This window comes from Falco punctatus, assembly GCF_963210335.1.
Source record: "Falco punctatus genome assembly, chromosome: 13".
Lineage (NCBI taxonomy): Eukaryota > Metazoa > Chordata > Aves > Falconiformes > Falconidae > Falco > Falco punctatus.
Window position 1 is genome coordinate 3,327,170 of NC_137593.1, and position 72,089 is coordinate 3,399,258.

Sequence of the window (72,089 nt, forward strand, 5' to 3'; positions counted from 1 at the left end):
GAATACAGGTAAGAAAATAAACTGAGTAATCCTTTAGATGGTAGCTTCTCCTAGCAGTATCTCGGAGTGCAAGCATTTCATAGCAGTGCACATTTCATTCAGTGATTGTTCTGTGTGAAGCAACCCTTTTCACTTCCTAATGAGATGAATGACATGAAATAGTATAATGCAATCTGAACATTGAATTCAAAACAGATTACTCTTCTATCTAATCAGGAGCACATAAATCAGTGCATACCTAATCAGAATTAATTGCCTTTGAATGGAGTTGTACGTGCTGTAGCAAAACTTTTATGAGAGAAGCATGATGAGTAATAAGAGAAAAACAAAGAACGGGTTTCCAGTTAAGTTTTCCTGTTTTTTCGAACACTAATTCTATAAAACTATTGACTATGTACTTATTTATAATTCAGTAAAAACTGTGACAAGCTGGTAACACACCAGTCCAGAACATAGAGCTGAAAGTCCTGCAAACCGCGCAGGATCATGCCTCTGTCTTTGGTGTGCTGCAGCGAATAGCACAGTAGTGACCATGTCCATCTGAGGACAACAGCGCGTCCAGCTTGTAAGATAACGAAACTGGTATCATCTCTGGAACAAGGTGGAGGCCATCTACTGAAGTCCTTGGCACTGTCAGTCTCTGCTTGGGCAGGACTGTGTCCATGCTAAGGGCACGTTACCTGATTTAAGAAACGTGGTTTTACTGTAGTGGAGCTGCTGTGGGTGTGGGGTTGGACTAGATGATCTCCAGCCATCTGCTCGGTGGAAATTATTGTGTGATTTGGGGTCAAGAAGCTGTATGCTTACACTGGGTAAGTGACCAGCCTTGTGCATATATTTTTGTATTAGTCAAGCATATTGGAATAAAATTTTTGATAAGGTGCATACATTAAGAAGGAAGTGTTAAGAGTATCCATGCCCATTACCAAATAATATGAACACCTCTAAGATGAGTAGAAAAATGTTATTGTCAACATTTACTTTAAATCTAATTTGGAAGCTTCTTTAAAAGTAGGTGGTAAATGGTATCTAGTGCTTTCCTCCTCCCCTTTCTTATTCTCTGTGAAAGAATGCTAGCCCAGCTTCATGAAAAACAGATAAAGAGGGATGAACGACTACATGGAGAATTTTAATGGGATTCACTGCGCCTGTAAAAGAAAAGGACGTGAACAGCATCAATGCACAAGGGTGCCGACTGCAAACCAAGAGAGCCAGGCAAATGATAAGAACTGGTAGAATGCCAGTGTTTGTACAGCTAAAGAAGAGATTTGATATAACTATGTGCAAATACAAGTTGTGTGTTATCATGAGTCATTTGAGTATAAATTTAAGGATAGGTTTGATTGAGATGAGCCGCTCATTGTGTATTGATATAAATTAACTTTGAAGATGATTTCTGGCCAAATGGCAGCTTTCTGGAAATTCTACAAAGTATAAAGCTGGCATTTGCATTGTTCTGTGAACTCTGTACCTGATGAGCATGGTGAGCTAATGTGTTTGCAGTATGTATGTTTTTAGTACTATGCGTTACACAAAGTTGCTTGGAAAAGGTATGTTAGGCATCCTCTCTTTGAGGAATATCATGAACAGGAAAAGAACCCCAACAAAAACAACTACCCATGAATATAGGAAAGAAGTTAGCCACCCCCAAAGAAATGCCATATTCTTCAGAAAGTCATGAAATGGAGAATAGTGCTTGGGGGAGCGAAGTTTTGTGGTTTTTGTTGATTTTTTGTTTGTTTGTTTTGGGTTTTTTTTGTTTGTTTGTTCAGAGAACACCCAAAGCACCATTTTACAGGACCAAAATTATGCTGTGAATCTCCAGACACACCAAAAGTATCACCACCTATCCCACTATAGATAGGTACTAGCTCTCTCCCAGTATATGCTCTGGAGTGATGGGGCTCATGGAAAAAGAGGGGGTGGTAGCACAGATGAGATTATTGTGGACTTGGGCAACTTCTTCATGTGCTGATTTCCAGTGTGTCTTCATCATCTACATCTGGAAAAGCCGTAGGGACTCTTAGTACACAGTCTTTAAGACACTTCTGCTCCCCCGTGAGGCCAGGCTCTTGTATGATGGGATTAGGGTAACACCATCTGGGTCTTGGCTGCTTCACTGGTGCTCCTCAAGTCAGTCACTTCTTGACTGTCTTTAGCAGAAATTTTTAATAACTGACCAGAGCAGCTGGTTTTCTGTGTAGGTTTGGGACCCACCAGTGTGATCCCACTTTTGGATCCTCATATCCCTGGGGGTGCCAGGGCTGGCTGGCTGGTGGGTATCTTCCACTTGCCACCATCACTTCTGTTTTTTGTAGGGATGGGGTAGATGACTGCTGCATAGGAGATGCTCTCTGGCTTTTCTAATCCGTTTTCTTCATGTGCTGTTTTAACCCATGTCATTCCACAAATAATAATGGTAATAATGATAATAATATCTTTAAATATCTTCATTTCCTCAAATCAATGACTGATTTATTTGACTTTATTAGGATGTGTCACTCTTGCAAAAAACACTCCTTGTTTGCAAGCTGTAGGCTACTGGCCTTCCAAATACCTTCAAATTCAGCAAAAACAAGCAACTTGCCAGACAGTAGTTTTGCAGAAAAAGACGTGGGCTTATGGTGGAATCAGCAGCACCAGCAGCTTGAGGAAGTGACTGACATGCTGGCATGCATTAACGAGGAGCTAGGCTGTCAGAAAGGCTAAGCAGTCACCCTGATTGGCTTGGTGCTGGGGAGGTGAGAGCTGGAGCAGTTAGGGCATCTCACACCAGGTTTGAGCATCTTGTTTTAATAAAGGAGTGAATGAACTGGGGAATCCAGAAGAGTGGACAGGAATGATCAAGCCCTGGAAAACATGACCTATGATTAAAAGTTTAAGTGACTTGAGTCTAGTGGAAAAGAAGTCTAAAACAGAATATTGTAGCAGTCTTGATGCCTGAGGTGGAATATTACAAGAATATTCAATTATACAATGAAGGCTGCTATTTATGTGACAGGAATAGACAGGCTGCTCACTGTTGAGGAGATGGCATGGACTAGCTAATCTCCAGAGGTCCCTTCCAACCCTTGACTGTTCTGTGACTGTGGTTACTCAAAAATAAGTCTGATGTCAGGAAAAATGTTGAAATAGTAAATCCATGAAAATGTTCTGGCCTTTAACCACTGACACATTGGTGGCCACAATCAGTCTCTTGATCTGGCTTGACTAAACTGAAGGTTTGGTAAGTCTATGTTGAATGTGAGTCATCCTTCTTCTGGAGTCAGTGCCCCTCTTGTTATTACATGTACAGCTGCTGCCAGTTCCTCCACTACTTTGTGGCTGGTGGGTTTCCATCATTAATTTAATTTGCTGTTGCTTGGCTTCATTTGGTTGAAATTGGGAGCTTTAGCCTGTGATCTCACCCAAAACCAAGAGGCACCTCTGTGCAGCGCTCTCCTTGATGGGTACACCAATTTGGGGGCCTATGTTCCTCCCATCAGAGCCATTAGAAAGAATCTGGCTCATTTCAGTGGGGCTGGGTCAAACCGCACAGAGGATGCTTTTGCATAATTAAGGCATCCCATGTGTATTGTGGACAGATGCAAGACTGCTATGTGCTGAGCTTGGAAACCATATGGGTGAACGTAGAACGGTGCTAAACTGAGCTCGTAGGGCCTGATGGTACATAACTGAGCTCAGCACTGGTAAGAACAATTTACTAATAAAGGTTAGAAAATAAATTGTTAGTGTCACCTGAGGTGGTGTAAAATAATGTGCTTGGCATACTCTGTTGTGAAGGGTTGCACTGCCGAGCAGCTCTTTGCTCTGGTGCCTTCCAGCCAGGTGACAGCATAAAGCATCGCTTTTAAGCAAACTCAAGCCAGTGTGTGATTACAGCTAGCAAAGTCCTGCCAGGTCCGTGGGAGCCAGAACTCTTCAGCACTGAATATACTGAAACAGCAGCAACATTCATTTCACCCTTCACAGAGTTCATCATTACTGTACATGTATTCCCTCAGCAGGAGACAATAGCAGCCAAAAGTAAAATAATTGTTTCTCCTTGTGGAGTAATGCTCCAAGAAAAGGCCCCAGGGACTATTCTAAGCAAGTCCAATTTTTTCAACCATATCTAGAAAGAGTACTACCATCTGCTTTTATCACATAATTTACACAACGCTTAGCCAGAGACAGAGCATAATAAAACCTGCTGCCCCCCTCCTGGGAGACGGCGCCTCTTAAAGAGGATTGGTGACCCCACTAGTCCAATTTGGTCTGAAATTATTGCTCTGATATTGCAACTTCTCTCTACAAGGAAGCAATGCACGATGGCATAAGTAGCAGAAGTTACTTGTTTTTCGTTCAGTTCTTGTTTTTTTTCACTTATCTAAAAGTGTTTTTCATCTGCCAGAGGGCATACGTGGTGTGTGTAAGTGAAGCAAATGGAGGTGAAGCTGGGTTTTGTGACTTGGGATAGCAATATAACAGCTTTAATCATATGTCACATGTTAAAAGATACTTTTGATATAATAATCAACTTTTTTTTGTGAAGAGTACAAGTCCTTTAACAGATAGCAAGATCCAGACTGTTGGGCAAGAGATAGAAGTATCTCATTTAAATTGATTACATCTACTTACCGGATACAAAGATGAAAAGAAAAATTAGCAGAAAGGCAACAGAAAATAGCAAAAGAGATATCTAGACTGCACACTGATCGGTGGTAAATATTTTGTAAGAACTCAGATAGAAAACATACATACATCCCGGCCTGTTATCTCACTTAACATACAGAAGGATGTGCCTACAAATGTGCAGCTGCAGCTAGTTGTTTCTGTGACAAATAATTTGTATTAGAACTGGCTCACAGAAACTGTGTGCTCGTGTATTTCATGTGGCTTTTGTGGTTTATGATGAGAAAAGTGAGGCCATCTGAAAAGGCAGTGGAGAAGTCACTCAGGCTGCCAAATCCACACACAAAATGGAAGGTTGGAATTTTGACACTGACACAAAATTATAACATCTCGGAGCTGAAATACCTGGGAGTCCTCTGTGGATACTTGGTCTGAGAAATGATGTCAGGAATTAGGGATGCGTGTTAGGTTCTTAGACCGCGTTACTCTGCATATGCTTCAGGCCTGGCCGGGCAAGCTCACCTTGGTCTCTGTATCAATTTATCAATTTAATCAAAATGATAAGGTTAGCATTGCTATTCCTTTGTTCGCCCCACCTGCCACCCCCCTACCCTCGCCTTCCTGCATGGGGAAGCAGCATGCTCCAGAGGGGACGAGCCACACAAACAGCACGAGCCCGACGGTTGACACTGACCTGGGGTGGTGGTTACTGTGTTGGTGGATGCAGTCACCCCGGTCAGTACTGCACAAGGCCAGCAGCCTTGGTCAGTCGGCTGTTCAGCTGCTCGGACTCTTTCCAACGTGCTTTCTCAAAACGCCATCGCTCTGCAAGCAAGGGTGTGAGCGCAGTCATGTACCACGTATCTCTCCGTGCATCCACCTTGGCATCCACCAGCTGGCATGCCAACTGAAATAACCCTGCTCAGACTTGTTTTCCTGGCTTTTTCCTCTTCCTCTCGCACTTCTGCAGTGACGGCTGGAGCCCCAGGCTGGAAAAGTCTGCGGAGTGCTTTAGACAAACCTATTTGCCAGGGTGCTGTGGCTTTGCGATAAACTCTCCACCTGGACCCCAGTCAGCGCTGCTTGATCCTCGCTGGCATGTCCTAAGGTATTTCTCGGAGGAGCTCTATTCAAGGTGTCTATTTCCAGTCTCTTAACCTTTCACAGCACATGCTTTCTTAATAATAAAACAGGAAAGAGAGGGGATCCTTTTTCAGTATAAAGGTCACAAATCAAAGTTTTATTTTAACAGGTTCGTCATTCCTTTGTTGAGATTTTATTTATAAAAAGTCATTGCCAGTCTAGCTGTATATAGGCAGGAAAGAACTGAGGCAGTAAAATTACAGCAGACATTGCCAAATGACTCTTTAATTAGGAAGTAAGTGTTTTTTCCATTCCTGTAACCTCTGGCATTCAGGGTTGGTGAGCAGCCAAGGGAAAGTGGCATACGGAGAAGAAGAATGTGGCATTCACGAGAGGTAAGATTAAGTGTCCAGTCAAAACAAGTCAAAATGATAAGGTTAGCATATGCCATTCCTCCCCCCCTTGCCTTCCCGCCTGGGGAAGCAGCACGCTCCGGAGAGGAAAAGCCATAAGCTATTCATAAACAACACGAGCCTGAGTTCAGCATATTAAAAAGTGTTCAGTCAGATAATTACCCTTAATTATTAATTCTTTTTCACGATCAGCTTAGGTGGCAATGGTGCAGAAAAAGCAAATCGTTTGGTATTTGCAATCTGCCGCACGCTTGCAGCCCGCTCAGCACTGGGGCTCGGCACCTAGTGATTCAGCTCTTCTGTGTTTACCAAAGACTGATGGAAATGACAAACCAGCTGTTTTTGTAAAAATCATTTACCTTCTTCTAACTTTTCTAGTCACTTCTTTTAATGTACTATCAGGCTTGATACACCCTGGAGATGCAAGTCTTTTAACAGCCCCTGTGGTCTGATAAGCTATCTGAATTTTACTGCAACTTTACCGATAAATTGCAATCTGCTTTTTTATTTTTATTTTAAGATATACCAGACCAATGACTTAGTAAATTTCTGTAACTCTAAGAAATAAACTGCACATTAGTTTTAAACAAATGTGTCTTCAATGCCTGGCGTACAATAGCTTAGCAGCAGGTGAATACGCGTTAAGGCTATCATTAAAGTAATTTAAATGCTTGGAAGCAGACCTTCTTCTTAGAGGTAGGTGGGACTTGCTGTCTTCTGTTTGCCAAAGGTCATATACACCTTGATTTTTCATCCTCTGGGGACTTTCCCCCCTGCCTTATCTTTTACGCTTGAGTGTTGAACCTGCCCGATGGCTCCCGGGCGCTGCCGTTTGCTCGGCTGCACGCTGACTCCGACACCAGCTCCCCTCCCAGGCTTGTGTCCCAGCTGCAGCATCAGTGCTCCGAGGCTTTGCACTGTGGTAATCGCCGCGGCACCTGAAATGTGCTGTAGCAACTGTATTTAATACCTGTCCTGGGCTGTTTGTCTTCCCAGGTGAGGGTTTTTGGGGAAGGATCTGGCCTCCCCAGGGAGTGGGTGTCTCCTGCCTGCACCGATGTGGGCACGCCAGGAGGGCAGCGGGCAGCGGCTGAGCTGCCGTTAGCAGAGTTTGCTGGGGATTTTTTTTTCCAATGAAAATGTTTATTTCACAGGGTGCTCAGAGATACCTAGTTATATTTTGCTGGCTTTTGCCAACCAGACAAGTGGAAAATTTCATGTTTGGTTTATTCTTAAACCTTTTCTCAGTGTCTTTTAGCAGGCTTCATCTTAGTTTTGTCTACAGCATCCTAAACAAACCAGTGACTTTCCTTTATACTAATGCTTCACTAGTAGAAAGTGATGCTTTATAAACAGTATCATTCTTTGCTGTTCTCTAAAACCAGAGATTGCATTAAGTTTTGAATAAATGATGAAAATCCTGACTCATGGGATTCTCCCATGGGTTTGAATTTCATACAATGTCCTCAGGTTTGTGTATGGGATTTGCTTTCCAGTTTAGACCCTGGTTCCACAAAGACAACCATGTATATTTAAATGTAAGCGTGTGAGACTTGATGCTGCATTGATCCCTGGCGGAGGTAAGCACGTGCGTGTTTGCAGAGCTGGGGTGTTCAGATGGCTTTCCTCACTCATGAGTGCTGATTCCTTTTACAGCAGGAGGGGAACGAGGCCGGGGAGCCCGGCTGTGGTGGCGGGGCACTGGTCCTGCGAGGCTGGAGCTGTCTTGGGCGGCCCCCGAAGCCAGGGAGGGACCCACACCAGGAGCGAGGGCTGATGCTCAAAGGAAATCCATCTCCCCAAACCAATGGGTTGGGTAAGTATGCTCTGAGGAACAGGGGAATTAACAAGCCAGGATTAATGAGGTAAGCTGATGAGAGTGGGCCTGTTTATAAGATAGTTTATAACAAACTGTGTAAATAAGCTCTTGGTGGCAGCAATCGGTCCTTATTCTGTTTCAGAAGTGGAGCCTGCTCTCAGTTCCCCTCCACATAGTTTGGTAATTTACAGTATAATATAGAAATAGTTGTGTTAGAAATAATTTTGAATCTATGGAATTATACTTGTGTATTACTGTATAATAAATGCAGAGAACTGTTGCAGAGAAAGCATAAAATAAGCAAATGAATTTTCCCCATTCTTTGGTTTTCTCAGGTGTGTATTATTTTGAATTTTATTTAGGGATATTTCAGATAAGATGTATTTATTCTGATGGTGCCATCCTGGCAGCGGTACATGATACTTGCAGGAGGCTTATTATTTTTCCTGGTGGTTCAAATTTTAATTTACTTGCTTTGCATTTAATTTTTCTTGTTTTTTTTCCCCTTTTTCTTTTAAATTCCCCCCTCTTTTCTCAGAAAAAAAAATTATTATACAGAGGCAACCATCTGACAAAACAAAGTACATGGCGCACCAAAGATGTAGGTTGTCCCTTCAGTTTTACAAATCAAGGGAAAAGCAGAGTTCTTTCATTTCTTCTCTTCCTCGTCTGCTTAGCTGAGATGAGATCAAACAATCTTGTTTTATGAGTGATAGAACAAGCTACATGCCCTTCTCGCAGCATCCCAGCTGTAGAGACTGAATCAACGGTTTCAGAGGCTATTTAATTATGTCAGCACTCAGCACATTTAAAAATGCTCCAGATGTGCTCTTGCAATGAGATTGCTTGCAGAATCAGCTTTAAATTATAGTTCTTTCTGGAAGCCAAATGCTTCTAGCGGTATAACTCCCCTTAATGAAAATTATTTTCATAAGCATAGGAGAAAAGAGTGGATTTTAAATACCAGTTGAATAACAGTTTTTTTTAATTTTTCATCCAATAGAATATTCACACTGAGCACACATGTAGACCTGCCATTACCATTAATATATTACCCCAGAAGTATGAAAAATAAAACACGTTGCAATGTCCTGGAGTTTGTATTTGAATAGTTAATTTAGTTAACAACAGGATTGTACTTGCCAAGGCTTGAGCATCTCATGGAAGTGAGGTACATATGCTATTATGATTATTTTTTATTATTATTAATCTAAGATGTAATGTGAGCAGTAGATTCAGGAAAACAGACTTTTTGGTGTAGGCTGGGCTTTAACATTTTCATTTTCTGGCCTTTTTAGTGTCTTTCACTGACTTTGTTATACTTTGACCCAGGCCCTCTAGTGCTTGTCCTCCAGGTTTTGTTGACAGAAAATTGCTGCTGCGCGTCTTAGTGCATTGGAGGGTGTTCCCTGCTGTGATGTTTGTGGCTGCAGACGGAGGAGCTGATCTCTCCATTTGCTGCAGCAGCTTCAGGCAAGCTGACAAGCAAAGACTGTTTTGGGGATGGAAATTAAAGGTTATTGTGGTCATCTCTCTCATCACCTCTCATGTGGGGATAGCGAGCAACAAAAGCAGTACCTTGAACTTTAAGTGCTGCCAGGCTGCCCATTGCTTGATATACTGAGATACACAAATCCCAACTTTAGGCAAGGGCTTCAAATTCAGGGAATGCAGAATAAGATGCTTCTAAATAAATTTGTTGCTCTTATTATTAAATATATAATCAATATTATTATTGTTAAAGGCAAACAGTAAAGGCAATTCCATATCTGTATTGGGCGATGCACAACCCCATGCTTAATATCTAGCATCTTTCCTAGTCCTTGTGCTAGTGAAGGATTTCTGGAGAGCTTGTGAATGGCCACCCCACACCTTTCCTGGTCTGACCCGCTTCTCCTGTTCCAAGAAGCTCGTTGGAGGTTTTGCTGTTAGCTATGGCCAGTGCCCATCTCCTCAACGAGTACAGCCCTCAGTGACTGTGTGGAGATGAATGTGAGTGTTGTGACTATTGCTGTTGTGTGACAGCAGAAAAGCGCCACTCTGTTCCGCTGGGCAGTCTATAATTGCTTCTGGTTTAATCCCTCTGTGTGGAGCCTGGAGCAGCTCTGGGTGTCCAGCACAGCTTGTGTGCCCACCCTGACACCTCCCGCAGTGCTCAAACAGCTCCTGCAAGCTCCCTCTTGGCTGCCATAGGCAGAAACCATGCTTGCCTGGGTGGTGCTCGGGAAGATGGGCTGCTGGGAGGAGATGCACGGTGTCATTTGGGAAAGGAAAAGTTGCTACATTTGGGTATGTGTGTGTGTAAATAAAATATTTCAGTGTTGTTCCATTTCTGTAGTTCAGTATATCCCATTTCCAATTCTAGCAGTCTTTCAAGAGCTTTGTCATCTCCCAAACTGCATTTTTTTTTCTATGAAATGATATTTGAAAAAAATTTTTAGCCCAGCTCTGTGGTTCAGTAACATTTTCTCTCCCTCCCAGCCCCTTCGTCCCCTCCGTGCGAGGCAGAGCTCAGCCAGCAGCAGCAGCGAGGCTGGAGGCTGGTGGTGTCGGGGGGTTACTGAACACACAAACTCCTTCATGCTCTTTTCCCCTTTTGTGTGTCTCGGTCCCCACTGGATTGCTACCTTTCTGACAGGAATATTCCTGAAAATTCATTTGCCTGTAAAGATACTGAAATCATTTAACTTCTCTATGAAAATCTTGGATTTATGCAAAACCCACATAACTGATTATAGGCAGGGGCTGACCAGCTACTCTCAGCCTCCCTCCTCTTTCCCCTGTCTCTAAAAGTAATTTTTGACAAAAGCTCTCCCGCAAAGGGTTCTATTTAAAATTTAGGCATGTTGATCACTGTTGCTTTCCTCTAACCTTTTGTCAGCTCACCCTGCTTTCCCACAGCCTGCAGCGAGGACGAGACCCGCTGGCATGGGAGCGTGTTGTGGCAGCATGCTGCACTTGGGGAGCTTGTGGTGACCGATTGCAACTGCAGACATTAACATGTCACTTAGTATTAATTTTCTGTTGTTGTTGTTTGGGGCTGGATTAAAAAAAGGAAGGATGGTTTCCTCTCTGAAGTTGGATTGAGTGCCCCTGGGGTTTGCAAAACCAGTAATTAAAATGGTTTCATCAGTCAGCCTTTTCAATGAGCCTGCGAGTCTGATGAGTTGAGGGGTCCTGATGCCTTGATGGGGTTTCCTGGAGCAAGAACAGGTAACAGGGGGCTGGGGTAAGGCTAACATCAGTGTGTTCAAGCAGTGCAATATTAGCAGTGTTCAAAATATGAGTACCGTAGCAGTAACAGCTGCAAGTCGTGTCTTGCAAAGGTCCCCTCTCAAAAACATGAAAACGGAGAGATTTCTAGAGACATAAATGGGAGCTGAACATCCTGCTACTGTGACCTTTCTCTGGGAGGTAGACACTTAACTCCACAGTGGTTTTCCACTTCAGAAGCCATTGGATAAAGTCTGCAAAATACAGTGAACATAAGCCAGGTGTAAATACTGAATGCTGTTACCTTACCTGGTGGCTTTCAGGTGATAAAGGTGTGGCAGTCAAACAGCATAACCCGGTCTGCTTGTCCCCATCTCTAAGAATATATGTAAGCTCCCCAAGGGCCTGAAAGGTGATACATATGGGACATCTGTATGTATGTATGTATATCAGATACATACAGATGGGACAAAGGTATGTTTATGATATGTTGCAATGACAGTAACTGCATAGATTCAGCTATCTTTACATTTCTTAAAATGTCTGAATTCTAGGGTAGAACAAAGTAAATTTCTGAAAAGACAGGCTGACATTTCCCCCCACTTGCATATTCACTATCTACAGGCTAAAATTGTCTCCAAGCTTCTCATTTGTTCTGACAGGTATAATTGTGGTCTAAAGTTTTGAGATAAGTTTTGATCCTTGGTGGAATATGAATTTAGGTAAAGGTCTCTGAGCCCACAGGCTCGGGTAGGAATCAGACCATATGAAATAAACAGGTGAGAATTTCCCCTGTGTGGCTGAAAATTTGAGCCTGTCATTTCTGTGAAGGTTTGTAATTTTTGTGCATGATTAAAGATGCTCATCCAGTCTTTTTGAAGTCACTTAAACTAATAAACTCAGCTTCTTACTTAAAGCACAAAACTGACAACATTAATTTTGAAGAACAGAGGAAGGAGTAAGTCTGAGTTTTGCTCGGAAAATGTTCTCTGGTGAAGAAATCTTGTATGCCAAGCTTTAGCTCAAAGCGAATGCTAGGGCCATATATGACCCTGTGAAAAACACTCCTTAAAACGCTCCTTAAAACGTCAGTGTTTACAAACTGACTTTCAAAAGTACTTAGAATTGGCCCTGGGAGTTTTACCATTCTCATCAGTGGGAATAGATCTAGGTCAGCGCAGAGAGCCCAGATGGAGCCCGGCTGGCTTCAGCGCTCTCTGCACAGGAGGAAGGCGGCGGGGGCAGGGGCACAGTGCCTGCAGTCGGGCCTGTTACAGGCACACGCTGCTTGTAGATATCTCTCAGATCTTTTGGGCACAAAAAGCTTTTAAAGTATTCCACACAGAGCATAAAATAAGCTCTAATTGAGAGTGCTTTTTAAAAAACGCGACGTATAATAAACGATTGCCAGAAGAATAGAGACATTTGAAATTACTCAAAACAACTTTGCTTGAGAAATATCTGTAAGAATTGATGTTGTAAAATAAGTGATATAAAATCTGCTGCAGATAAATTTGTTACTGTAGGAACTTACAGCATAAGATTTTTCGATTCTTCAAGTACCATAAAAGCATCGTAAGTATAAATAGGCTTATAATTTTCCTGGATAGTTCTTGAAGTTTGAATAATCCGTTTCAGTGAGGCCCAGCTATGTCTAGAGTGCAACAGGCACAAGCACGTGCAGCGCCAATGGCTTTTCTTCTGCATCTAACAGCGGCCGTGGATTTTACAGGTTGTTTTGCTGTCTGAATAGTTAAATCTTGTGGTTATTCAGGTTATTCTTGTGTGTCATGGTAGCAGAAATCCACACTGATTTCAGGGACTCCCAGCGTGCTCGTTGTCTAACAAAAAATGAAATATCCTTGATGGGAAGATGGTAAGGAAAGGAAAACTTCTGTTAACACAGTTTTACAAATAATCATCTCATAAAGGCAGCTAAATCATATACTGAAGGGACCTCCAATTCCATGGCAAAAATAAGGGAATTAAACTTAGTCTTTTATAACAGGCTCTTTATTTTTCCCCAAAGCAGTGTTAAAACCAGAAGAGTGCTAATGCAATGTTGAAGGCAGTGCCATTTAGAATGCTAATTTCTGCAAAACGGATTTATATACGTTTGACTATGAGGCTTGGTCCTAGACTCTGGAAGACTGTCTGGCACCTCTCATGGTGTGCTGCTCAGGCACATTGAAGTCCATCAGCTGGAGAGTTAATGGCTCTCCTGTCAGTGTGGTGCATATTTAATTAGTCAGAATTTCCCTAGATGAAGCAGCTTTGTGTGGGAACTTGTTGAAATTGGGCACCTTAAGCTGCTCCTTAATACTCTGTATCCCACCAGTGACTGAAATGATACTGAAGTTAGCTTAATAAAAGGAAAATTGGGATCAAACAGTAAGATGAAATAAAACTGGTGTTGATTATTGCATCGTTTCAGCTCTATAGGCTATGAGTAACAGAGCTTGGCTCCTGCAGCTGGAGCTCATGGGGGTGGGCACGTGTCTGCCCCCAGCACCCAGATCCAGGGCAGCAGTGGGGCTTGTGACTGAAAGTGTTCTGACAACACTGCTCTTTCCAAGTGTTCAGTGATGTGAAGAGGTTGGCTTACACGTAGGTGTGTATGCCTACATGTGTATATGCCTGTGCTGATGCAATTCTATGCATAGAGATCTTTATAATCTAGCCAGGAGATGGCAGGAGGGAAACCTTTGTGGTGGAACAGTGGTGGCACAGGCCAGGTAGATTTCCTTGCGCTTTCCCAGCGGCACCTGTCATAAAATCATAGAACCATTCAGGCTGGAAAAGACCTTAAAGATCATTGAGTCAGCTTTTGAGCTGCACCCCTCTACTTACTGTTGGGTGAAATTTTGTGAGTTCAGTGCCCCAAAAGGCAGACCGGAGGGTTGCCTTGTCCTCTACAGCGCAAAGGTGCTGCTGGTGGCAAAGAGAGTTTAAAGCCAGCCCCATCTCCTACAGAACTGCTCTGTGAACAGTGACCTGACAGACTGGATGGGTTTGGCTGTCCTTGGGGGTTCTGTCCCTTTGGGCCTTCCCAAATGCCTTCTCCAACCCAGTTTCAGCTGGGAGCATGGTCCCGTGCTGGAGCTGTGCCCCAGCTGAGGGTCTGGGCTATGTGTGTGAGGGGGGCAGCGGGCAGTGCCCCTCCGGGCTTCAGCCAGTCCCTCCCTCCAGGGAGTCAGCCCCATACAGCTGTGCTTAAAGTAGTTTCCATTTAGCATCGGTAATTTGTTTTCGTGTTAATACTTTTCCCAATGATGCCAACAGAGCTTTGGTACAAACAGTATGCAAAACCTGGTCTCGCGTTTCTGATGGGCACCAGGTTATTTTCTACACTGCCTGTCAGTGTCCTAAAGCCCAGGAGAGGCTACAGCTGCTTACGAAGGCTCATGCGCATCCATGGGAAAGCAGGAATAAGGAATACCACTGGCCACACTGGTGCCCAGTAAACAAACAAACTGAACTGTAACTGAAATCAGACAGCTGTGTAATATCTCTATAGAAGATGTGAAGAAGAGTTCAATGTCAGCGAAGATAAGAAAGTAAACACTATTTTCCAGCTTCAAAGACAGTGTAACTAATGTTGCAGGGACATTAATTACATGGAAAAAAAATTAAAACTCTAAAATTGCACTTGACAGAATCCCTTTAAACTAATATAATGTTAGAGTCTACTAATGGTTTCTGGCTCCAAGAAGTTTCCACAATTTTCTCTTTATTTAAGTCTTAAACTCTCTAAATTAAATGCAATTGGAAAATCAGTTATCTTGTTTTGCTTTATGCTCTTGCTAACTCAGCATCATTATATGATCTTGTTTTCCAGTCTAAAAGTTTTCCCTCTTGTCATTGCCACAAAGTTTTGCTAGAGCAGAGCTGAAAAAAATCATCCCTGTAATAAAGTGGTTTCTAATTTCTCTTCTGTTCTGTTCATAGGGCCAACATACCTTGCACTCCCAGTATTTATCAGCTACAACAAAACTATTTCTGGGGTGAGCCCTGGGATGTAAGGGGTGTGATGTCCCTGGGCAGCATTGCCTGCTGCTGCTGAACCTCAACCATTTGTAGAGATGCTGCTGAAGGATGACTTCAAGGCTGGTGTTCTGGGCTGCCTCTGCTCTCCTGGAGCTAAGCAGGAGCCGGGGCTGGGGAGCATCCCTGCGTAGGACATCCTGCTTTGGGCTGGGAGCATGAGGAGGAGAAAGGAGAAAACCTGTGCATCAAGCCTGTGACCGCAGCTGTGCCCTCCCCCAGCTCTGTCCAGGGCACCAGGCAAGTGAAGTCACATCCTATTGTATTTTTTTTCCCCCAGCACTAGGCAAATATATATTTTTTAATTTATATAATTTTATAGTTATATAATTTTAAAGCTGAGACTTGAAGTCTCACAGATGGGGAAACCGAAGTCTCTTTGGGACAGGGTCCATGTGGAAAATTGTGTTCTGCAGAAGCCAGTCTCAGGCTGAGGATGGTTTTTTGTCTGGTATGTCTGCACTGTCCTTTGTCTCATATTGACATTTCCTTTTGGGATATATATTAACCATATGTCTGTGGCTATTAGTAAGTAAAGGAAGGCAGTATCTCAGTAAAGAATTGCTATTCTGACCCTCATTTAATCCCCTGTTAGCTCAGAATAATGTCACTTTAAACTGCTGGGGCTGTTTTATTCTTTCATGTGGGTCATAGTTTTGAATCCGTGTTATGCTTTGAATCGAGAGAGATACTGATCTGAGGTAAGCACTGATACATATGTATTTGTACAGATGGAAAAAAACTGATTATGCTACCAGAGTAATCAACAGGTACAGGAAAAGCACAAGCCTGTTTGGCTGCCATAACATGGAGTTCTGGATATAAATATTAGTCAGAAACCTGCAAGGGTTTTCAGACTCTTGGTGTCTGCTCAGCAAGTGTCAAAGTTTGCTGCTGCAAAATTTTGCTCTTGTTTTGCAGTCTGAGAATAAACAGTTTTGCTTAGCTCCAGCAGCAGTCCTGAGCCTGAAAAGGTTGCCTTCAAACAGATCCAGAGAGCAATTCTGTTCTCCTGAGAACTCTCCCTCAGCATGGCAGGGGAAACCTCCCCGCCTGTGCAGAGCAACATTGCTCCAGCGTTAGGCAGTGAGTAGTGCCGTGAGTCAGGCGGGGGAGCAGTGCTGAGCCCAAGCGGGCAGTGGGGCTGAGCTGCAGCCACACCAGAGCATGGGGGGGGCGGGGCTCAGGGGGGTTTCCTGGGGTGACTCTGGCAGGATGACTTGTTTGAGAGATGCTGAAAAGAAGAAGAGTTGTGCTTGGTATAGTTAAGGCAGTTTTCTCCCTCCAGCTTGTAGGAGAAGGTGTAATGTTCATGTAAGTGGTGCGGTGAAAAGCAGAGCTGCCTTGCTAGTGGTTCTCTTAGCTGACCTTTTGCTTTACTGGTGATTTGGATGATTCCTTTCCTTTGTCCAGAAGTTGTGCAGTTTGCTTCAACGGGCTGAAAATGTTCGTATTTTGTTTCTAAGCGTTTGCTAGATGAAGGGCTCTATGTGCCATCACAAGGTATTGCCCTAACAGAGAAGGTCCCACGTAATTTTTTTGCGTTCGTTTGGCAAATCAGGCCATCCGAGAGCTGCTCGCTGGTCATGTGGTGGCTGCCACCCCCTTCCCAGTGTGGAGATGCTGAGACAAGATTAAAATGCTGTTGTCGTTGTGGGCAGCGTATTCTGGAAACCAAACCTCATGAACGAAAGAGCAGCTGTAATGAAGTGATATACTGTTGGTCTTGGGGCTAGTGTGGTTAAGGAGAAGCTATAGCTCTTCCTAACAAGGAAAAAAGCAATTTCTTAGAGTTGAACTTCACAATAATGAAATGTGAAACTCTGTGTCGGTATTACTTCTGTAGCTAAGGGCCATCTGCTGCTGATGAATCAAAATGTCCTCAGTCTCCAAAGAAATTCACAGAAAGGCCAAGAATAGTTTTGTAGTTTTAGAGGCTGTGGAGCATCTCTGAGATACTCATAACTAGCTGCAATACCTGAAGCCATAAAGTCAGCCTCCCCCCCACCCCTTTTATTTCTTTTCAGAAAAAAACCAGAAAGAATCTAATGCAGAAAGCAGAATAGTAGAAACTAAAAAAGGTAGAGTTGAATTAAATTCTGTGTTTGTGGGAGCAACATAATGAAATGTGTAGTCCTGTGTATAACTCGGAAAACATCATGTATATAGCATAAAAAAAGGATTTTGAAGAGCTGCTTGTGCAAAACGTAGATTAAAATAAGAGTATCACCACTTCCAAATATTCTTTTTACATCAGGCTCAATAGTATTTAAGTGTGTTTTTTATGTATTCACTCTAATGTGACTGGTAAGGAGGATATAGAAGAATAATTAGAGATAAGCCACTTTTCAATTAACTGCTACCTGCTGCTACCCACTGGTGGACATAAATTACTGGCAGATAATTTTATCCTTGTATTACTTGAGAACCTTTGGCCATCATCTGCTTGACCTAAATTCTTAATGACATTATGAGGCCCTAGTTAAATATAAAAATAATGATTTTGGAGCGCAGTTCTTTAATAAAGTTCCTTGGGCTGTATTTTTCTTGTGTTCAGCTCAGCATGTGAGTGTTTTTGTGTTTAGCATGGACTGACATAACCCATTAGAAGCTACATTGGAGAATGGGATGTAACAGAGAAAAGACTGTCAAGATGCGTTCAAAGGAAATTATGACTGAGTTTACGACAAAAAACAATGATTTGTATTCATGGATCTGTGACTGGATTACAGTCCGTCTTAGCATCTGATGCATCATTTCTTGAACCCCTAATGATCCGGAAAGGCAGGATGTACAGTGCTTACAGTGAAAAAGTGGGTAGATTTCAAATTAGCCATTTGAAATCAGTATGATTTTTTAAACCTCAAATTTAAACTTAATCTAATCAAAAAATGGAAATTCATACAGAAAGAGGTTTCTGCTCTTAAACATTAGCAAGTTTTCTACTCTGTAAAGTGTCCAATCAAGAAATAGAATGTAATCTTCAACAGTTAAAAACTAATTAGTGAGCTTGTGTATTTCAGTGTAAAATCAGTTCTTTCTACAGTAGGAGTGAAGCTTGTATCTTGCTCCTACTGCAAGGAAAAAATTTCTCTTCATACATACCAAAACTCAACCAATAATAATACAGTCACTTTCTTCTATATGCGTGATAAACACAGTCATGATTTATGCAAAAAATGGAATATGGTGTGATGGGTGTGGTTGTTGTGCCTGTGTATATCTGGGGCCTGTATCGCGGTTGTGGTGAGTGGGCACGTGTGGTTCTCCTTTGAGACAATGTGATGGCTTCCCCTTCCCCTGAGGCAATCGCTGCTTGGAAAAGCCCACCAAGGGAGATAAGGAAAGCACGCCAGGGAAAGCCCGCCAAAGGAGACAAAGACCTTGAGATTTGAAAAAGCGTGCCAAAGGAGAGCCAATAGCAGGAGGAGGCGTACCCTAATGGCCCAGTGGGGAAAGAGTGGGACGAACATCTGGCAAGAGGAGACTGGTCAAGATCCGGGCATAAAAGACACTGCTTTTAGGACTCAGGTGTGCATGTGGTGGAACTGATTGAGTTCTCCGTGCACCCAGTGCTGTTTTTGCTTATTGTTTCTCAACCTAAATTGATTGAACCCAAAATAAAATTGTTTTCATTGTTATCATTTATAACATATGGAAGTTAATGTCATTGGTCTACTATTGATACTTGCACAGATACTTACACCAAGTGCTATTAGTAAATGAGTACTTACACAGCACTGATGGTACAGATCACACTGTGCAATAGGCTAACTGCTCGAAGCACGATGGTTAGAAATATATGTAATGTGTAGTCAGCATAAGTTTTATTTAGTCTCCTGTTTCTACTATCCCACTCAACACTTTCCTCTCCATCTTATATGCCTAAGCAGAAAACGATGATTCATATATCCACCAAGTTCTCATTTTGATCCTATTTTCTCTTTTTTGGGTTTTGAACCAAATGTGCTTTATTATGAGATTCATTTTCAACAAGTCCTTGCAGTATTAGTACATTGCTTTAACGTGATACCATCTTCAAAGACCTAATCAAAACGGTACCTCTCCATTTTAGTAATCACTTTGTTTTGCTAATCCTAAATGGTGGAGAATCTCTGTCACTGGCAGTTTTCAAGATGTGATTGGACATGGTGCTAGAAAATCTTACCTAGGCTCCATTTCCCGTGAAAGTTTGGGCCAGATGATCTTCCACGGTCCCTTCCAACATGGACTATACTACAGTTCTAGCTGTAAAGTCATGCAAATTAGTTTTTAATCATCGGACATTAAAATAGCTCCAAGTTTTTAGCCTTTGGATTTTCAGTCTTTTTCCCAACACCCTGAGGATCAGACTTTGTTTAAATACAAACAGAGACTCTTCCACTATGACACGACTCCTCCGGAAAATGTTTGAGCAAAACACCATATTGCATGAAATTAGCCATAAAGCTGGCAATATTGTAAATTAGGAGAGCAAGGGAAAGCCAGCATGTTATGGTTACACCTGACCTGTTGAGTCTAACCGGGGTGCAAACAAAGGCAGTTTGAGCTGGGAACAGTGACCACAGGCAGCATGCAGCACCACGGGATCAGCCTGTGAACATGGCATGTTTGCAGATTGCATCTAAATATACCAAAAAAAAAAAAAAAAAAAAAAAAAAGGAACTTTGCTGAAAACCAAACCTAGCTCCCCTAGTTCTCAGATGAAAAGAAGTACAGCCTGGAAGAGCAAAATATGTTCCTTTCTTTGCACTTGAAATAGCACATCACTGGGGAAGGACTAGATGGAGGTGGCAGCTTCCGGAAGCAGGTGGGATGGAGTTCAAGCACATCAGAGAATGTTTCCACAGGGTAAAAGATCAGGATTTGTCCAACTGTGTCTAAATATCATGTCCTTCCGAGCCATATGGAAATGCTCAAGGGGAAAAATATTATCTGGTCTTTGTCATAAATGCTGCTAAGCTCTCTTCCCAACTGTTCCTTGATACTGATTATCTCAATAGAAAGGCAATGTAATAGGGAAATATGAACTACTGTTGGAAGAAAAGAAAACCTACAAATGGATTTCCAGAGGTTACTTTTGATCTAACATTTTCAACTTTAATTTATTATTAAAAAGAACTTAGCCAATCTGCACGTTTTCACTAAAAAAATCAATACCTTCTTGGAGTTATGGAAGTAAAAATGTATTTCTAAAGAGAGTAAACTTTAATTTAAAACATCCACAAATTTCTTCAATATTTCTTTAAAACTGTTTTCAGGCTACGAATCTGTTTATGGCTGAGCTGGAGGAAAATTTTATGGCTGAGTTATAACCCCCTCTCCCTTAAAATTGGAAGCCCATAAACGATGAGATTGCAACAGGCAAAGAAGGAAATGATTATAAGGCGCAGATAAGAGGAATTCATCAAACCAAGGTCAAGAGAAGGAAGAACCTTGGAAATGTTCTGAAAGCAATGAGAAACCCACTCACGAAGGCATCATTATCCAAAGGGCTGATATCATGTAGTGAAAGGAGTGTCTGTCCATATTTTCTTTTCCTCCACATATGGATTTCTGAAGTCCAATTCCAATTAAGATGCATGTCCATGGAATTTGATAGTGAGTTGAAAATAAAAATGCAGTACAAATTTTTAGTAAGAAACCCTAGGTATGCCTTTGCAAATTGTGAATTCAGATTTACTTTAGGTAGTGGCAGGCACCCAAAAGCCTTCTTGCTTGTTGCAAGTTTATCTAAATCTCTTGGAACTATGAATTAGGCTTGCAACCTCTTATGATAACCACCTCTTGGAAAAAGAGTGGTGGCACTTCTATTTCAGTCCACAGTAACATCCTGTCATCTCATCATCTTCTGATCTCAACCAGAACCTGAAAGTGCAAAAGTGCATGAAAAATAAAAATAATCTCGTTATCAGACTTCTCTGAACCTTGATAAAAAGGTTTGGGTCAGGGTAAGCTTGAGGGATGAGGAACAGCACTAAGAGGTTCTTATTTTCCCATGCAAGTTGTCCCATCCAAATTTTACGATGGTGAAAGTTGTCTGATTAAATTGCCCGTTTTTCTGTTTACGCTTTGATAAATCACTTTTACGCAGACAGTAAAAAGCACAGAAAACTTGGCAGATTCCTAACTGGTCAGTTATTCATGTATACTTCTCTCTGTGCTGAAGACAGACTTAAACACAGGAATTGTTCCCTTTTTTTCAGCAGGATAAATGCTGGTCTGAAGGTGATTGAGGACAGGGCTGGCTTGGAGCAGAGTCCCGGGCAGGATGGTGTCCTTGGGAAGCACCTTCCAAAAGGTGTACAAACTGGCATTTCCAACCGGCAAAGAAAGGTTTCCCAAGTGACCTATCTCAGGAGGGAAAAATTAAAAGTGATGTGGAGCTGGCCCAAACGTTTCAAAATTGCACCTCTTCTTTTTTCTAAAGTTTTAAGGTTTCTGAAATGAATTTTTTGCTGTGTAAGGTAAAACAGGCCCCAGGCAACTTTAACTTGCATGACCAGCATTCGCCGACCTTGGCAGAAACACAAAGGTCGCATTTAACTTCTCACACAGGCGAGGCACCAGACAAGGTCTGCTATGTATTAGGAATAACAAGGATTTTCTTTCCTATCTATTGTGCAAGTTTCTTCTTTTCACCCACTCTTTCCTTCAGAGAATGCACTGATTTCCCGTGGAACAGGATCCCTTCATTAAGACTAAATATAGCCACTGATTCCTGTCCATGCTGAGTGCTTCGGTGGCAAGAGCAGCTGATTTGGAGTTTGAATGGGAACTTTACTTAAAAAAACCAAAACCAAACAAACAACAACAAAAAAAAGACTTAAAAAGCAAGAGATAATGGGAAAAGGTATTTATAATCCTTTGACATCTTGATAGAAAGAAATGATGCTCATTGCATTACTCCTGAGCTTCAGCAATGTGTTAGGATTTTCCCTAATTAGTAGAATTCTAATTCATGTGAAAAAATTAACATTTATGAACAGAAAGAACAAATGCAATGGTAAATTTGACTCTTTGGTAAAATAAAATAGGATTATTTTTTTTTTTTTCATGTATCAACACATTACATACAATCGTAACTGGGACTGAAGGCTGGCCCGGTGAAAGAGGGGTGGCATTTGATTTGTCCCTGTCTGCCAAACCCAGGCCACTCACCAAGGGTAGGGTGCAGCTGCCTGGATTTCTGACCCTTCTAGCAGGTGGGACTGAAATGGTGCAGGGAACCCATGTGGGTCATGACTGCAGCAGTGCGGTGAGCAGCATCCTCTGAGCAAGACGCTGAGCAGAGCCGTGTGATTTTGCAGATGCGTGGAGGGGAACAGCGAGATGAAGGGGAACAGATATGCCCTCTAAATGGAAATGTTTTGCCCCTTTTTTTTGTGTGTGGAGGAGAAAAGATATCTTCATCTCTTCCAGCAAGCTGCTGCATTTATGTGCTGCCAAAGGCTTGTACTGTTATACCCTTAACTCTGTCCGTATGGCTGACCTCCAGGCATGGGATCCAATGCTGGACATTGTCCTGTTTTGGGGTATTCCTGCAGATGACATAAAATGTCTGGAGGCTCGTTAGTCCTGAGAATATTATGACTATGCAGGAGCACCTGGAATTTAGTTTTGCTTTATTTTCAAGTAGACAGATAGTGTTATTTGCTGCTGTTCCCCTTTATTTATAATGAAAGCCATATGATTATGAACTAGAGTTTATTACTGTCAATAATAACTGATGTGATGAACTGATCTGCTCGGTAGAGTACTATGGGATAGACCCTAGAGGGAAGAAAGGCCCAAGAAAGCTGGTTAATATTCAAGGATCACCTCCAAGCTCAGGAGTAATGCATCCCAGTAAAGTGGAAGTCAAGTGAAAATGCCAGGAGCATTGCATGGATGAACAAGGAACTCCTGGACAAACTCAAATGCAAGAAAGGTGCCTACAGGGAGTGGGAGCAAGGACACGTAGCCTCCTTCCTGGGAGGAATATAGAGTAACTGTTTGTGCAGCTGAGGATCAGGAACTGAGGCAAGCTAAAGCTCTGATAGAATTTAATCCAGCCGGGGATGTCAAAGGCAACAAGAAAAGCTTCTATGGGTACATCGGTGATAAAAGGAAGACTAGGGAAAATTTGGGCCCACTTTGGAAGGAAAAGAGAGACCTGGTTACGCAGGACATGGAGAATGCTGAGGTGTACTCCATGACTTTTTTGGCTCAGTCTTCAGCAGCAATGCTCCAGCCACACTGCCCAAGTCACAGAAGGCAAAAGCAGGGACTGAGGGAATGAAGAACCACCCGCTGTAGAAGATAAGGTCTGAGACCATCTAAAGAAGCAAAGAGTAGACCCTCCTGGAAACTGTGCTGACCCGTGGTAAATAAGGAGGTGATTGTTGATGGCACACATGGCTTCACTAAGGGCAAATCATGCCTGAAAATTTGGTGGCTGCATCCCCAGCGGCGTGGGCAGCAGTCGAGGGAGGGGATTGTCCCCCTCTGCTCCGCTCTGGTGAGACCCCCTGCAGCCCTGCGTCCAGCTCTGTGCCCCAGCATAAGGAGGACACGGAGCTGCTGGGGTGAGCCCAGAGGAGCCCAGGAAGATGCTCGGAGGGCTGGAGCCCCTCTGCTGTGCGGGCAGGCTGAGGGTTGGGGTTGCTCAGCCTGCAGAAGGGAAGGCTCCGGGGAGACCTTAGAGCAGCTTCCAGTGCCTGAAGGGGCTGACAAGAAAGCTGGAGGGGAGCTGCGTACAGGGGTGCGAGTGACAGGATAAGAGGGAATGGCTTTCAGCTGGAAGAGGGGACATTTATATTAGATACAAGTAAGAAATTCTTTACCCTGAGGGTGGGAGGCACTGGCCCAGGCTGCCCAGAGCAGCTGTGGGTGCCCCGTCCCTGGCAGGGCTCAAGGCCAGGCTGGACGGGGCTCTGGGCAACCTGGGCTGGGGGGAGGTGGCCCTGCCCGGGGCAGGGGGCTGGAGCTAGGTGGGCTTTAAGGGCCCTGCCAACACAAACCAGTCTGTGATTCTATAAGCTTGTGGAAAGCTAGAAGGAGGAATTATTACCCTTTTAATCAGCATTTTCTTTATGCAAAATAAATGCTTGGATGGACCAGTAGCTAGATGCTGAGCCGCAGCTCTGTGCTTAAGTGGCCGAAGTCTTATTTCTTTTAGAATCCTAGAACAGTTTGGGTTTTTACTTCACTTCAACCTCCATGAAGCTTTATGCTAAAGATTGCTGAGCATAAACCACAACGTGTGGGCTTGGTAGCGCCCGCTTCTCGAGTGGCGATAAGCAATCAGGTCTGTGACAGCATATTAAAAGGCAACTGTATAGACAATGCACTTTATTGCCTAATCAAAACATTCGAGGTTTTTACATTTTGCAAGGTTGACTTGCCAAAGGCTTCCTCGAGCTGCACATGCTGCAGCTTTGTCTTGCTTTTATGCCTTATTGAATTCCATTAAAAGACAAACAACTCTCGCAGTCGTTAGGCACCTCGCTGACAACACCTGTCAGTCTGTCACTCCGAGTCAGAGGCAGGTACCGTGGAGCTTCGTTTTGGCAGAATTAGGAGGAAAATAGAAAGAAACATATCTGGGGCACCTGTTCTCAGCAAAGGAGTGATGGGATTATTATTACCAAAAATGAACTCAGTGTGCTGCTCAAAGAAAACGGATAACAAGTGCTGCTGCACTAATCAATGCTGTTCAGCATGTTCATGGATTTTGGAACGTTTTCCTGATTTTTTGTGGGGAAGGGGCATGTCTATCAGAAATATTCAGTTACACACACCCTGGAAACGTGCACACAGACACATAAACAAACACACTGAAACGCACATTCTTCAGCGATTAATTGCCATTAACCTAACTCGTGTTTGTGACCTTGCAAAGTGAGTAACAAGTACTACTTTAATCCCCGGAGATTTAATTTGCTTTAGAAGGACTATTAAAAGGATTAAGGACTAATTGTAAGTAATTTTTTTTTTTTTCTGAGATGGAAAGGTTTGTTATTATACCCGGTATGTACACGGAGGGAAAACATCTTTTCTACAGAGGTAAAAGATTAAAGGGTTTGAAAACAAACACTACAGATAATTTTTCTTGAAAAATGTGCAGTAGCTGTAAGTCTCTGGTTGTGTTTGGTCTTTCATTATTCCAACAATTATTACTTAGCGACTTGCATGTTCAATGAAGCCTGTGTGAAAGCAATTTGCAGTTTTGCCTTTGTTTCTATTTTAAATCTTTCCTGGGTTTCAGTCTTATTTCATTGAGGTTATAGGGAAAGAAAACGGCAGATGTCTCTGGTGAGTCTGCGTTACCTTAGCTCTGCTGAATGAAATGCTGTTGCCCAGGTCTGCAGCTCCTGGAAGCCACCTGGGAAGGACACCTCAGTGGGGATTTTTATGGGAATTCGATGATTCCAGGTTGTTCTGGACTTACGGACAGGAAAACAGGGCAATGCCCGATAGTCTATGAAGTCTATCAGTTATGGATAAGTAAAATTAGGCATATGTGTTTTACATACATACAAAATGAGTGAAAACAGTACGTAGAGAGAAACAGCAAAGAAAGTGCATCTGAGTAGAGCACATCCTATGTGGCATATTTTCATACGCGTGGATTTCAAATTCAACTTAATTCTTTTATTTCTGCTGATGATTCATTATAGACCCGTTACTACTGGTCCTGACGTGTAATTTTTTAGAACCATAGCATGCCTATTGTGAATTAAGTTTTCAATGAGGAGTGAAGAAATCAGTGAAGTTGAATGTTGGGGTTTTTTTGCAGTCTGAAATGCTCTTAACTTGACCTACCTTGACTGAAGACGGAGGTATACTGAGAGAGGTTTCATGTTGTTCTCCTGCACTAGCTGAATGCCCAGGAGCTGGTTCACATCTTGACTCTTAGATGCTGCATGTGGCCCAGGACTTGCTTGGTCTGACTAAGCCATCAAGACATAAGCTCGCAAAGGTAAAAAAAAAAAAAATACCCAGTCCAAGTACAGTAGCCCTGGCATAGAAATACCAGTGGATTCCGTAGACAGTACAGCTTCTTCAACCAATGCTGAAACCTGTATGATTTAATCTTCTCCATTCCCCTGTCAGTGCACAACGGTTTGTGGCTGTTCCACTTGTGGCACCCAGACAATGGGTTCTCTCATTTTTCCAGACCTTTTCATATTATTATTGCATCTCTACTATTCAGCCTGAATTTCTTTTTTTTCAATGGATTTTTTATTTCCCAGTCTGTGCCACTGCTGAGCCCAGCGCTGTGGTGAGCCTCTTACTCTGTTGGGTGTTTATGTGTATCTCTGTGGCTCTTGCGCTCCTTCTGTGCCCCATGTAAGCCCAGGGAGGACACAGCATCTGTGTTTAACAGATTGGTTGATAAATATGAGTTGAATTCCTGAGTTGTGGGAAAATAACAGTAAAAGCTCTTTTCTTTTAATAAGCAACAGCCAGCCTGACTTCCATTGCCTGTTCCCTGGCTCCCTCATCTTGTGGAGGCATTGCATTCTATCCCAGGGCAAGGTGCCAATTTTACGGGGATGTTGTTGCTGACCTGAGATGAGGTTGGATGCAACTCTAAGTGCTGTTTCTTTACGAGAAAGGTGCCTTTGTGTCTGAAAGCAAACATTGACACTACGTGGCTCTTTCAGTGGAGTTTTGCCTGTTGGTCTTGTATTAGTGGAAGCAGAATACCTGATCTGTGGAGGGAATAACGGCTTGCTGGGGTCCCAAAAGATGCGCTGTTTTGGGGAGCTTGGGAAACCTACAGGGACACGTGCCTGATGCAAAACACATGCAAGTTGGCTGGAATCTTTCAGCAGGTCTTGGCCCAAACCCTGTGTGATAGGCTGAGGCACAGCATTGTGCTGAGTGGAAGTGCTCTACTGCCCGTAGCTGCAGGCTGCGGTGGGTGGAAAGGTAAAGCTCTAGAAGCAAAAATAAAAGAAGTTGCACAAGGGGTGGCACCGCAGGTGTATCAGCCCAAAGGACAAGTTTTGTACCCTTCGAGAAATGGTCCTACCCCGAAATACATAACTGCCAATGATTTTCTGGAGACTCGATGACTTTACAGGGTCCATATGTAGTAAATAGTTTTTCAATAGTTGTTTAATTTGTGTTCATTTTCTTCTATTTTTCCATAGATCTGAAACTTTAGTAAATTTATTGGTAAGTTTTGAAGTGAAAAGGGACTATTAACATCTAATTTCTTATCACGCATAACATAGGCCTAAGAACATCAGGCAGTGACCTCTGTCCTGACATCAGTCCTGGTTCCCTTCCTGTCCTTCGGAGAGGTATTTGATATAAATCTGTACTTATTAGGAAAAGAAAGATCTTTCCAATGGTTTGTTAAATAATCTACTGTAAATAAGCAAGCAGAGAACTTTGCCAGTAAATGAGAGTCTATAAACGTGCATGATTTAGTATCTTCACTGCATTTCTTCCAAAAATAGTGGGTTTGTGCACTTGGTCAGAGCTTTAGATTTTCAATTCTTTCATGTGATAATGGCAACTTTTATGAGAAATTTGAGGGGAAAAATGCATTCTGATTTGGGGTTTTCATTCCGATGTCCATGGCTAGTGGTTGGGACCAAGGGTCACCCCTGGAGCCAGTGGGTCACCAAAAATGATGGACATGGGCACCATGAACACACTGAACGTAGAAGGACTCTTCTACAGTAGGCTGGCAGGGAAGGCATTCTGCTGTACACTGATTTCTTAAAAAATACAGTAACAGAATTCACAATACTGCATGTGGGGAGGCGAGAGGATGGGCTGTGGGGTCCATGCATGTGTACATATGGCATCTGAAAGTGCTTCTGTTTGTGTGGAGCACAAAGTGATTTTCATGCTCCATATAAAGAGAGAAGAACAGGCATCAGAAAATGTATATGCTTATTAGTCCTGTGAGAACAAAGGCGTTTTTAGGTTTAGTGTCTGTGCTGAAGGAAATAAAATACTGTTCCAGGATAGCTATAGACTAGAATTTTGGCAAAGCTGAAACCCAAAAATATAATCATTTGGAGCCAACTAAAGGATTTTCTTTAACTCCATTGGAAATCTGAACTCTGATCTGGTTTTTGATATCTTTTCCTTTTCAAATGTACTGAAAGTTTTCTAGTATACCATCATGAACATCTTGAGATGATCACTTAACTTTTCTGATTTTTAAATTTATCTCAGCTGTGCCTTTCCAGGAAATCTGACTTTAATTCCTGAGCAATTTGTTGTTATAAACCCATGAATTTTCTGCAAACCTACAGTTCCCAGCTCCCTCTGCCTTTCCCCGGTTCCCACCTGCAAAAGAAAAAAATCACACGGCCCCACACTTGGAGGCATCCTCTGGTACATCCATGAGGATGGTACCAGCCGGCACAGCCGTGCCTGCATCCAGCAGGAGGGCTCGGGATGGAAATGGGTTTTACAGCCGGTGTGCGAGGTAGGCACCAAGAATTTATTGCATAAGCCCTTCGCATTTATAAAATGTGCAGCTGTATTTATTACTAAACGGCTTTGCTGGCATTTCAGTATGCAATTAATTCAGCGTTAAAAGACCCACCACGCTCCACGAGCATTTCCATGGCATGCAGGAGCTGATGTTTTGCTGAGTGTGGAAGGGAGCAGCTCCCCTGAAATACAGCGTGTGAGCACAAGGTGGCACTTGGACCCCACGGACCGGGCGAGCCCAGCCTGGGGACATCGCACAGCAGCAGCACTTGATTTATAAATTTTTGTTGAAAAGCAGGAGAAACTATATGAAGATAGGGGGCCAAAAGAGCTGCTTTTGGAGTAATGTGTGGACTATATTTTCTTCTTAATGCATGTTGGTTTTGCTGGAGATGGGGATGCCGCCCGGCTGAGTTAGCTTAGCCCTGTTTCCCGCAGTGAGGATGTCCCTGTGGGTCACTGGGAACACGGAAACAGCTGCTGTGATCACTGTCACCTCTTTTGTCCCTGGTAAGACATACTGGACGTAATTAACTTCTTTTCTCTCCTTTGGGATTTTATCTGCAGCCATCAGTGAGGCTGCCATGTGACCCTTTGGTGCAGGGTTTCCATTCTGGTTTGATCCCAAAGGAGACTGTTCTTTGTTTACAAGCAACACAATATTTTGGAGTATTTGAAACCTACGATGGCCTTTCTGGTTGGGATCTGGCTGGGGCTGGCAAGGTGGTGGGTGTCCAGGGCAGGAGCCCTGCATCACCCTGCCAGGATGTCTCCCTCGCAGATATTTTTCTGGAAACGTTTCTGGTTTTTGCGGTTTGTTGTCTTTTTTACCAGCCATTGATTTGTTTGACGTTTTGTCACTGAGCAATCAAGTGTTGTATAGGCAGCTGTGTGTAACAGGGCTCCGTTACACCTCCACGTGCAGCTCTGCTTTCCAGAAATGGGACATTTCTGATGTCCAGCCCTGTTTTGTCCAGTGATGTGGTCCTGCAGCCCTGGTCCCGTGTGGCTCTGTGTGTGTGGACATGCTTACTTCTACTGACCCCTGATGCCATACACAACCTGCCTGCCCTTCTTTCCATCACCCTGGCACAGTCACTTCAGCCATACAGAAATGACCCCACTTTATAAAACCACCAGTCAACCATTCAGTAGAAATATCTAATGCCATAATGCTAAATATTTGTAAACATTCCTACAGACGGATGTGGTTTATTTTGCCATTAATATACATTGGTAATCTAAATTGGAATCTATTAGCTTGTGCAAATTAATATTGTGGGGGTTTTTTGTTGGTTTTTTGTTTGTTTGTTTTTTTTTTTTTTTTTTTTTATATTGCAGCTCTGAACCTGTCCCTGGTCTGGGGAAGGTCAAAAAAATCAGCTCCAAGTGTTTATTCATGTAAGTGCTGGTGTGAAGAAGCAGGTCTGCCATTCCTCTCTTGTCTGACTTGAAGGACTTAATATAAAGCTACAGAACTTGTGTGAGCTGGAAACAAAATATGCTTAGAAGAAGAAAAGCAGCTACAGAATACTTCTAAAACGAAAAACTCAAAATCTCTCTACTTCAGAAAAACATGGCAAAAGCTATGTCTGTGCTGTGTGCAGGATGCTTAGTGAGTTAACGTGGAAAAGCCCAAAATTTCCTGCGAAGTCTAGGACAAAAATGCCAAACATTCACCTCTGCCCACTTTAAGTAGATCAGGCTTTGAATAACAAAATAATAAATTCAATCTCAACCAAAAATTTTACTCCGAAAAAAGAGAAAAAGAATGCTAGTGATTTCATACTAGCATTGAGTTTTGACATACTCATAATAATTTACAATAAACACACATGAAGTTATGATAAACGTAACTTTAAAAACAGAAATGCCAGCACCAACAATTGCTGTGAAGCTGTTGCTCCCTCAGTGATCTGATTGTGCTTTAAATTTGATTGTGCTGTAACTTCGCAACAATTATGAAAACAGTTACGCATTTTTATTAGCACTTGTAAGTTATGCAGTGTTTTTACTGTTGAGTTGTAAGGGAGAGGGAAGCCTAAGCATATGGTAGAGATCTTCAAAGTTCTCAACATAGGAGAAAATAATGATTATCCTTCACTTAATTAATGTCATGTTTAATAGGGTATTATCTTTCTGCAAAGATATAGCATGCTCTCGGGGAAGGAGATGGAGATCACCGATGGCTGGATAACCTTTTCTGGTCTCTTAGGAATAAAACTGCAGCCCAGGGTATAATAATTACTAATAATGAGGTATCTTCTCACCACACTACTGTCAAATCCTGTAGACAATAAAAACACAAGGGGAAGACCGGTAGCTGAAGCAAACTGCCCTGGCCTCAGGAGTGACTGCTGGGACAAATTAAATCCCTGCCGATGGGTCAGGCTGCATTCACTCCTTTATCCTTGGGCAGATCCAGAACATGCCATTAATTAGAAGGTATTTTCTCTAGATTTTCATAGATTTTAAAGAGGAATTGATCTGCTCTCTACTGTAAGCTTGTCGGTCAGTGACATATCCTTAAAACTGTGGGTTGCAGTGCTTTTCCTCTCTGCTTTGATGACCCTGGATGTGCCACAAGCAGCTTGTTTTATCCAGAGAGCGTCCTTGTCCTTTACCCAAACAGCTCTGCAGATGCTGGTGACTGCAGAACATGCTCTCGCCCTGAATCTGAGAGGTGCTGACATGGCCTCATCTGTCTCCTAGTATTTAAAACCCCATCCCATCCTGCAAATGACAGGTAGCAGCTGCCACTGCTGCATCTCCATCTTCTTCCCGGCTCCCCGCAGAGCTGTGCCCGTGGTTGGGTCCCTGCGTCACTCACGGTTGTAGCTATACGCGGCGCATGCTGTGCAGTTGACTGCATGCTTAGCTTCTCCCCTGATCCTGAGTTTTGTAGCAGCATATCTGACTCTTCCAGCTTTCCTTCACCTTCAGCTCATGCTTTGCAGGCTGGAAGTTGTTGCTAGGCATTTAGCTGTTTTGCAGCGAATGGCTGTGTTGGCTGACAGTGTTTCAGTTCAGATCCTGTTAACCAGGTTTGGGATGTGGACCAAGCCCTGACTCTTGTGCCCTTGTGCTAGTCAATGGTTTGATGGATCACCTATTTAAAAAAAATAATGCAAAAGATAAAAAAGCAAAGTATGTGTAATTTGTCTGTCTTTGAAGCTGTCTGTCCTTCGATGGTATTTCTACCACCCTCACTTGTTTGATGTGATCAGCCTACATCAGGTCCAGGGGGACTCAGTGCTGTGGCAGGTGATACAGGAGGGTGCTGGGACCATGCTCCCCCTGCCTGAGTTGAGCTGGTCCCACCTTGGCTGTAGGGTCCCTCTGAGCATGGGATGGAGCCTCAGTGCCTGCAGTTGTTCAAGGCACTGGGGAAGTTTTGCAAGGAAAATCATGTCAGTTTTCTCCAGAAGGACAGTGAGAGTGATCATAGCCTGTATCTTGCTTTGTTGAGCTTGTTAAAAGGTTGCTGGATTTCACTAGTGAAACGGAACTGGTCAGGAACACGATGTTGGAGATGACAGGATTTATTGCTCCAGCTGCATCTCACTGTGATGAAGGCTTCTGCTAACGGATGCACTCTGCTGTTTCCTTTCCCTGGTTCTTGTTTTTCATACAGAAGAGAAGCTGAAAAAATTTAAGCAAAAATAACTGTTTGTTAGTAGAGGCTGGCTTCAGATTTCTGGTGGGTGGCGCTCGAGGAAACCATGGGGAGCAGGGAGTTGTGGACAGGCTGGCTGAGGGCTGGAGCTCCTGCTTGAAAAGTTACAGTGACTCTGAGCCCAAAGACGTCTGGCTTTTGGTAGATATCAGTCATCAAGCAAAATGATGATATAATCAAATGAAAAGAAAAAAAAAAAAGAATCACTAAATATTTATCATGCATAAAGCCACGTTCAACCTGTCAAGAGAAATAATTGCAAAATGATGCAGTAACACCCGACTTGCTGAGATCTGCATCAGCTCTAACTGGGAAGTAAACAATACACTAAATTTAATGGCCAAAGTTACTTGAATTCAAGTGTTATTCCAATGGAATACCTCTGCTGTCAGATGTGCCAAAACATGCCGTTCCTGTACAATCATACTCAAGCGAGGGCTGAGAGTACTTCACCCACACAACTAATGTGGTGCCACATCCCAGGCTGCCCAGGGCAATCGGAGAAGGCAGCTCTCCTCTTCCCAGCAGTGCAGCAGGATTGTCCCCCAACACCTTGAAAACAGATGCCTCAAAGGGAAAGAAGAAAGTTTTCAGAAATGCCTAGTTTCTCCCCAAATTTACAGACTACTTTTTAATCTCACCTTTATGCTGTTGAAGATATTCAGTCCCTAAGTCTGAAAACTGACAGATGGACACATTGGAAAACATTAATCCACTTACAGGTAAGCAAAAGCAGAGTTTGTTTTCAAGCCAAGCGATTAAAAGAAGCTATGCAAAGTTATCAGTGTGAGATTTTACTACCAGTAATGACAGGTTAATACTGTTTTTCTGACTGTTTGAAAAAGAAGTAAAAAAATAACATTCCAGAAATGAAGAAATGAAAATGTTTACAGCTTAGGCTTTCCAACAGGTTAGACTTTGTACTTCCATACAAGAATCTGTTCGTATTGATTTCTGTCTCCCAGGACACAATTCTCAGGCAGCATCAGTAAGCTGTACAGGGCCATGGGCTGTGGTGAGATAATTTAGTTTTTACTCAGTAAACTTCCTGACAGAATCAAAACTCTGGAGTTCACAGATACACCAATACAGTCTGTTTCCCCATAACACCTGCAGAGAATAGTAGGACAAAACCAACTAATGCCTGTGCTAACCAGTATAGGTAAATCCAGCCCTCTGCCTCTTTTGGGGGAAATTTATTTGCCAGAGAAAGTTTCATCATAAACCTGCTTTTTTTTTTTTTTTCCCTAAAATATTGCATCAGCCTGTTTATCTATCTGTTCATCATTCCAGTCATTGACTCATCTATTTCTCATTCCAGAATCAGCTTAGAGCCAAATAATGGGAATTACCCATTAATTTACTGCACTTATCATGTGCACAGCAGCAGGAGAAGTCCATATCCTCTGCATCAAACCATAGCTAAAGCATAAAGAATCCGGCTTTCTTTTTTGAAAGCAGAAGTGATGATGGGCAAGCAGGGAAAGGGCAGACGGTGATAAAATCCTTGCTAGTGTGACTCCCTTTGCTGCCATTTTCTAGAAAGATCCAGCTGGAAGGTTTACGAGCAGTGAACTGGTGTTTCTCTGCGGTGGAGCCCATCCATCGCAGAAGAGCCGGAGCCAAGCGCAGCTCATTAGTGCTGGCGACGGGCATCGTGCGGAGCGGTGACAGCCCCGCAGCAGGAGGGCAGCAGGGAAACTGGCATTTGGGTGCTCAAGTAGGATCACGGGGGTCAGTGATCATTTGGGGTGGCAGTTAGAGGTGTCACCTTTGGGAATTTGGGAAAAATTGTCTGGTGCAAAATTCCCCGCAGATTTGTAAGTCTCATAAAAGTCATGGGGGATAAATGGAGATGCTGCGGGGCAGTGTGGCTGCAAATAAGTTGGAAAGATTTTTGTGACTGTAAAACAATTTGCTTTGACTAGGCAACATTGTTAAATAAATGCAAAGTGCTTACACACAATAGCATGGCCTCCCCGAGCTGGCAAAGGATACCTGGGTTTTGGGGAATGGTGTCATCATCCATTGCACAGAGCAGATGAGAGGGTGCTGCGAGATGCCCACAGCATACTCAGCCCCATGGGAGGAGCACAGGAGAGAGGAGCCAGCAGTGGGAGGGAGGGAAACATGCAGTTGCAGCTGGATTGAATTGTTGGGTCACAACTGAATTGTAACCTGTAATGCAGCCATCGTTCAGAGGTCATGGAAATGCCTGTGATCCAGATGCGGGTAAAGGCAGCTGCCTGGCTGAGAACAGATGCCAGCGGGAAGCTCTGGAGCACCAAACTTGGGGAGGCAATGTTTTTACCTTGACCCCTGGATAAGTCTTACTGAGGAGTCTGCATCCGTGGAGATATTCAAAAGCCACCTGGACAAGGTCCTGGGCAGCCTGGTCTGGGTGGCCCTGTGTGAGCAGGGGGTGGGCAAGGGGGTCCTTTCCAACCTCAGCCCTTCGGTGAGCCTGCGGAAGGCAGTCCCTTCCAGAATTCACATTTGGGACTTGTCTGCCTCTACACGCCAAAATGTCACACTAAAAGCAGCCTTTGGTATCTTCCTTTTTTTTGGCTTCAAATTCTTCAGGTCATTCTCTGTGAATTATTAAAATGTGTGCTAAAATGTGCAAAGCTCTGGCTAATTATGACGTACTGATTAATTTCAGTAGACAAGTGTGGCAGTCCTGATGAATATTAATATTTTTCAGGCTGGGAGCTGCTGGCAAGAGGAACAAAGTTTCTGCATGGGTAGTGAGCGTGGCCGAGCACTACAGGGTTGATCCACATTTCGCTCAGCGCTGATTTTATGTCTTGTGTGCGGCATCGGCTGGCCCCTTACAAAAGGTAAACTGTGAGCAACTACGAATGAGCGATGAATGTTTGTTATTAATTAGCATCACCCCGAAATCACCGCCTCCGCCCAAAGAAAGGAAGAATGATTCACTGTTCTGTTTCTATTTGACATCACCCGCTGTAAAGTATTAGGAGTAACATGGTACTTATTGAAAGTTAAGCAAGTAGATTTACAATTAAATGACTTTCAGGGAGATCAACAGATTCGTATGGCAATATGGAACTTACGGCACGTAGCACCCTCACAAAGTCATACACGTGGGCTGCTCTGCTGGGTAAAAGCTCAGTCTGCAGCTTCAGCGAATGGAACTAGAGGCAGGAGAAGAAGAGAATTTCATCTTCCCCTTTGCTCATGTTTTCCTCCTGTCCAGCCAGCGCTGTCAGAGCACATAAAAAGCCATGAACATGCACATGTCAGCGTGACCGCCAGCCAGCACCGCTGCCCCGTCCGTGGCCAAGTGCCGTGCAATCTTGTGGCTTTAATCAAATGCAGCAGGATTAACACAGAAAGCCTTTCTGCAAGCTGACAACTCAATTACGGGTGAAAATGAACTATTTTATTGAACTAAATTAAGGCGGCTACAAAAACATTTTTAACTTCAAGGTTTTTGAGACTTGTGACATGGAGGCCAAGCCTTGAGACCTCAGATCCCAGCAATGTATCCAGAGATGCTTCCCAAAAAAGCCAAATCTAACAGAACAGTGTCAGGGCTTGCATAATTTCATATTTTAAAGGGATGTAGGTACACTTTTTTAAAAAAAAAACACTTTATTTGAATGTTATCACATATGGAAAGTACAGAAGACGTTACCTTCTTACCATGTCTTCCAAGTGCTGGGGGCCTGGGAGGCTCTCGGGACACGCGGTGCGCTGCGCACACTTGGGTGCCTGAGGACATGAAAGCAAAGCTGCGGTGATGTTCTCGGACATCTGCTCCACTGGGGTGCTCTGGGGGTTAATGGAGGATGGGTGATAGGCTATGTCTCACCTGCAGGTTAATTGTACGAGCTTTTGAGATGTTCCTGCTAAAATTAAGTTTATATTTTTATGAGGAATCTATTTATTATTTTTTTAAGTTTTTTTTCTAATTATTGAAAAGAAATGAGTGTGCATGGTTGGGTAGCTTTAACCAGTGCAGCCTGTGGCAGTTTGATAAAGAAAACATAGGTGTTAGTATGAAAACAAGCATTTTTTTTCTAAGTTTCATCTTTTTCCCAAGGAAAGAGCTCTGGGGTGCCCTTTGGTGCCCCTGATCCCTATGGAAGAGGTGAGCTCAGCAGCACTGGCAGACCTGAAGGCAACATTTGGCCGTTAGGGTCTGCCTGGGTGTCCCTGCTCATGCCAACTTCTGCAGGGAAAATTCCAGTGGAAGTAGCTCTCCCAGGATTTCAGACAGTAATTAAGATATTGGAAGCTACTGGGCTCTGTGATTTTTGTAAGGAGTCAGACTGGAAAGAAACAGCATAGAGAGGGGTGCAGTGCGGAGGGACACGACATTTCGGTTTGTGGGCTGGTTTCTTAGAAGCCTCTTTCCTAGCTCAGCACAGAAGAAATGAAATTTTAATTTCACCACTGAGAATAAATGGCAGGGAAAAAAAAAAGCTAAAAATTTGAGGCTTCTTTTTTTCTCCTTTCTTTTTCTTTTTTTTTCCTTTGTTTTCTTTTTTCCTTTTTTTTTTTTTTATTTTATTTTTTTACCCCTAACCTTTTTTTAATTTTTTTCCTCTGGCAGTGTTTTGGGGGACTATTGTGACTAAGGTTTACGGCAGAGGGGATGAGTGGAAGAATAGATTCAGGTAAGAAAGGGAAAGAGAAACTGGTATGTAAACAAGGCACAGGGGTGAGCTGGGGGAAGCCTGCAGGGTGCCGAGCCACGCAGAATGGGAATAACCAACCATTGGTGCATCCAGCATCTGCCCTAACTCTTGCCCTGTGCCTGGGATGGTATGCCTGCTGGTGGGATTACCTTCTGCCTGTTACCTTCTGCAGCATTTATGCTATGAATTATACTCCCTGCTAAGCAAAACAGGGGAGTTCAGTTCCCTGCGACTTTACCTTTTGCTTCGTGTGGCTTTGCACTCCCCTGAGATTTGCTTTTCACTATTCTTTCCTGTGGCTTGTATGTGCAACCATAAACTAAGCTTAAACATGACCCCTGTGTGCCAGGGAAGCCTGGAGCATTTGCATTGCTTTTAAAGCCTTTGGGAAGAGCCAGGAAAATATTTAATAATCTCCCCAATAACCACCAGCCCCGAACCGCTACCTGCTGGCTTTCTATTCTTGGAGGTCTGGCAACTCAAACATAGAGGAGATGATTAACGCTAGTGTTCAACCTGTATTTTCTTGACAAACACCCCTTAAGAAATAATCGTAAATCCATTTGAAGTAGGTTTTTGTCTGAAGATCACTGAAAAACCTCTTGTAATTTACTGAAGGTCTTTCAAAATTCAAGATGTTGTTTAAGGTGGATAGAGCTTGTGTCTCTGACTAATCCTGACTTGAACTCCAAAGGATTTTATCTGTACCAAAATTATCCTGGACATTATAATACAGTCACATGTATGCCAGGTAAATGCTCCTGGCATTATTTTGAGGCATGCAGTTATATTTAAGACAATGTTTCTGTCATATGTGTAAGGCAGTGGAAAGGTCCACAATTGAAAAAGACAGAGATGGCCTTACCTGAACCTTCAGCTTCCTCATCAAATACCCCTTAATTACATTAAACCACATGAGTGAGTCTTGTTCAGGTGGAATCGCTGGGTTTTTTCTCAAAATGTTGGTATGTGTTGAAGTAGCCCTGCGGAAGTCAGTAGAATCATGCAAAAGCAGCTGGCAGTCAGCCCAGCACAGTGTTTGAAGCATCTGTTTTAATAGCTGACTGCCATAGTCTTAGCAAAAAAAACCCAACAACCCAACAACCAAAGAAAAAAATAATACTATGGACTACAAAAGCTCTTTTCGTCAGGGAAAAAACCAAAAAAACACATGAAATTATGATTATATTATTATATTACGTAATATCTATTATATATATAGAAAATTTAATTAAATCATCAGAACACCTACAAAAATTCTAATCCCAGTTCTATCAATTCATTTCTAAAACTGTCTACAAATCTCCTTGGTAGCCAATTTTATAATTCTGGGAAGACAAAATAAAAAATGAATGAGAAGTAAAATAGGCAAAGGATTGGAATTTTTTTCTTAAGGCAGAAAGCTGACCATGAATTTCATTAATACTGCTTAATATCCTACCTTGACATTAATTGTAAGACCTTAACATTCATCTACAGTGATAAAGTATACAGAACTGGGGAAAAGATAAAAAGGTTATTAGACCTGCTTTTATAATGTATATGAAACATACTGTGACCCACATTAGCTTTTACAACAGCAGGAATGATGGAATATGGGGATGCAGCCTCATGGATACAATTACGCTCCAGAACATCATTTCTTGTGTGTGGAAAAACTGGTATTACTATAATTACCGCAGCTAAAAGTTAGTGTGTTCTGCTGTTTTTAAGCTGAGATGGAGTAAAGGAATCGAAATAAATGGTACAGCTTTGCATATTTGTCAGAAAGTAGCTTTCTCCATTAAAGAATATGCTCTCTATAAGGATATTTTACAGGCTTACAAACAGCATCTTAAATCTATAAATGTGCAGCTGTACGTTACTGCAGCAAGACTTACCATAAAAGAACATTTTGGCTGACGTTCTTATCTGTCCTGAGCTTTGCCCCTTTGATTTGCGGAGTTTTTTGGTCAGAGCACCTACATGCCGGGGAGCTTTTTGGTGCAGCAAACCAAACTCCCTAGACGGAAAAGTGGATGACATGTTATATACTACCGAAAAAAAAAAGAAAAAGTTGTATCTTTTTCTGCCTGAAAATCACTGTATCATTTTATTTACAGTTTCTGGTAATCTAAATGTACATACAGAGGAAGGAGACAAGACCGCTCTGCATCTATATACATAGAGATAAAATAGGAACATTCCTAACAGCCTGGGTTTATTAAATTCATACACGAAACAATGAAAATCAGCTTGGAAAACATACACAGGGTTTCCCTAGTAATTCCTAACAACCAGTGCAAAACCCCAGCTATCAAATGGGTGGACTGGGGCACGGAGGGGAAACTCCCAAGATTTTTACCTTTTTACCTTGTGCCATTGCCTCTTATAGAGACTAAACAGTTCACCCCCACCAGGTAGGCAGGGTATCTCTGTCCCTCTGTTTCCCCATCAGGATGTGACTGCCAGTCATCTGTAGGTTTGTCATGAAGGCAAGCAATCCTTATTGCTCTGGATGTTTTGATATTGGAAATACTTTTCTGGGTTAGGCACCAGCGAGGCTGGTGGATGCTCCAGCTGCCTTTCAGTACCCAGAACCGCACGGTGCAATTAAGCTTTTCTATGGAGCCAGATGGATGAAACAGTAGCTCCCATCCAAAAACTCTGGCACGTGCCGGAGCGTAAAGTAATATATGAGAGGCACAAACACTGGGGAAGATTTTCTGTATTTTAATTGCTGGAAGGTTTTGGCTGCCTCCGAAGGAGCAGGGAAGGGGTCCGGGAGGCTGGGGGAGAGCATGTGCTGGGCACTCATTGGAGCATGAGGCTCGGGGGTGGCTCTGGCTCCAGGTTTCAGGCATCCAGGAGGCGAGGGACGGCTCTGGTTTCTGCTGGGGTGCTTACGCAGGCTTGCAGCGAGGAGGTATCCGCCTCCGGCATCAGTTCCCTGGGACCCAGACAAGTTGCTGAGCTCCAAATCTTTTACTAAAAGCTTGAGGTCAGGAAGGGACATCAAGAGACTAATTTTTTAACATGCTCAATCTCCAGCTTTAATTAAAACAATACCATTTTCATTGAACTTAATGGACAGTATATGACAGAGCTTCTTGCTTGTCTAATTCATGCACATGGCATTAAAAAATAAACCCCAAACAACCTGAGGAGCTGCTGACTCTCCAGCAATCCTCCCTCCCTCCCTTCCTTCATTCCTTCCTTCCTCTTTAAAAAGAAAAGGAGTCACAGTCTTTTCTGGTGCTTTGGATTGATTTCTGAACATTTGGATTTAATGAAAATGGTATTATTTGAAACAGAGTGACTTAAAGAAAAAAATCCTGGGCAAACCAGTAACTTTTTTTTTTTTTTTAAAGGTTTTTTCTTGTTTCTCATCAGGAGGCAGGGGCAGGGTTTGGAGCATGTAGTACTCCCATCTGTCTCTCTGACAGGCCCCTTCCATCACCTGCCCACCATGCCTCTGTGCGATAGATCAGGGTGGGGGACCTTGACACGTCCATCGCATCTGCTGCGACTCCTGTTGAAACAGCGTCTACCCCCATCACAAGAAATGCACACTAAAATGATGCTGGGAGTACTGATTCTTTGAATTCATGGGGAAGATAATTGAATCATGTTCCTTTCTGCACCTTCAGAAGGAAATCCCATCACCATTTGGAAAGTGAGAGTAAACAATAAGTATGCACCTTTGTTTATGTGACACCCAGATAAGGATGATAAATCACTACTTTATTTTTACTTAGGAGAATTGAAAAAGCAAAGATGATGACACCCCTCCTTTTGGAGGTGATTACCATAGAGGGAACTCTGTCTGCTTGATTAAATGCAGCATTTGCGTAGATTATTCTCAGCTATGAGATGTTTTCAGATTATGATCTTCTTCTTTCTATCATTTTTTTTCCTCTTTTTTTCCTTGGGATTTGTACACACTGCAGCAGCCGACACAGAGAAAGTCAAACCCAGGGACTGCAACAGTTTCCCTCTCTAGCTTTTTTGTCCTCTCCTCCTCACCAGCCTTATATTCCTCGCACGTGTGCCTTCTGCCAAATAACAACAACAGTGATTAGCAGCCCGCCAGCTGGACCTAGGGCTGCCAAAGCCCAGCCCCCGGTCAGCTCTGGGGGTGTCCCTGGGGAGCCGCAGGTGATGCTGGCCGGGATGCTGTGGGCATGGGCTGGGTGTCGGCAGGAGTCCCCAGGCAACACGTGCTGGGGGACCCATAGGGCACAGGGCGAGGTGGCTGTGATGAAAGGCCTGGGTTTAGTGCTGTGTTATTTCTGTCCCTATTCAGGATATCTTTTGTTTTAGTCAGGCAAAGCTCCTGCTGGAGACAATAGGACTTTTATGGCAGCAGGGAATGCTAAATAGGGCCCTCACCAAGCAAACTGCAGCTATCTTTTTATTTCAGTACATAGCTGGATGCAACTGATATTATCAGAAATAAAAAGGACTGTGCTTTCAATTACATGCTTGATTTAAAAAAAAAAAAGTCTAGCTTAAAACATCTAGCTTAAATAATAACATTTAGGTACATCTCTAATGGTAGGTAGCTATGCCATATTGCGTGCAACAGGGGTGCTTGCAGACCCCATCACCTCTCCCTAGGTCTGCTGAAGTCATTGCCACACAGGCTGCTTGGAGCAGCCTTGCAGATATTTGCTGACAAACCTTTTCAGTATAATCCTTTATTATCTAACCACAGTCAAGAGCCTACTTCACATGAAATATTTTCTGCTACAGATGGCAAAGCCTGAGACTGAGCCAACAACAGTGTAAAAATACATTTATATCAATGCAGAAGCCGTCAGCCAGCCAGCTTTCTCCATTTGTCATGTACAAGAGGTATCCTCGATAATGTTTCAAATTCATTAAGGGACCACATGGATGAAACTGTTCTGTTTTAATAAAATGTCGCAATCATACAGCAGGTATTAAACATGCTTGTGTGCATAGAAGAGAGGGAAAGTGGGTTGTGGACTGTTGGTTTAGGTTATCTATTGCTCTCCATCATCAGATGTTCTCGTAAATTCATTACTTTTTATAACTTTATTGCTGGGAAACTTTAATGGCTTTCCTTCCTCCCTCTGAAAAAAGGGAACTACAGAATCCTGTAACTACAGATTTGGAATTGTTTATCCCTCCTTCAGAGTCTGATTTAGAAAATGATTGTTTCCTTTCTGCTGCTGGCTCTTCCCAGGATGAATGAGTGGGGTGTGTGGGTGTGCGTGGTGGTGGGGGACCAAGGAGTACAGCTCCTTCCCACTCACCTCCTCTGTGCATGCAAGACAGTCTGGGTTTCCCTCTGTGGGCTCTGGAAACACCGGGATCAGAGCAGGAGTGGCACAGAGGGAGATGAGATCTGTGGCTTTCACAGCATCCACCTCTTCGGGTAGCCCAAAGGAACAATTATAGCTGGAAACTGAGGTTTAGCAGAGGTAAACAGAGTGATGAGAAAGCAATTTTGCATAATTAGGAGAATATCAGCAAACTTTTCTTACTGACATGACATTTTACATTACTATAATTGTTTTGATGAAGAAGGGAGAAGGAGAGCATTATGCATGCAAAGCTAAAATATTGTCCCAGTTGTAGGGACAGGCAAGCAACCGTGGTGATTCCTGTGCACAAAAATATTATAAGACCAAGTACAAGAAAAATGCACAACAAAAATGAACTATTTGACAGGAAACCAAAATAGCGTATTTTGCACCATGAACATCCATTCTGACTTGTGCCTTTTCAAGTGCTTTTGCTCAGGATTTAGGCTCCAGCCTGGCATATCTGTCTCTCTGGCAATAGTAAACTGTGTGTAAAATCAAATCTGTCCAGGATACTCCAGCAGTGCTTTTACTCAAGACAAGGCAGTTTACTAAACAAAATCTATCAAGGTAGGAAAAAAAAAAAAAAAAAAAAAGGCTTTAACAGCTTCCAGAAAATGTGTGGTGTTAAACAGCAAAGAAAACCCTACGGGGACAAAGCCATAAAAGCTCAGGGGAAGCCTCTGCAATGTGAGCACTGGCTGAAAACGTGCCCTGTAAGTAAGGAGCGTGCCCACACTAACACCTTGCTCTCCAGGGGGTGGACAGGCTGCCCACTGTCCTGATGCTGTGCCCAAAGGGCAGAGCGTTGCCAAGGCTCTCGATAAATGCCGCACGTAGAGGCTGTTTAATTCAATGGTGTATCACATTTAAAAATGGTCCAGTCTTATTGGATAACCTGTGTTTTTGAAAATCATCTTTAGGAGCTGGTTGGTGGATTTTTCAGCCGAAAATAAATTTTTAATGAAATATATTTTTCTGAAGATTTTTCTCTGACAAAAATGACAATAAAGTGTAGACTGAAGCACTCTATCAACGTATCTCTCTGGGCATTCAGCTGCCCCTGCCAGCATGGCACAGCTCCTGGAGGGGGCTGGGGACTGTCCCCCCGGGCTGTCCCCTGGCCCTCCGGATGGCTTTGGCGGGGGGATGGCCGCCGCGGGGATGGGACTGCAGTACCCGAGCTGTGTAGCCTGTCCCCCGGGGAGCAACAAGGCTGTGGCATGCCAGGAACCAGGAGGTGTAGTTATAGCTTAGCATTAAGCTGCCTGGCCATGGAAGATATCAGTATTTTAATTTTTCATGCTGATGTGAGATTGAAACATTCAGTATTAGACCATGTTCCAGGGTGGAAACCTGAGGGATATTTCTGTTCAGTTTTATTCTGAAAGAATTTAAAAACATCATTTTAGGCATTGGAAGAGATGGCTCAAATTCCCTAACTTGTGTCTTTAGTTTTCACAGATTGTAATTAAAATGAATAGTCAAAATCCCTTACACTTTTATTCCTTGAACATAAGTTTTCAGGTGAAAACACCTCTGGACTCACGTAGTTGATATGTGGGCATCAGTTCACCCTTTATTACTGTATACAATGGACTTACGGTTTTCCTATTGAAACTCTGACAATTGTTAATTCTGCAATTGTGCTTTCTTATCAGCCTGACCTTCTGGAAAGTGACAACTGAGGTAAAACACATTTTCATTAGCCTTGCTTGTATTTTGATGAAATCAGAACAAGATTGCATCCCTTGTAACTGAATAGTTTTGTCCCCTTTCAACTAGACGAGAGACCTTTGGCTCAATGGTCAACCACTATATTGTTTTCTGATATTTTTTTTTTTTCCATTCCAGATTTCCTATTATGTTTAGTGCTGAAATCAGGCTTCTTTTCTCAAGATCAGACAATCCTTATGTACTCCCAGCTGGAAAAAAGGGGGGGTGAGATGAGTCTGGGAGACTCAGAAGCGCTTCCAGCAGACCTGGGCTTGGGCAATGTTAACGTGCTACTGCTCTATACCACTATGGCAGTGGATAGCAAAAATGTTAAAATCCCAGGTAATTTCCAAGAAGAATTTACCATATCTGCTTCTGTGACATTACAATGCCAAACACCATTTGAAGAAACTCTGCGTCTAAGTCCAATGTTACTATCCCTCGGAGTTTGCTTGTTATCTCTAGATTGTTATCCATCGTTGAGTGTCTTGTGTCTCTGGAGAGGAGATGCTGTAGTCTGTTGGTTTGGGTCAACACAAAACAATGCAGTTGCCTATTTATCTGCACAGGTAAAATTGCTTGGTTGATCAGAGATTAAAATACAGATACTACCTTTTTTCTAACTTTTTCACCAATTTCTTGGTAACTGTGTTTCACCAGAGTGAATCTGCCTGCCTAGGAACATCACAGAATAACCTTCTGAAAAAGAGACAACACTGAACTATTGTCTGCTTAGCATAATGCTCACAATATTTCCCTGCTGAAATCTCCTGCATGGCTAATAAATATTTAATGAACAATGGTCTGGCTGGTGACAAGATATTAATAACTCCCGAGGTAAGCTCTGTTGGACTTCAGCTGCTGATGAGAACTGGAATTTGTTTTAGTTTATGATCAGAAAGGTAATTTTTATTTCTGATGCATTTTGATGTACTGCATATACTGGTAGGTTTTAGAAAAACAACGTTAACATTAATTTAAATCAGCTATAGCATTTGATAAAATGGAGAGATTTTAGCTTCTCTGGATTCCTTTGTTGCTTGATCCTAAACTTCATCAGCTGGGTTGATGCCCCTCTTTTGGGACTCCTCTTCTGTACTGTACTGCAATAATTGTTGTTTCATTTCCCCCATCCTGTGACTCCCTCCCAAAGCAAAATCAAAATATTTGGTATATTTGAAATCCTCTGTGCTTAGGTTGACAGTGAGAACTTTGTGCCTTCAGGAATCCCATGCTAAGAGAGCACTTCTATAGATCAACGAGACTGTGTAAAGAAATCTCCCCATGTCCATGAAAACCCATGGACATGTGGCCTCAGACACAAGTTTATCTGTTTTTAGAGGCCAGATTATGACCATCAGTCTGGTCCTTTCCATAATCTGGGCTATAAACTTTAACCGGCCACCTGGCTGTGAGACATTTGCATTACACTGACTGGGCAGCTGAAGACTTTCCAACTTCCTTAGTAAGATCATGAATTGTGGTTTAAGCTGTTGCTTCTTTGTTTAAGAAACCAGTGCAAGAAGAACAGCACAAGGGACTCTGATAAAAGTAAACAGTAGTGAAACAGTGTCAATGCTAACTTTGTGCTGCACCTTTTGTTGTCCACTTTATTTAACAAGATTGCCTCTGATTTTGTCTTTATTACTTGTTAAGGCTGCTTATGTGTAAATAAACCCTGTCAGGGGCCACCATACAAGAGGACAGCTCTGGTATTTGTATTCCACCAGCTGTGACACGGGTAGAAATGCTCACTGCTTATCTGATGACGGTTCTTTAATTATACATCAGCTATAACCTAAACTTTGGTTAAAATTGCATATAAAGTAAGTCCTAGTGAAGATAAATCAACGTGATGTGCATCAGTTAGAGGATTTTTAGGGATAAATTCTAAATTGATGATGACTGAGAATCTGGATGTTTAATTTACTACCTAGTTCAGCATTTGTTGTCACGTTGGATAAAGGGAGATACGGCTTACTCTGATCTGTAATTATGGTGAGAGGAGTTAAACAAATAATGCTGTGCATAAGAAGCCAGCCATATTTCCATTTCCAGTTCATTTTGCAACATCAGAAAAGATATCACTTTTTTTTTTTAAACAAATATCTTACACATTTTAGTCTCCTCTCTTTTGACATTAAGGTCATACTTGCACAAACCAAGTGAAGTGCAGCCCTGTAGTGCCTCTCCTACCATCTCCCAAGATGGACAAAGAACCTCATTTCTTTTAAATGCTTCTCAAGAAGTATTTGAAGAATTGTGGAGGCTTTAAAGAGTTGGGGATCTGGGGGGGGTCAGCCCATTTTCTTGGTGTCTGACAGCTCAGGAGTGCATTCTGCCCTTTGATTCAGGAAGAGGTGCAGTTGTATTCTGCCACTCAGAGGCTCGACTTTGTATCTAAGATGAAAAAGGTAACTCTAGAGAGTCTGAAGAAGCAAGAGCAATAAATAAAACCTGTTTTGAATATACAAGGGTGACACAGAGATACCCTCTAGATATAGATGTGCCACTTTTTAATATGTCTCAGCTATCACATGCCTCTCTGAAAAAAAAAAAAAAAAAAAAAAAAAGGCACTGACAACAAGCTTCTGTATCTCTGCTCACAAGGGTGATGAAACAGCCTGGCTCAGACTGTTCTGACCGGGAAATAACGTGCAATGAGCAAATGCCGAATCAGTTTGCAATGCACATCTTCCCGTAGAAAATCACCAGCGCTCCTTTGCTAACTCAGCTTAAACAGTACGTTTTAGGGACTGCATTGCTGTCAATTAGGAGTCAGACATTAGCTGATTAAACTGTTTTTGCTGTGCATGGTCTCTGGAAAGAACAATTCCATAGGGTTGCTTTGTTTCTTTGTGTTTTCTTTCCGAGGAACACAAAGCGTGTTCTTCCTTTCTTTTGCCTGTTCGTCCATTTGCATAATAGAAGCAGCATAGTACTGTGTTTAGATAAAATGACAATAAAATACACTCAAAATAAGTTTCCAAGCAATATGGTATAACATCTCAATCATATTTTCTCTTGTACCTCGGTTTAAATCTCAAAACCACCTACAGATACTCAGTTTTATTTCTGTTTCTCTGGCGAATGGTATTATCTGATGATGCTGTTTACGCGTTCCCACAGAGCTGTGCCCCTGACAGGGGACATCACTCCTGTTAATGAGGGGCAGTGTGGACCAGGTCCCTTCCAGGTGGCAAAGGCTTCGTCTGAAACTTGTGAGACTTTAGATACACTTCCCTTTGACTTATCGTTTTTTTTCCCATACTCATGGCAAAAATAAGGAAATAACCAAAAAACAACAACAACAAAAAAGGCTTACACTCCAAGTTTTTAAATATCCCATCTCTGAGACAATGCTCGCTACCGTGTCTATAGAAGAAATGCCCCATCGTAGCCAAAGCCACGCCAAGCCTCTTACCCTCTTCTAGGAGGCAGCCGGGGAGGGATGCAGCTGCCTGTGTTTAGATGAGCAGCCAGGTTGTAGCTGGTGGGTTATAACAGCCCTTGGAGCATTGGGTTTGTCACAGGAGCTGCTGGGAGACCGTAAACGATGGAGATGCCTCCAGTTACTACAATAATAACTGAAATCAACTGGGTGTCAAAAGTGCTTTCTCATTTCCAGCCTACTGAAAGGCTAACAAACGTAATGATGATTAATCATGTTCTTTGCAGTTATATGTATGGTTTTATCCTATAAGAGAGCCAAGCAGGGCTCATGTCTTCACAGAAAGTGCCAACTGGCACCTTCCTACTTTTTTTTAAGGGTTGTCTGGAAGACATTTGTACTTGGATATGCAGGAGGAGTAAAGGCATAAACGTACAATGCCAAGGAATGTAATTCTCCAGTCATAAGTCCTTCAGAGGGAATGCCATGTTATACCATAATATTATTCATATTTCAAATTATTTAATTTCTTTTTTTTTCATGCTAAAATGTAAACACATCTTTGACTGTAAATTGCTTAACACATATATTTTGACAAGTATGTGAATATGACGGTTTTATTTGGTAAGTGATGATTTTTTCATCTCTAGCCCTTTTTAATCCTTCCTTTTAATAAATGCAGAAATTGAGACAGAAACTGCAATATCTTTTTTCATGGGTGTGGTCACGCTAGGAAAAACATCTGGAGGCTCAGACCTTATTTATGAAATTATGAGTGTTCATCCATTAGAGTATTTTACCCAAGTGAAAACAAAATTATAGACAGTATGCCATTGGGTTACCACAGCTATGCTAAACTATGAGCAATCTCACATACCTTGTGCTTTTAAATAAAATCAGATTTCTAGGTATAAAATTTTTCTGGGTGCAATCATACTGGATTATTACAAGAAAAAGCTGATGGTCTTTAAGTGGCTGTTCTTTTTTTCATTATTTAAACTATATAATAATAATTAATAAAGTGATTATGTATATATGAACTTTAGCATATCACTTTCATAAAAACTGGCAGTGTATAAAAATGTATAATACTTCCATGGTTAATTATGATTTTTGGCCACACTCAAGAAAAAATATAGTCTTTCCTTAAATTGCTCCTGATTCTACAGTTCAGCTTTGGGAACACATTAACAGATACAAGGCTGTCTCCTTTTGGAAATGTTCAGTTTTTGAATTTCTAGGTTATTTGCAATATTTTCATGGAAGACACATCCTCCTGCCCACTGAACCAGCACAGGAGCTTTGTCTGCTTAGGAAATAGCAGTTGTCAGCTTTGTGGTGTGGTAAACATTTTCTGTGTGAGAGCAGGGAAAACTGATTCTTCTCACAGAGAGAAATGTTGCCAGTGTTCCTACCATCTTCTGCTTCCTATATTAATCCTTCACCCCCACCCATATTATGGATGAGTAGTAAGTAGCACATATTGGCAACAGTAAAATATAGCCCTGGAAGTCAGTCCAGTACACAATGTAATAAAAAGAATTTAACTTTGCATGTGTAAACTTCATAACTGTCCCTTTGAAAATACAAAATCCTAGTAGGAAAGGGATGTTCTGTCAGAAAACCTGATGCTGCATTTAACTGTGATCAGACCAGGGAAAGTATGGTGATGCTTGGTTCGACCCTCTCCAAACAGAGATCTAACGCCTGGATCTGATGCCTGGTCCAAATACCATTCTATCCACCTCCCTAAGTGCTCTCAGTATTTAACTTTGAGTTTAGATGCTGGAGTTGCGATGTCCCAGCCCCATTACTCTTTTCAGCACCCCATGCAAGTCAAGCAGTGCTGTGGCCTCTTGCCCGGTGGGACTCAGTGGCCTAATTTCAAGAGAAGTTACCAAGTTTATTTGTAGTTCGTGTAACAGAGGGTTTGCTGGAGGGCAGCGATAAATTTCAGATTTTCGCTCCTTGGCAGGGGTTGGCAAAGTCTTTCCTGATGGTTTAGAGAGCTGTGGGGGGAGCAGGCAACATTAACATGTTTTTGGATTTGCTGCTTTGAGTCTTGGCAAAAAAGAAATGTGCTCCTGAGGACTGTTGATTTATTTTGTTATTTCAGTACAGCATCAAAGAGTGGTTTCCTATTTCCTTATGATTATGAATATTTTCCAAAACCTGAATAATCACTGGCACTTGGTATCCAGTGTGAAAGCACAGCCTGTGTTCTTGCTGGAAGAGTCTGTAAATGGGCGCTGCACAGGGAAAATAAAAAGAGTTTGTTTTAGCATTAGAGCTCTGAAAAATGCAATGATTAGGCAAAAGTGGCCCTTGCAGCTGAGATACCTCCCGTTAGAAACATCAGACTCTGCAGGGCTCGTTGGAGCTCAGTGGCCATCTTGCACACCAGTGCGCTGTCGGGTAAGTATCTTTGAAAAGTGACTCATGGAGAAGCAAAAGAGCCTAATGATTTCAGGCAGATAACAGCAAAGCTTAGTTTCAAAACCAGGTCATTATGAAGAGAGAGGCTGACGGCAGGGATTCTGTTGGCTTCTGCTGGTCTGGGATATGGAAAGGCAGCTCTGTTTCTCCTATGCTGTGCTGCCAGGAAGGTTTCCCAATGCCTTTGGTGGGGAGCTGGAAAGAGGTGAATAGGTCAGTCAACTCTTGCAGAATCCCAGAGAAATAAGATGCTCCTAAAAAAAAAAAAATATATATATATATATATAAGAGGGAAAAAAGGTATTATGTCACCAACAGGACATGAGAAGTCCTCCCTGCCCTTTCCTTCAGCTCTTGTCAAAAAATCTCACCCCAAAACAAGAAAGAAAGTTTGGTCCATGTAGCTCACAACTGGTGAGGTCTATCTTGGTGAATCTGAACCCTTCTGAGTTTCTGGACTAGTGTGAAATCTGTTTTAGGTTTGGCATAAGGGTTTGTAGAGCCAGAGTGAGCTGCCGTGGCCAGGCTGACCCACCGCACCTCGTGTGGCTGTCACCTGCTTCCCCCAGCACTGCTCTTTCGCTTCTGGTAGAGCTCTAACTACCAATTATTCTGAGATTATGTCCTCTTAATCATCACCTTTTAATCTAGTCTTAGTCATCATCTTCTCTCCTTCTCAACATTTCTCTCAAGTTCAACATTTCAAGAGTGCTCATTGGCTTCTGTTGGAAATAGCCTGAATTGCAAAAAAACCCAGGATCTGTCTGAAAAGCTGCATATTCAGAGACTTCAACAAGCTTCAGCACGTCTTTTCAGTCCCTGAACAAAAGGAGAGCCCCAGTATTCACTTCTGTGCCTACTTCTGTGAAGAGCCTACAAAGCATGTATAAAAGAAAGGTTAAAATGCAAATTACTGTAAGACTCTGAAGTATAATAGCAGAACTGGAAATACTACTGAAAACTTTGTAAAGGCTGTGTTGCTTTCTGGAAATGAGGGGACCATGCTTTCTATAGTCTTTTATTACTATACGTCAGAAGTTTTAGCCACCATAATGGGTATTAACCCTTTTGCAGAAGAAATCCTGGGTCCACCTAAAGCCAGAGGATGTTGCCAGTGTTCTGTATGGGGGATTCCTCCTTCAGTGGAGTAATTAAGTCTTTTCATACTCTGGGTATGTTTGCACTGACTGTAACCTTCTCTTTGACCACTGCACTGGCACGTGATGAGCCTGGGAAGCTGCAAAGTGCCTAATGTCAGGCAGTTCCTGATATCTTGCAAAACTGGAGCACCTGAGGTTGGTTTTTTCCCAACCCACGTGCAAAGACGAAGGTTGTTTCCCAGGACACACGGCTCCAGGCTCCAACCCATGATGATGGACCCATAACGCCTCTCTCCAACTGCAGTGACAGTGCCCTTCTTCAAATGCAGTGGCCCTGTATGGGCTATCACGGTGCAGGACGGCTGCAATGGTGACAAAAGGGAAAGATTTTGTGTCTCAAATTCCACAGGTATGATGCTTTGTCAAAAAACTTTACTTTTTAGAAACAAAATACCTGATAAGCATGGTTATCAAAATGTCCTCAAGTTTTAGGTTGGTTTTTTTTCCCTAAAAAAATTCCCACCGTCTGTCCCTTTTTAATGAAATGTAACAAGCAGCTGTTGCGATGTAATAACATCCCAAACCACAGCTTTCATGCCTCAGTGCGTACAAGCATATGGATATCTTTAACAGAATAAGAAGTATTGTTATGAGGTGTACTCTCAGGCTTTGATGATGCACAAATTTAAAATTAAGTCTGTATTTCAACAAGAAAAAACAACTTTTTCTCTTCTTATCTTCATGACGGTGTTTCCTAATACCATAGGAACTTGTCTTTTACTTTGTTCCATAAATAATTTCCTTCTGCAGCCATGCATATGCGCAGATAAATTCAAATAACCCCAAAGCTGCTTATTATCTTGGTGTCTACAAGGGTTGAGCTCCTGCCTTCCCCAATATCTCTACATTTCAAGTCACGCAGAGGGGTTTTGAGGGTCTCTGTCCCCTTGGTGTGGACCTCCAGACTCCTTGGGCTGGCCCCGCTGCCCCAGCCCCAGCAGATGCCCTGTCAGCACCAAGTCGTACCCTGGTGCCCAGCGACTGCGGCAGGAAAAAGGCGTCTGTACAGGTGCAGGAAAAGGAGCTGGTTTGGAAAAGTTTATGTATTGTAAGGGGAGAAATGGGGAGGGTTGGTGGCAAGAGCAGGGCCGCTGAGCACTCTGTGTGAGGGAGAATCTGAAGCTGTCCGAATAGCGACACTGCTGGTTTTGACCATCTCACAATGGAAAAAATTCTCTACCTTGAAGTAGTAATAATTTTCTTTGGAAGCGTAATTGCGGCAAAAAAAGTAAACAAAAAGCAGCATTTCCAAATCATCAGAACAAATGCTTTGATTAACCTAATCATGTTTTTTTTCTCCTGCATATTTAATTAATTATTTTTCTGAGATGGTGATTATTTTGTCCAAATTCATGATCAGAAATGTGAATATTTTCCCGAAACAGAAAAACAAATCGCGCAGCTCTGAGAAATCCCCCAGGCAGGAGTGGGGAATGGAACTGCTGATAGATTTGTTTTCATTAGGTACCTGAATGCATTACAATAATTATGTCAGTTCTGAGCTTTTCCCATCTGCAGCCCAGCCCTATAGCAATTTGATTAGAAAATAAATAAAAAAAACCCAAACAACAAACCCTGAAAGGAACAGGCTGGAAATATGAAGACAAGGGACACTGAGCTTCACAAGAGCAAGGAAATGATGAAGCAGGTTCCTCATTATTCAGCAATGGGTTTAATTCTGAGCGCTTTCACAGGAACAAAAGCATGCACTCGACAATGATTCGTATGATTTCTGCACGACCATATTCTGGGCAGGAAACCAAATTCTGCTAAAAATGCTTCTTTAAGTGGCGCTGACTGGAAATGTTCAGATAATGCAAACACTAACATCTGCATGACTTTTTTTTTTTTTTTTCCCCCTCTAAAGGACAGAGGTAACTTTAACATAAAATAAAACTACAATGTTTCAAGACTCATCCCCTTTGCAAATATATTCGTATCAAGTGACTGTCAGCAAACTGCATCTGTGCAGGCTGCTGCTTTGGAAAAAGCCTAAAATGAGAGTTTTCCTACAGAATCGCCTCTGTGGGGAAGTCTGAGACCCTTCCATTTGCTCTGTGTCTCCCAGCTGCTAAATGAGCACCCAGGCGGCAGCACTTTGCACTCCAGTAACAAGAGCAAGATCCCCATCTCTGCTATGCCAAGACACGTTCAGGGTGACTTCTGCTGCTCTCTGTGGTGTTACTCCAGTTCACCACCATGTAATGGGAAGCAGAATCTGCCCCCAAATTAGCTCAAATTAATCTGGTACTAATGTCACTGATTACTACTCACTGTGATGATTTAGACAATAAAATGCAACTCATTGGTAATCAGTTAACATTAATGCAAGCAAAACTGTGAATTAATGTCGGAGAAGAAAGGCTCTGCATTTTCAGCTGCTTTCAATTTTGGCCTAATTAAATTTCTTTAATGCAGTCAGAAATTAAGGGGAAGCCAACAATTAGTCCTTGAGGTGGAGGGAAGTTTGATGGGAAGGCAGGAAGGGCTCGTGCTGAGCTTTGTGCTCCCAGCCTTGACTGTGAGGTGGCACTTTGTGGCTGAAACATGGCAGCTGTGTGGGGAGCACAGTGCTCCTTTCACTCAGCGCAAGTAACAGCCCAGTATGGAGAAGGTAAGTTGTAGTAATTTTTCAGTACTTCTGGGATATGGTATGATAAGCTTGCTTAATGTTCTTATTTTACAAGCACTTCTCAAAGTGACACTATTTCATTGCTGGAGCCAGGCAAAAGAGCACTGATTGAAATAAAATGTGCATGGATTCAACAAGTAGTTTAAATTTGCCACCTTTAAATGTTGTAATTCTTCTACAATGGAGGTTGTCCAATGCCATCTTTGTAACAGTATGAAATGCAACACTCTAGTACTTGTATCCCAAATCCACTATGTTATCAACACAGGTATTCTGCTCAGATGTATAATGACCTTTGTGATGAGGTCACAAAATAGAGCTATTACTCTGGCATCACTTAAAAAAGTAGCTGGAACCTTTTTTTGAAAAAATACAGAGTTTGTTTATTTTTTATGAGCCAGGCTCTCCTTGGAATCACAAAATGTGATTGAGTATAGTTAATCATCTGCAACCTACTGTCTTTAATTAAAATGCATGTGTAAACAAATTTTAAATCTTAATTTTCAGGTTTGAGTTCAGTTATAGACCTTTGAGGACTAACCAGTGTGGGAAACCAAGTAGGAAATGTCGCTTTGATTTGCTATTATTGATAATTCTCTCTGCATAATTACTGTGGAAAATGTAGTGGTTTATTATTATTATTATAACAAAAAAAGCTCCAAATTTAGGTAATATTCACAAGGCTCTATTAAGCTAAAGAATGTCAGTAATGCCCTTCCAATATACAATTTCAATGTGTTCAGAAGTCTGACTACATTACCCCTCTGTTGTTGAATACTTTCTGTTACTTTAAGTTCAGTACTTCTATATTTCTTGCTCTGATACAACTTCTTACATTTTTTTTATATTTTAAAATATTTTTTAAAATCAACAGCATTTGGAGTATTGTGGTAGTAACTCTAAGTGGATGGCAGAAAATTCTTTTTTCTCTCCTCTTTCTCATTCTATTTTTTTCCGTTTTCTTAACACTATACCTGGTGGTTCTTACAGCAACACTGTAATTCATTACTGAATTAGTAATGAACTGTTTCATTTAGCAGTGCAGGAGACAGAGTGGCTGGAGTGGGCTCTGCAAGCTCTGAGGCTGTTTATTCACAGTAATTTTAAGGAGTGGTGTGTCATGCCTGGGAGCAGACCATAACACATCAGAAACATCCCAAGCCTTCAACAAAGTTCTTCCCTTGCCAGTTGTGTCAGTTCGTGAATGTTTAAAGGGTTTAAAATTTTTTTTTTAAAAAAAAAAAAACCCACAAAACCAACAACCAACCACCACCACCCCCCCACCCCCCCGTTGGACTCTTACCATACTCTCAGTTTTTGGTTGTGTTAGGAACTGCTAGAGGAGAGTGTAAATAGCCTGGAAACCCAGACGGTGCTTAAGCCAAACACACAATCAGGGTGTTGTATTCATCACTCGTGCGGTCAGAGGATGCTCCTGCCTTCATTGGGAAGAAAGCTGAAACAATTATTTTTAACGCCTCTGGGTATCCCTTCAAATGGTAATCTTGCCTCCTCCAAGGCTCTGTCCTGCTGCAGGGCTGCCAGCCCCGGCTGGAGCTTTGGTGAGGGGCAAAGCCCTTGCGAGCAGCCTGGCTGTCGAAGCACGGCGGAATGGTACACGGCCCGGTGTGAGCCTGAGGGATGCGGCCAGAGCCATGCCCCTGGGGAGCAGCTGTAGTGGGTTGTACTTGTGTGTAACGGGAACCACATGGACAGTGATGTTTTCGGGGGGGGGGGGGGGGTGGGGGGGGGGGTGGAAGTCTCCCTGGCAGCATTTTGGAAATTTGGGGTCATTCAGGTTGCTGATTTCCTGTGGACTTTTATTGTAATACCTTAAAATTCTATTATCTTTCTTTATTATTTTGGTAACAAGGACAGGTAGGATGCCTGCAAGTATGTGCTTCTTTGCTGGGTAGAGGAAATGGAGCAAGAGGGGAGCAGCCATGCCCATGCCTCGGAGAGGGCTGAGAGCTGCTAGTCTTTTTCCACTCCTTCCAGAAAATCTTTGCTCGGTAACAAAACCCAGCTATAAACAGTAATGTATGGTGGATTGCCTGGATAATCTCAATCAATATCTAAATTTAGCAGTATAGTATTTCACAGGACACAAATGCAGACAAATTATTTTCTTTATCTAGGAGAGAGCAACAAGAGCACACCTCTATCTAGTACTTGCTCTTAAGGCATGTTAACTTGTCCAGTACAATGACATTACCATTAATCAGTATTTTTTACAATTATTTCCATTATATTTGAGGGTTTCTGGGGTGCATGTATATTTTTTGATGCATATGTGTAAAAGAAAAAGTAAAGTTAGAGACATTTGTAGCAAACCTTTGTGTTCCCAGTCAGCAAGGTGCTCTCCAGGTAACATATAATGAGATATCTGAATCTTTTGAATTAATAAATGCTCTTGAAGCAGCCCTTATATAATGACAGAGATAGCTCTCCAGATATCAGAGAGGGAAGATTGATGGGCTATGCAGATGCTTATGCCATTAAAAAGACCTTCAGAAAGAAACAAGTAGGATCGCTCAAAAGTGTTGTTTTAAATTAATGCCTGACTTTGAAAACAAATTGATGCCCCCCCAAGATAATTGAGAAAGTTAGAAAACAATCAAGGAAGAACAAATTGAGACTCTGAGGGACAAAACCCCCAGATAAAGGAAGTATTTAAATTCTGCTTCCAGAGCAGTGAGATGTCCCTTCTATATAAATCTGTTGTATTTTTTTTTGTTGTTGTTAATATTTTTTCTCCTCCAGGCAGTGCAAGTCTTGTTTTTGGCATCGGCAGGACTCACATTAAGCTCCCAGGATGAGCTTTAAGTAGGAAGGAGGGGTGCAAAGCCTTTCCTAGGTACCTGCACCAGACACGTGTGTGTTATAACACAAGTGGTACAGTGGTATGAAAGGGCTGGCGGTGAACAAAGCTGTGGCCGTTGTTTGGGTTGACGTTGGGGTGACTCAGGGCTTGATCTGCCCTCCTGGATCAGCTGCCTTGACGTGGTGCCCACCACCCACCCCACCCCAGCTCCTTCCAACCCTTCTGGCTGCCAGGGCTGTGCTCTGCCAAGCCACAGCCATCTCTGTGCCCCGCTTCGTTTCAAACCAGACTGTCAATTCTAATTCAGATGGTTTTGTCTGAGCAAATAAACCATTCCATCGAGCAACTTTTTAAATTATTTGGTCCGCTTATTGCTTACACTGTGGTTTCATGACTCTTCTAACAACATAATATGTCAACCTGATGGTATTGGCTCTTCAGTTAGTTTTATAATTAATGATTAATGACTTACATTCTTGTGTTCATAAAGCTGAATTTTTCCAGCAGAAAGAGCTGTTAAATACTGCATCTGAGCATGTAATGTAGAGGCAGATTAGACGGGAGTCTAATATAGAAATGATATTGAAAAAAGGACCTCAGCCCTGCTCCATCGCCTTGAAATTTGGCTATACTTCAATAAATCTCCCTATATGTCACTGATAGCTATGATGTGATTAGTTTCACACTGATATTTTATGACCATAATATTTCCATTTAATTTTTCTGTGTCAATACAAGCTCTCGTCATGATCAAAATTTGTTTCTGGGCAAGTACTTTCATGCAATAAATAAATTCATGGGGTGAACTCATGGACTATTATATCATAACTGCTGATAATCTTCATAGAAGAAAATAATATTTGCTTCCCAGTATGGTATTTAAATAAATGCAGCGCTATTAAAATGTCAGTTTACTTCACTAGGAAGTAAAGGCTGATAAAGTCGGGGGCTGCTACAATGCTCTCCTATTAAGACTGTCCATCCCTCCTGTGCCAGACCTTCCATGATAACTGGCCATTAATTCTATCCATTTTTTTAATTCCATCTTTTGTCATTTTTGTGGGCCAAAAAGCTTTGGGCTGGCAAACACGAGACTCGCGCCGTGTCGCTGGAGCTGAGGGGCGTGCTGAAAACCCTGCCTGGCTCTGCAGGTGCCGGTTGCCTCACTGATGGCAGCTTCAAGGCTACAAGTATCCACTGTTTACTGGTTTGCAAGGGGAAATAATTTTGTTGGTTCAGGCTGGCATCTGAAAACATCAGTGTATTTCCTAAAAGGCTGAGGGTTATCTGAGGTAGGGCTCAGTAGAAAGGGAATATTTTAATTTATACTCCACAATTATAGCAGATTTAGTTTCTTCACTTAATTTACATTAAAAAAAAAAAAAAAAAGAGAGAGTGAAAGCCTTAACCTAGCCTTCAGCAGTTATAAAGCCCCAGTGTGCTTTTTATAGACTTAAAACGGGAGAAACAATTTGCCACCCCACAAATGCCCCTGTAAGGGTAGCTGGGGGTGTGCTGGAGGCATTAAGGTAGCTTAGGCTTGGGACGCTTAGGGTAACATCTTGAGAGGTGTGGTAACGGACTGGTAACGAGATGTGCTGAGTAATACACACAATAACAGTATGAACTATTTGTGTACTTACTTTTAAATGCATTTCTTACATCAACCCCAACACCTTCAGGGAATAATTTCATTTCCTATTTAATTTCAGATGTTGCAAACCCCTTAAGGTTGTTATAAATTATGTATAGAACTAAAAGTTACAGTTTCTATTCTTTGCTTGATATGGATTTCATTTTAAATTAAACATGCTGTAGATCCATAGTTCACCAGGACATTAGCTTGTTTCATTTGCACAATTCTTGTCTTGGTATCTGCAATCAGCAGGTCTGATAGGTGTGAAATGTTTTATGTTTCACTGCAGAGTAATCTACATGTTAAACAGCTCGTTGTGAAATCCTGTTCATTTGGGAGAAATTCAAAAAGCTTAAAGTATGGAGGCACGAAGTCATAGATCTAGGATTTACATATGATCTTTTCATGAGTCATATGCTGCTTTTCTGTGGCTATTATGAACATTATTAATGCCTATATTTTAATTAAAGCCCCAGATTCTGAACTTCCTGGGGGATTATGTACAATAATTCCACTGTCTTTTGAGGAACGTAGGGTAATTGTAACTTGTACTGGCGCGGCAAGGCTCACTAAGACAAGTTTGACTTGCTGTCAGGATATTTAAGCTGAAAACTTGTTGTTTCCAAATTGTCCTCAGGGTTGTGGGTGTTGTGTTTTGTGTGTTTTGGTTTGTTTTTTTTTCCTTTTACAAATTCTTTTTACTTATGATTTAAGGAGAACTGAATCAGTATGGGTCTTTCGTGTGTGAACAAAAACATGCTGTTACTTGGGTAAACAGAGCTTACAGCTTCTCTTCCCATTACCTGCTGATTACAGGAGCTTTTCAGACATCACAAAAGGAGCAGTCTCACTGCTATGGCATGTAGCTCCGTCTATATCACTGTTAAAATAGCTGTCAAGACAAGCTGCTAACCTCTAAGTCAAACAGTTTTAAGACTGGATGTTGCCATATTACTCGCTTACAAGTGAGTGTAAATAGGTCCATGCCAGAGAAGCACTTGGATGAGAGCAGATCCTCTTGAAATGCTGGAGGTGTGAAATATTTCTGGGTTCCAGCGTAACTGTTGATATAAGCCATTAGCAAACTTTACTTATATCCTGGGATAACAGAAGCATGTTATGGGTGAAGAAAAATAATGCATGCATATATATATATATACACACACACAACCCTACCCCCCCAAAAAAAAAAGAATGAGTATTTTATATGTGAAGTGGTATCAAAGGCTGAAAAAAAAAATCACATCTTAGAAACGGCAATAAATAATCATAATGATAAAGCAATAAGTAAAAATGTTCTGAGTGAGGTCATGGCAATTTATTAAACCCTGCTTATTATTTTGATGAGATTAACTTAGGCAAGTTGAGCTAGCAAAGAGTTTGCGCTACTAAGCATTCATTAAAAATGATTGCAAGGATAATACAAGTAATCATCATTAGCAATAGCTGTGCTGTTATCTCATTAAAAATCTTTTGTTTTTAATGTCTCCTACTTCAGTCACAGTTGTAGTAGAGATAGTTGATATCATTTAATAATAAAAAATACGGTTGGCTTGCGTTATAAGAGCTGAAGCATTTAGCAGCTGCAGTATATGATCCGAATAGCCTTACTGTAGGTAGGCTCGGGTAGCTTGACTAATTAGAAAGGTGGAGTATTTGAACACTGAGGGCAATAAGAGATATGCTGTTTCAGGATTTGACAGTTAATGATGGTAAGAAGATAATTTGCAGCAGCTGGTAATTAAAGATGGGATCTCTACGAGCAGAAAATTATGTGTTTGGGGATGAAAAAGGGTTTTCATTTTTACCCCTGTGCAAAGCATCTTGTCAATCAGAGATTTACATTTTCAGTTTTAAAAATGTTTGGAGAGAGAAATAGACCTATCATTTAGAAACTCTGCCTTCAAGCTGACCTTATCTGCCTATTGCAAACGTGTGCGTGACTGGATGGCTCAGCGCTGCCCTTGCACACCCAGCCTCTCTGCTCCAGGTTTTTAGTTCAGATTTTGGCACCGCATGGAAATTAATGTGATATCTGATGGCGTTCAGTGACCTGTGTGACAGCGTCATATTTTGTCACTTTTTTCCAGCAATGTCCTGACAGAAGTCTTCAAAACAGTGCAGTATTGTGAGAGACAGATTCCTCTAGTCTCATTGCTGCTTCCCAGGGTCCATCCCTGGACCATAACTATCACGGTCCATCATCTGTCCCCATCCTTCCGTGGCTGTGAGAGAAACAGTGCAGGTACAGAAGGAGATCTGATGGGGGGGGGGGGGGGGGGGTGTAACCCAATTAGTACCAATGGCATTTAAGCTCACATTTGTTTACAAGATGTCTGAATTCAAGCAATTATAAGAGTACAGATATTTTCTTTTTCTAATCATACTTCAAGAGAATAGCTTTCAGGCAGAAGAATTTGTAATAATACATCATCAACTGGTTTCTGGGTGAGTTTGTCTGAACTTTTCCCTTCAAGTGAGTGAACCAGGTGCAGAGAAAGAATATTGTCATTTATAATAGCTGATATTAATTAATCCTAATGAAAAAATATTTTCACCTTGGGGTTGTAGTTTATTAAAATGTTACTATGAAATATGAATGCTCAGAGCATGACTAAATCTTTTGTTTATTTTTGCTGTATATGTGCTCAGCGTAAGACAAGTCAAGTATGGAGATCTCAAGCTATAATCTTCTGTCTGTCTTGGCTTTTATTTGTGGTATAAATGATAAAATCTGAAGCAAAATACTGTTTGGCCACCCTGAGGGTAAAGAAAGTGGGATTTCCAAAAGGACCTGGGCTTGGTCTAATTCTTCCCTGTTTAATGGGGACCAGCGAAGGTGGTGTTGAAGCTCTTTGCTGAGCCACTCCATACAGTGATGCTATAGAAACCTGGAGGTCTGAGTAACACCAAAAGCCAGGGGGAAACTATCGTGCAGTGGGAATTTTCTGAAATGCTTATCTGCTTGGGAAGTCTGCCAGGTTAACTTAGGACTTAATACTGCTGGCTGAGCTGCGCTGAAACTGCGTGAGCTAGGCTGTTGATCTCTAGCCATCCCAAAGGAGAGCATGGCACTGCAAACACAGAGCAACTGAAGCTTCTTCCGAATGGCAAATTACCTTCTGAACAGCAAGTTACCTTCCTCTCCTCTTAAAGTGAGAAACGCCCGGTGCGAGTGGAACCCCATGCAAAAAGCATCACTACAATAGCTCCGCATCTGCTCTGCTAATGTGCGGTAGGGAATTCATATACTTTAAGTTTTGTGATGTCGTAGTCTGTCAAAAAAGAAAGGGGGTGTGCAGAAGGAGGAACTCGCTTTTTTAGAGAAGTATTTATTTTTATTATTATTTGCATGCAGAGACTGGCAGTGAGTACAGACCCAGCCGGTTTGCAGTGAGCTGATATGGAGGCACGTGGACCTGTTTTACCCGGATATGCACCAAGTCTCCTATCTGATACGGTGTTGAATAGTTACTTTATAACCCATCGAAAATTGAGGGTCCTATGCAGAACACCAACAGTCCACCAAGTTTGTTGGCACTCCTAAGAGATTCTCTCATAAATTAAAGAAGTTTTCACGAGTTTTGAAGGTGGAGGAAGAACCACGTACTCACTTCAGCCATGAAGTCATTATAGAGCTGATATGTGAGTACACATTTGAACTTATGAAAAAGTCCTGGCTCTGTATTTTCCTGAAAGAAATATAGTAATATCTGAAATACAGTATCTGAAAGAGTTTTATTAGCTCTTAAAAAATGGAGAATATAATGTTTTTTTTCTCCTTAGATTCTTCCATTATGAAATGTTAGAATGAGCTCAGTTTCAAAGTAGCAGCAAATAATGTTCTTGCAAAAATCAGCTTGAAACATTTTCAGTGTTTTCATCAGCCCAGGCAAACCAGCAGCCAAAATAAATTGCAGCATCACATCGGCTGTGTTAAGGCAAAATCTTGTGTTGTTAATGCCAACAAAGGTTTGTGACTCTCAAATGCAAGATAACCTTGGTCAGTGGAAAGCTCTCTGGAGTCAAGAAAAACTCTTCCCCCCCTCCCCCTTCCCCGCTTTTTATTCTGGCAACTTGTGCTCCCTGGGGCTCCAGTGCAAAGGCAAAACAGAGCTGCTGTGAGCAAATGCTGAAGCAATAGTCCTCTGTTAATGAAAGTGGCTGCTGTGACACTTTCTGAAGCCATGAAACAGTCATAAGCATTTTTGAAGTTTTAAAAATACATATTTAGAAACCAGTGAAAAGCTGGAAGATCCAACTTCTCTGGTTGTCTATAAATACTTAATAGCACATGGTATGATCTTGGCGGTTGGTGCTTGTTAAGGCTGTAAACAACATTTTCTGACCCATGACATGCCAGTAGCTGGCAATATTATTGTGTATTCTAGATTAATGAGTCCTCTTATATCATTTAAATAAACAGATGTTGTCTGCTAACAGAGCTAGGAACATTTGTTAGTTGTAAATGATTTAGATGACATTCTTTATGAAATAGTTATTTTGAATGTGCTTGTGGGTTGGAAATATTCATGTCAATAAAGACCAGCAAGGGGAGCAGCTCTAATGGAAAAAAAAATAAAGGAAATATAATTAGCATTTAATGATTTATTAATGGCTCATAAATATATAAACAAGATTGTTAAACTAATATCAACAGTTCTAGGCAGTTAAAGGCAGAAAACTGGCGGCACTCTGTATCTGGATTACTGGTGAGAGCTCCCTCCTGCAGCTCCCTCTGAGCTCTCGGAGCCGCAGTGCTCCCGGCATCCCAGGGGCCGGCAGGGCTGGGATGGAGCAGCGGGAACTCCTGGAGATGTTCACTGCTCCGTGGCATGTGGCATGGGGTCTCCTGGGGGCAGCCTCAGTGCAGGAGAGAAGAGCTCCAGGTCCCTGGGACTTTCCCAGTGACTGCATGCCTCGTCTTAGCGATTTTCTCACATTTGCTGCTCTCCCATGGGCAGTCCAAGCGGTGCTGGCAGCAATCATGGGAAAATGGGGCGATCCCTTCTGCTTCTCAGTGCCTGCCCTGCGGCTGGTCAAAGGGGAGCCTGAGTGCCCTGGAGGGGCAGAACCCGCTGTCAGCAGAGGATGATTGGTCCAGACTGGCATGAAGGAGCCAAGTTGTTTTTTCGTGAGTGACGTACTGCAAGAGATGAGGCTGTCCACCAGAGTGCAGGAGGAAGCATGATTTGGTTTAAAGTGTGATATTTTATTTATTTATTTTACCTGATCTGGCTCAGGGTTTTTCAGTGCCATGAGGACAGAAAGCTCTCTCGTGAAAGCTACTGCAGATGATCAATGTGTCCTCATTACGTTAAGACGGAGGCAAGAACATTTAGGCAGCTGCCTGTCTGCCTGGGGATTTGCTTCCTAAAATGGAAATAATATTTTTTTATTGTTACTTTGGATAATTTCACAGCACTGAAAATTCCTACAAGACCAACTACACAGTCTGAAAAGTAACTTTGAGTTAATTAAGCATCTAAAAGACATCCCAGTCACAGAGAAATATACCTCTTTGGGCTATTAAAAATGATCCTGCAATATTTGTTTCAGTAGATGCTGATTTTTAGAAACTTTGTCCAACATCAAGTGACCAAGAGAGCTCTGATGAATAGAACATGACCAATTATAAATGTGTAGGTTGCTTAATAAAGTAACTTTTCCATCTTATACAAGGTGCTCCTGACAGGCCACCAGCTGATGGAGTGATGCAGTTTGGATGACTCAGAGAATCTGAGTCACTACCTGGTATTTGACCCATCAAGCAATGCAAGGAATGCACCCAGGGTTAAATGCCCAGATGCTTCCTTCAGAGCACCTCTCCTCCCTCCGCCTCCTTCACAAGCTGCCCTTCAGTAGCACACCTGTGGTCCTGCCTGCCTTTCCCTGGTCTCAAGGCAAAGCCCCACTGGTGTAAGTGGTCCCTGGGGTCCACTGGCGTAAGTCCATTTCTAGCACCTGGGTCTAAGTTGAAGCTGTCTGTAGGAGATGGTTAATAAGGAGAAGTTTTGTAGTTTTGGTTTATTGGTAAAATTATTATACCTGGCGTATGTCTGCTGCTTGCTTCCTGGAGAAGATATGCATCTCGCCAAATGGTGGCTCTTTAATGTCAATTTGCTTGCAGTGTTAAGCATGGTACGTGGTGCTCTAACTTGTAAGCGTGGAGTTTTTGTTGTATTTAGTATTATATTGATTCAGCTCACAGTTTGGCCGCCTTTTTCCCTAATAAACAATGCAATAAGTGTAACTGCATTTAAACAGACGTAAAGGGGCCGGAGACAAGAAGGAGTGTGAAAAGCGAGTGGGTGAGCCACTTGGCAATTATTGCGAGTGGCTCTGGATGCTGTTAGTTGAAGATGCCCAAAGAAAACTTGGATGTCATAACAATTTCCAGGATCTGCATGGAAAACACGTTTTTCCTCAGTTTGGCTGCAGCGGAGAGCAGCCACATCCAAGTTGCGAACCACAGGTCCCACATCAGCAACGCGTTCTGAGAAGTTCGTGTGGTTAATCTGCAGAGCTGGTTATTCCCCTTAGCACACAACTGAAACGCAGGTGAACCCAAACCGAATGGGATTTGTGGCTCTGGTGCCGAGACTGATGTCTGTTACTTCATCTATGCGAAAAGAAATAAAGATAGGCATCAGGGACACTCTTTGGTTCGTGATTAATAGGTAGAATTATTGTGGAATAACTATCAATGTGTCACTAGGCTGAATTTAAATTGCATGCTATCCAGCCCAAGCTGCAGTCTACAAGTAGGGCTGACTTAAACATTTTATTACTGTCATAAATTTTAACAACTAATCGCTAGTCTTGTGCAAGAAAGCAGCTGCTGGTGGGGAGGAAAAAACCCTCTGAGATAATTTTCTTTGAATACTGACTGTGATTCTGATTTTTGAAAATACAGTGCAGTTAATTCTGGTCATCTATCTATATGCAATGACATCTAGGCAACAGGCCCTAAGACATGAGACAATGGTTGGGGATTTTTTTTAGCAATACTCTCGATTTGATCTGATCTGTGTTTCCATTCAAACAAGACTGTATTGAAAAAGTTAATGTTGTTCTGTTTAATGAAAATCCAGCTTGTTACCAATGAGAGATTCCTCACCGATGCAAGCTTAAGTGGGTAGTGTATATATTCTGGGGAGTAACGCTTCATCAGGTCCCATCGCAGAATTGAGAGAATGATATGCTGTGCACCATACCATAGTAGATGGTCTTAGGTACTGCTTGGTACTGCAGATGATACGGCACAATGAATTCATGCTATTTGTCTTATGGAGTAAGCAAAGATCTGTCATGGTTCAAGCCTCATTGACAAAAATACCAGCTAAGGTAAAATAACAGCACTGATTACTGGGGATGAAGAAGAACAAAAAAATTGATTTTTAAAAATCTCATATGTGATGGGCAGAGAATAGTTAGGTAATTCATATTAAACAGAAAACCTGAAAGAATAAATAAGAAACCCCTTCAGACCAATTACACAGAATCAATTTGCAGCCCATAATAAATTTCAGATGACTCCTTAGCAAAAATATAGTTTGTGGAACTATTATATATGAGCAAGTGTAGAGGCTGGGTAAAAGACCTTCCTACATATTACCTAGGCTGGGAAGCTGAATAAAATGGTTCAGTCTGTTCTGTGTGTATGTGTGCCCTGAGGAGAGTTTAGCTTGATGCGTTGCTGTGGTTATGATGGACAGTGTCTGACAGGAGTATTCCTGTACCTCTGCCTAATTACTGGGACTAACTTTTGATGGAAATCTGAACTAAAACTACCATGAATATATCCATAGAAAATGCTGCCTTGGAAAAAATTCCTAAATACAGCCTTTAGAAATTGATATTTATTTATTTATTTCCCTTTGGAGGTTCAACACTTTCCCATAGAAATGTCAGGAATTTTTAAATTTTTATCACAATTTTTCTTTTTTCCCCCAAAAAACCTATGAAATACTGGAGATGAAAACCATGTTTGTCCATCTCTAATCATTATTAAGGCTGTTTAATGCAACCACTTCTGAAGGAAATGCTCCATTTCTGTAAAGAGCAGGTTAGTTTTTAGCACAGCAGTAGCTTGATCCTGTCATCAGCAAAATTGTTGTCAAAACATACAAGGCAACCATGGCAGGTGAGTCTGGCACTATTCATTTCAAGCCATCACTAAAAGGTCAAGGGCTAAATCTACAGCTGAAAAAAAAATATAAAAAATTGGATAGCAAATTTCTTGCATATATCTCTTGCAGAAAATATGACATTAGCTCATGGTTAAAAAAAAGTGAATCTTTTCAAGTTGTGGTGTCATATCAATTTTGCTTATCAGATTGTGTTATGTTATATCACGTAATCTGACATGACACTTAGATCAGCTTCACATGTCACAGCACAACGGCACTCTTAGGAAAACTAAAAAATATTTTTTTCTAAGCAAAGTTTGGAAAACTGGTTTGAGAGAAGCGGTAGAAAAGTGTGTGGGGTGAAGGACAAGGAAAGCGAACCAAAGGAATACTGTTTGAATGAAGTTTTAATATCAGGAAGAAGACTTGAATTTTTTTAACTTTATTATTATTATTATTATTTAGATTGGCTTGCAGCTTTCTGATTCATATTTGACATCTGCAAGGACAGAAGTGCTGTCTGTTTGAATGCTGAAGCTGGGTAATGAAAGGAGACCTAGATCCCAATGCCTGGCAAACGGGAGGGAAACTTGGAAAGATGCTCTGTAAAGCCAGAGTGGTTTAGTGGTATAAAGAATAAAAACTTCAGAAGCCCTGTATCCCCGTTCACAAGGCTCTGAACACTTCTATTACTTTTCTACTGAACCCCAGAATTTTACAATGCATCACTTGAATGCTAACGTTGAGGAAAATTGCCTGAATGATAGGAATCATGTACAATTACAATAAATACACAGATGTAGCTGGAAGTTTGATTTCCTTTTTCTGTTTCTTGGAGTTTTATTACTCATTAAACTCTCAGCCTGACTTTCTTCGCTTACATCAGTTTTACTACAGTCTTTACTGATCTTACCTTTACTTTATTGATTTCAGTGGAGTTCAACAGGCATAAAAAATTAAACTAAAAAGAGAATCAATTCCACATTAATTAGCTGGCATGCATGATTTTATGCTGCTTAATGACTCTTGTAATCATCTACAACTGTACAAAGTGAATGGTAATCATACCCAGGCAGAGTTATACAATAATGTGTACCTCTAGCAGTGAATTTGCCCATTTTGTACATTTCAGAGAGTGCAGTCTTTTCTATAAAATCATATCCAGATTATAAATGGTGACAGAGAAGTAATGAATATAAACAGCCCTATAGGAGCTCAGAATACTTTTTTATTATTATTATATTTTTTTTTTTACCCAGTAGAAAGTGCTGTGAAAAAGCCCACCAGCCGATGCCTGGGACCTTAATGAGCTTCCCCAGTCTGGGAAGGATTTGCAGGATAAAGCTCTTAGGACCTCATCTACAGACCACTGAAGCAGGAGGAAAGATTATTTGTTCACAGCCCATTATACTTCAGGTTTTTACAGTGATTCCCTGGCTTGTTTACTTTTTTTTCACACCCCTTACCTAGACAACATTGTGGAAGGTTTCATGTTGCAGGGAGGACTTCAGAGTTCCTTATACTGAGGCATTGAGGTAGGGTTGAAACTTTGGTATCTAAAAACCCTTGGACCTGGCTATACAAACAAATTGGCATCTACTATACTGGAAATGTGCCAGTCTGAGGGCTGATGCTTTTTTTTCTTGGCATGGCACTTTCCCCAGGCTGCTTATTTGTGCCCTGTCCCACGATGCTTATTTTATTTGAGTACCGCTCTCCATTTTTTTCATGCTTTATTCTCTTACATCTCAGTAGCTGCTTATTCCCTTAGTGTTGCAGGGTTTGGTTAACCCTAGGGTTGGATTCTGGCTTAAAGGATATATGAGGAAGATTTTTTCCAAGCCTTTTTCATACTATTTTGTTCAGAAGACACCTTGTATCCACAGCTGACGATACTGTTTCACTGCTGTCCTCAACACTGATCAGACTCCCACCTAAGGGTTTGTGATCTAGGATCTTTTTGTGGCGGATGTGTGTGAAATTATCTAAAACTGTTTGTACAGGGATGCTTAATTTCTCTCTCCATAGTAGGTGTTATTTGGTATTAAGCAGTGAGTTAGACCACATGAATAGGTTACAAAGGCTATGTAATAGGGATTGATGTACAGAAATATAGGTAGTGCAAGTATTTTGTAATAAAACACACAGTCCTGAAAAACTCTAAAACTGTAATCCTTTTTATGTTCAATATTTACTCTTCCTTTTATCACAGGGTCACAATGAGACAGACTGCTTAGATACAGATGACATTATGGTCTATCTTTGCTTTGCCATGCTCTTTTTTTTTTTTTTTTTTTTTTTTTCCCTTTAACTGTGCATTTACACATGAATGGGCCATTGGTTCTAAATGGCAAGAAGATCACAGTGAATTATATTCACTTTAGTGATATAGTGTCAAATTCAATCTAGTATAAAATTCCAAATCCTTTCAAATGGAGGAAACCATTTTAATTTGTATCATCAGCAACTGAACTTTCTCTTTCATCCTTTCACTAGTGGCGCAGCTAGATGGGGCTGGGAACTTCATATGCAAAGTCTACTAGACATCCTTCAAAGCCAGGGTTATTCTGGGAATCACTTAAAAAGATATTAATTTTCTTGTCATTAACATAAATTAAAATAGAGAGAAAACTGGTGTGTTGGATTGCAGGAAAAATCAAGAAATTTGTTGCTCAGAGTTGCAGTAATTATTGGTAACATACAGCATTTCTGCAGCAGGTCTGTGCTGGTGAAAAGCGGTGGCTGCATCTTAGCGCTGCTCCAGCTCTCATTATTTATGTGTGATTGAGCATCTTGAAGCATCAGGTATAGATTGATGTCTTGTTAATGCTGGGTGTAGTGTTCACAGAGAGATTGTGTCTGTCCTGGAGGCTTTGACAATTGCTTCTGAAGCTACTGGAAGGACCAAAATATATGTTCAATTCAACACCTGTTTGACTTAATGGAAAATAATGGGCTGCCTTTGTACTTAAAGCAAAATTTATTTATGGACTTTTGTGTAACAGAACCTTTAGCTATAAGATGGATAAAGTGTGGTAGAAACAGCAGAAATAAATGTAGGCCTGGTTTATGCTTATTTTATTGGCTGCAATAGCAGTAGTTGGTCGATGCTGTCAGGCATGACCCTTGCTGGCTGCTCTGGTGGCCATACCACTGACTGTTCCCGTGGCTCTGGGTGCAGCCCGGACGCTGATAAAGAGCGGTTCAGCACAGTCATCTCATGTGTGCAGTGTATTTCCAACAGCGGTTTGTTGTCTAAACCTCTGCCCAGAAAATGAAGCTGTTTCTCCATCCTTTCTGCTGCGGCATTTTGTGGGGGCAGGTTTCAGCTGTGCCGCAGAGATGATGCCAACAGGAACATTGCTGTATAATTTCTCCGCTACTAACTTTCCTTGTTCAAGCGGTCAAGAAGCTTGTGGTGGCATAAAATGCTCTCCACGCCCTGTTGGCAGCATTCGAGCTGCTCTGCTTCAGCAAAGGTGCTGGTGATGCTGCACCCATCAGCGTGCTGGGGAGCTGCCTCTGTCACTTGCTGCCATGGGGACCGCAGCGAGGGCTGCTCGAGGTGCCTGCATGGGGAGGAGCATTTCAGCAGACCATTTGGTGTGCTTGAGCAGGGAAGGATGGATAGCTGCACATCTCAGCTTTAGAGATGTGCAAATTAAAAGAATACAGAAGATCTCCCTCCTTTTCCAGCAGCTAATGCAGTCTTTGCTGTCATAGCAAAATAATAGTAGCTGTGAGGGAGTATGGGCTTGCTGGGAAACTCCAGCTGGAGGAAGCGGACAAAAACTTTGGAGATGGAAGAAGTGGTGTAGGGACAGAGAGAATGAGGAGAAGGAGCCCTGTGGCAATCATAGCTGTAATACAGCAAAATATATGGCTATTTGCTGGAAAGTGCTCCAGTGGGGTCAGTGTAAGGGTGGGTTTTGCCCCCACTGCATGCTCTTAGCTGCGTCGCTAAGGCTTAACTGCCACTGCAGTACCCTACACCAGTAACGTGCGGGTTTTACCCACAGTGATAGGGAGGAGGATGATTAAGTGGGTTGGCATAAAGGTTCACATGTCCCATGGAGCTGCAGTTAAGCAGAAAGGCTCATACAAGCCATAGGGGCAAGCACCATGATGGGGGGGGGAGGTTAAAAATGTTACACATGCTCCCCCGTACCCCGTGCGAAGGATGCTGAACGCTCTTTGTTACACTTTTGGTAGTTAAAATGAAGACACGGGTCTCCTGTGTTGTTCTCTCTGGTACGCTGACTCCACTGCTCTGCCGCAATTGAAGAGGAGCAAGTTTCGCCTTTGCATCTTTAAGTCTCTGTGTAACCATTTCTCTTTCTCTAATGCCCATTTCTCTCCAGTGAACTTTCTCGAGCAGTTTTGGAGATGTGTCACTCCTGTGACTCAATACAGAAGAAAACAGAAACCTCTCTAGTGAACATGTATTATTTGAAAGTAATTTGTGGCCTGGTGAGCTCGGCTGTGGCATGGTTTCAAGCTGCACAACCCTTGATCCCATTGATTTTAGATGCTGGCCATGGTGCTCTGCAGCTCTGGTTTTTGCAGGCTGGTTAAATGAAGCTCTGTTGTGGAGGCTGTTTCATTTTCAGACCCATTCTTGTGAATTGATTCATCGTTTGACAGCGTCACAGCAGCACTCTTGTCTGGATTGCTGATGTTTGTAAGAGGTATGCTGCAGCACTCATTAAAAAGGGTCCCCAAACCCCAGTACTTACTGTCTTAGTGCCTTAACTCGAATGCCTTCTCAACTTGTTACTAATTTTGTCTATGTTTAGAAGTAGCCTACAGCTCACTGGATGCAGGGTAAAGGAGAAAATAAGCCTTTACTTCTACATTTTTAATGGATTATTGATTTTAGTTGTGTTGATATATGTCCATTAATCTACCGCAGCCAAATATTCATAAAGACTTTTTAATTTTAAGCCTCTTCTTTTTGCCTTCATTTAAAGGTCACAACAAAGTGATTTATTGGAGGAGGAGGAACTTTAACAGTAAAACTACATTGTGATACTACCTCAAGAAGCAATACATCAAACACAAACAACACGCAAATTTTTCTTGTGCCTGCAACTTCATTATCTGTGAAAATCCATAAAAAAGTTTATTTTCTCCTTATAGGTAAGGACTAACCAGTAAGGACCAAAAGACTGTATTTTTACACACTTGAGAACATTTTTTGTCATCATCTTCACAACGTTCTGGAAAAGACATTTAATAATAAGCCTCCTAACATTTGTCTTAGCCCATCCTTAAGAAACATTAATGACACTTCTGTAATATTAATAAATATTAGTCATTAACTGTGTTATTATAAGACCATTAAATTTGCTACACATTCATAAATATTTTTTAAAAATATGCATATACAGTACTATTGTGTTCAGACCTCCAGCATTGTGTACATCAGGTGCACCGAACAGGCAACGCATGGTTGTATTGCCTGAGATGGCTCGGTGAGCAGGGTGTGACGTGGTGACTCTCCTTTGGATAACAGGAAAAGAGAGATGGAAAGTGTGGGCCAGTAAAAATAAACAGAAGCGTTTTAAGTACCTCTGAAATGTGATGTAGATAAATATACGCATTTGTGTGAGTCATCGAGACTATTCCTACCTAAACTTGCCATTTTTCTATGGCTTTGTGAACTTCCAATAGGCTCACTGTTGTTTATTACCATAATTACCTTAATTTCTGCTTGAAACTTTGAATCTGCAGTACGAGGGAATAATGCTCCAGCACAGCCAAAGTGCACTCTGCAGCACTGACTGATCCTGACAAGTTCTGCTTTAGCCTCTGGCTGCTGTTTATTTTGTCTCATGCGTTCATTTATTGTGGTATAATCACTGTGGTAGCG

The 72,089-nt window shown here is 42.0% G+C and overlaps 1 long non-coding RNA gene across 2 annotated transcripts; it reads left to right on the top strand.

The window, feature by feature from the left end:
• The first annotated feature begins 22,008 nt into the window (after window positions 1-22,008).
• Window positions 22,009-54,852, top strand: LOC308072533. Of its 2 annotated transcripts, XR_013931693.1 has the most exons (4): window positions 22,009-33,033; window positions 35,016-35,151; window positions 36,894-36,957; window positions 40,329-54,852. It is a non-coding gene; the product is annotated as an uncharacterized lncRNA (long non-coding RNA). The 2 variants fall into 2 exon arrangements; XR_013931692.1 differs by having other exon boundaries at window positions 22,009-35,151.
• The last annotated feature ends 17,237 nt before the right edge of the window (window positions 54,853-72,089 follow it).